Consider the following 72,089-nt stretch of genomic DNA (forward strand, 5'->3'; position numbering starts at 1 on the left):
TAGACAATCCGTTCGGCGGTGTGTGTGGCGTTTGTGAACGTTGCCATGCAAAAAAATAATTATTCTCTTCTCAACAAGGTTAATCAAATTTTGACCTGCCGCTAAATTTTGTGCTCATTGACTGACACATTATTCTTGATAATTTAGAGTAAAACCACGAAAGATGGTGTCCATTAAAAAGATAAAAGAAAGAGAGCGAGCAAATCCTGAATTTAAATTTTTGTGATTACATGAACGCCGCAAGAGAACGGACAGGACGAATGGAAGAATGGACGATGTAGCAACATTCATCACAGCAATTGTAAGAGCAGTAGTTGCCGACATGGGGCATGCTGTGGCCGCCACGAAAGCTCCTTACAAAGGCTCGAAAGTACAACCTGAAGCCAGTTGCATAGTGAATTGACGTATCCGCTGAGAGATTCGCCAGGCAAGTGGTGACGACTCCGAGACACAGCTTTACAGGGAACTTCGGACAGGCGAAGGTGAAAGTGCGTCCAGAGTGCCAGTAAACGATGCCCGCTTAGGTCACTTTGCTGGCGTTTTTGGTAGCAGAACTGCGCACAGGCAGTCATACGCCTTGTCGTAAAGGGTCTTTGACCCAATCTTGAGTAGAAGAAAAAATTGTGGCTGCAGTCCGCGCTGTGATGGTGGTTGGAAAGCGAAGCAGTAAAACGACACCTAATTACCCACTGCGCACGTCACTTGAACATTCACACAAGTGGCTCTAAAGAAGAGTGAAACCAGAGACAAGCTAAATGTACTTATATTGCCCTTTATTGCATCATCAACGGCTTTCACGACGGCTTGATGGTCAGTAAGTGATACAGCGAGATTTTCAGTTCTAAATTTAGAGATATTCTTTGCTAAGGTTAAACCAGTGCATGAACTATGAACGGAGGCTGGCCGAGTTGCCTTTGCTAAACGCCACGGCGTGGCGGCGCCGCCACCGCCACGTGGGGTGTAGCAGCTGCCACCGGCGCGGTGCCGTGGCTGGTTACGTGGTTCGTCACGTGGTTGGTCACATGGTGTGGACCAGCTGCTCCTGTTGGCGGGGCGGCGCGCCGGCGAAACCAAGCTGCAACACCTGTGCGCATGCGCCGTGTCAATTGGGACGAAGATGAAGAAGGAAGGCCCAGAGAATCGGAGCGGCGAAAGACTGGCATTGCAATTAAACTGAGCAAACTCCACTGGGCCAGCTGTAGCTATCGCGTCACTCTAGGCTTAACCAGAGCTAAACCAACGCCAATTTTTTTTCTGAATGTACACAAGTACTGAGATGTATGCAGTAAGCCTGTTTTGAAAGATTTACATTTAATATATATCTTTTTATGTTTTTGTTTTTATTTTATTTTTTCAATTAAAAAAAAATTCCCTCTCATTGTATATATGTATATAAAATTATGTATGTTTTACTTTTATTTATTTACAATAATTGTTTTTTTTGCGGAAAGGAAATGGCGCAGTATCTGTGTCATATATCGCAGCCGACCGCGGCGGCTGCGTTTTTATGGAGGAAAAACGCTAAGGCGCCCGTGTGCTGTGCGATGTCAGTGCACGTTAAAGATCCCCAGGTGGTCGAAATTATTCCGGAGCCCTCCACTACGGCACCTCCTTCTTCCTTTCCTCTTTCACTCCCTCCCTTATCCCTTCCCTTACGGCGCGGTTCAGGTGTCCAACGATATATGAGACAGATACTGCGCCATTTCCTTTCCTCAAAAAACCAATTATTATTACGGAGCGGTTCAGGTGTCCAACGATATATAGGACAGATACTGGGCCATCTGCTTTCCCTAAAAACCAATTATTGTTATTATTATTTCCTCAATAAAATAATAATAACTGGTTTTTTTGGGGAAAGGAAATGGCGCTGTATCTGTCTCATATATCGACGGACACCTGAACCGCGCCGTAAGGAAAGAGATAAGGAGGGAGTGAAAGAAGAAAGGAAGAAAGAGGTGCCGTAGTGGAGGGCTCCGGTATAATTTCGACCAGCTGGGGATCTTTAACGTGCACTTACATCGCACAGCACACCGACGCTATAGCGTTTTGCCTCCATAAAAACGCAGTCGCTGCGGTCGGGTTCGAATCCGAGAACTCCGAATCAAAAGATACCCGCCGCAGCTGCTCAGTGGTTATGGCGCTCGACTGTGATCCGGAGATCCCGTGTTGGAACCCAACTGCGGCTGCTGCGTTTTTATAGAGGAAAAACGCTAAGGCGCCCGTGTGCTGTGCGATGTCAGTGCACGTTAAAGATCCCCAGGTGGTCGAAATTATTCCGGAGTCGTCCACTACGGACCTATTTGTTCCTCTTTTCTTTCACTCCCTCCTTTATCTCTTCCTTTACGGCGCGGTTCAGGTGTCCAACGATATATGAGACAGATACTGCGCTATTTCCTTTCACCAAAAACCAATTATTATTATTATTATAAAGTTTTTCTGTCTGTCTGTCTGCGGTCAAATCACACCTGTTCAGAAACGAACGACACTTGATCCCCTACCCCTATTTTTTCTTACTATCGCTCTGCCTTTTTCTCCCTCTCAATGTCCACACATTGCCGCTAGTCGCAACTCACGTGCTTCAGGTTTTAATGGCAGATACCGCGGCTGGCAACATCCTCTCTTCCATTGCTACTTTATTAAAACTTCAGCTTTACTGGCCGCGAACTTGCGATTTTACAGTGGCAGTGCACCGAGGAGGCACATGACGTCACAACGCTCGCTTCGCCGCAGATATTTCTCTCCCCTTTCCTCAAAATCCAGCTTTCAATTCTCTCTTTCTTCTTTCCATCCCTACTTTATCCCTTTCTTTACGCCGCGATTCGGATGTCCACCGAGATACTGGAGACGGTTGCTGTGCCATTTCCTTTCCTCAAAAACAAAACAAAACAAATGAGCTGAAGGCGTTCATAGAGTTCCTTGGCGTTGACAACTTTGGAAAGGCCGTTTATTTTCACGAAACGAAAGCGCGCAACCGGCTCCCTGGGTCAGTGGAGACCCCATTCTCGCTTTCATGTGCGTGGCGTTGGTGTCAAACCGCAAAAGTCTTCTTTGATTGCGTACCGCACAATGGTTAGGCAGTGCGCCCTCCCTGCCGCCCTGAGGGGTGGTATGCAGTTAATGGTTGACCGCGAGAGATTGGTCACCAAATGAACGCTGCGACCTAGCTATTGCTGCAGTTCGGCATGTCAGCCCCAACGCTGTCACGATAATGCATTCAGGCCACATCTCTCTCTCACCACCGCCACATGCATCCAAGCACGAATGAGGCGCCCTATTAAGCAGGGAGCCAGTTATGCGCCCTTCGTTTACTGAAAGCCATCGCCGTCTAGAACATTGACAACGAAAACGCAAATGAACACAGTGAACGCCATCTTTCGCTTTGTATATCCTGTATTAGCTGAGCTAATCCACATTAATTTTCAATAAATATCCACTAACAACAACTTCAACGTGGAAAGGTTGACTACGCGCACGCCATCTGCTGTGCCAGTGTCATGCAAGGCGAAGGGGGGGGGGGGGGTGTTGTGGGTGCTACACGATGGCTATATGACTGCACGCCAAACATGGAGGAAAAATACTGGAAACGCATGGTACTCGCTTAATTCCAACATCTGTAATTTGCATGCTTGTAATTATTTATGTGCTCAAGTACAGATCTCGAAGCTACGTTTCTAAGAAACCCGTGCATTCACTAGACGCGCAATTATTCACGATCAAACGTCGAGCCGTCGTGGCGGAATGGAAGCGTACCGGTAACTAACGCCAAAGGCCCTAGTTGGGAAAATTTCAGGGAGGAACTTTGTTGACCCAAAGTGAGGTGAGGCGAAAGCCTTTAGCGTGGTGCTGCTCCTTGTGTCGCTCATGTGTCGTGATGTTGATTAAATGCTACAATTGGTCGCTTCACGACACTTTCGCTAGCGTTCATTAGAGCGCACACGGTTGCTTGCTGGAAACACAGGAGTGCGTTTAGGCGGCATCCTTGAAAATTTTTCGGGGGAGGGGGAGGGGAGGGGGAAGGAAATGACACAGTATCTGTTTCACATATCGGCGGGCACCTGAACTACGCCGTAAGGGATGAGATAAAATAGGTACTCAGAGAATAAAGGCAGAAAGTAGCCGATTCGGAGTTCCCAGGTTCGAATCCGACCGCGGCGGCTGCGTTTTTATGGAGCAAAAACGCTAAGGCGCCCGTGTGCTGTGTGATGTCAGTGCACGTTAAAGATCCCCAGGTGGTCGAAATTATTCCGGAGACCTCCACTACGGCACGTCTATCTTCCTTTCTTCTTTCACTGCCCCCTTTATCCCTTCCCTTTCGGCGCACTTCAGGTGTTCAACGATATATGAGAAAGATACAGCGCCATTTCCTTTCCCCAAAAACCAATTGTTGTTGTCGTTAGGCGTCCTCCAGCTTTTTTTGTCCACTGTGCATTTCCAGAATTTTAAGCTTTAATTTCTATATATTCTATCTTTTACACCTAAACATTTTTTTATGAGTTAACATCTTTGCGCAAAATACGCAGTGCAATGTTTTGTTCCATCTTGGCGCAAATTATCGCGAAACGAGTTCTATAGAAAGAGGCGATATTTTATTGAAGCTAGTCTACAATATGACGCCATCTGTGGTCACTACAAATTTCTCAATCTGAAATAACGGCTCCATTTGCAGTTCAGAGTAGTCGGCGGTCATTCATTGAACAATCGAGAACAGGGGCAAGGTTATGAACTTGTACAAGCGACGAACAGTGTTTAATTTTATTAATCAACAAAAAAAACTTACTTATGGTTTACCTCCGGTTAAATCTTGTGCGTACGCGATAGATTACCTGACGAAGACGCGTCTTCTCTTGCGGATTATCAGTGTTGTTTCTTGACGCCGTCGTTTCGCGAGCCGTTCCTCTCTTCGTTCCGGCGTCTCAGCCGCGCGCTTGGCATAGCTCACTTTTTGGGCTCGTTAAGTTGCTTTGAGATGTATGCTACAGGTGGAAGTAGCCTTGCTTAGTCTGCGGGCTATTGCCTCAACGTAGCCTCACTTATATGTTAATAGAGAGTTTTAGTTTCACGTATGTAGAGGCTTCACGTACGTAGAGCTCTTATGGGTGACCAGCGCGCATGCGCAGAACGCAAAGAGTATGCGCGAGTCTCACGTACGTACGTGAGATTCGGATTCTTACGTTGCAGTCTTCGCGTTGGTTGCGTACGTACGTTGACAAACATGGCGGCGCTCTGCCCACCTCTTCACAGCGATAACAGCTTCGTCGCTAATCCCTCGACGCGATGTCGTGTTCTAAACTGTTGTATTCGCCATCGACTTGTCCATTCTTACCCTCGCATAAAGTTTCAAGCGACAAATAGCTTTTGTTTTTCAAATATAAGGGCGATTTCCCAGCTGTTAAGCCTAACGAAGCAGCACTCCGACGCAGTCCGACTGGATTGGCTTTAACTCGTCTTGTCTTAGAGTGGCTACCGCAGTGTCTTCATCTGTCAGTAGATGGCGCTAAGAAGACCGCGCGGTGTCCGTCACGTACGTGCAACTAAAACGGTTTGAAAGGACATGCGCGTATGCTACGTGGACTTCTCACGTTTGCGTACGTGAAATCTGTACGTACGTGAAACTAAAACTCTCTAATAACAACCTAAAACTTTCGGATCTGCCCCGCTATGAGCACAGTCTCTTTTAATAGTACATATTTTATTCTCGCAGTCAGTATCTATGCACACAACTACTCACAGAAGAACAAAGTCCACTCGAAAAGTCACCACCTATGCACATGTTAGGTAACAGTAGAACATAGTCCATTGCAGTGCCACTATCCAAAAACACATCCCCTCCCAGTGTAACATGGTCCGCTCCAGAAGACACCACCTACACACACATTCGTCCGCAGACCATAGCAGACAACAGTCCGTTCTTGCTGTCACAATTTAGCGAAGAGAACAATGTCCTGCAGAAATGTTAAAAGAAGGCGTGCTTTTGTACTTGTTGTTGACTCGCCTTATACCACGCCACAACTTCGGGATGCGTCGACGTGGGTTCCCGCTGTCGCCGTTGATGTCGGTCGCAGTATACACGTCGACTTTCCGCTTCTTATCATTTGTAAAGGGTTGGCCCGTAAAGCCAATTCCTACTCTCTGTTGTGAATACTCATCAATAAATGTTTTCCACCACCGCCACGATCTTCACCCATGGTTCATCTGAAGAACGAGCGCTTCGCAGCATCTGTTTATAAAGTGGCCGAGACACGACGCGCATTATTGCCCAACTCCGCATGCGTAGCGCGCCTGTAGATACTGCGCATGCGCGACGCGGACAGCAAGGCTGCGGTATCGGCGGCGGCAACGACGACGGCGGGGGTACTGTCCCTGCACCTCTTTCATTTCATTTCTCCATTCTGTGTGCTATCCTTTATTTCCACAGCCCCAGCTCAGGTGCTTCAGTATCGATGGCAGATGCCGGGGCTGGCAAAAATCTTTTCCTTCGTTTTTTTTATTACTTTAATAAAAAAACACTTACTACTAAAACGACGACAGGGCAACTCTGTCATCACGCGCGCCACACTTGCTGCTCGGCGCAACAAGATAGCGGAGCTGGCGGCGCCACAACTCTGACGTCACGCGCGGCGCACATTTTCCTCGGCGCATGCGCATTAACGGCACCGGCTGGGCTCGAAGACCGCTTCAAAAATTAAGCGAAGGTTTAACCCTGTAAATCTCAGCAACCAAAACGAAAGGTTTGAAAGTTAAGCTTGGCTAGACTTGGTTGTTGCTTGGTGGTAATATCTGAAGTTTAGCAACGGTTTACAATGCTCAACTTTAAAGCTTTCGCTAGAGTTACGCACTTCGTTTCTGTAGGGCAGCCTTTCGACGAGCTACGTCCACTGGATAATCGGATTCAGCCTGTCGGCTTCGCAACTTCTGAGACGCAGACAGTTAACGAGGCGTCTTGCCAGGAACATCCATGACGACTGCTGCCGTTAAATTGTCGGCGCCTTTTGCACTCCGTTGGTACCTGCTGAGTGGCAGCGGAGGCTGTCTAGACAGGAAGGGACGCTGGATGGCGGCTGAAATAAGCGGATGTGCGTCGCATTGGTACCGCAAATTTTGAACAATTTCAGCCAGACCAACTCTTTGTCGCCACCGGATTTTATTCAGAACAAAAAGGTCGCAAGTGCTGGATCCCGTCGGTAACAACTTTCAGGCAGTAGGGCCATTTTTCGGCTTTCTACTGGTCTTGAAGTTTTCAAGGGGGGTGCCTGGCCGCTAACCCTGACGGTGCGGGAAGCTCGATATCGGGAGAGTATAGGTTGCTAGGTCTATCGACGACACCAACGTCTAGCATCGACGCCGCTTAGAAGACGGACCATACGACGGGGCCCAACCAAGCCAAGGATGCGTCGCTTCAACCACCAAACGTTCTACTCAAGGAATTCCAAGAGATGGATGACGGTGACTTAAGAGACGCTGACGAAGGAATCCCATCCGGCTCCTCGTCTGAGCCAGCCGGGAACAGCAATGATGCCGGCTGGGAGCTTGTACAATCCAAGCGCAGAGAAAACTTCGAACCCGAGGACAATGGAAAGGCATGGGAGCCGGCCCGGCCGCCCAACCTCACGATGGAAAATCACCATTCGATGCGACCGCCTGCAGCATAACTGGACCGAGGGAGCAGAGTAGGCCTAAGCGAAGAATGCCGCACTCCCCAAAGTCCACTTCAAAATCATTATTCGACCTGCGAAAGGACTCACGGTGAAATCACTCATCACTCACCAAGTAGCGCGCGCCATTGCCATAGCGTGAGACCAACAATGCAAGGACGAGGACTTAGTTGTACGGGTACGGCTTCGCACCAGACCCAACAATACTATCGTTAGCACACTGCACGAGCAAACGGGTCAGCTAGCTAGTACGGCACATTAGCCGTCTCAAATTCGTCGGAAAGGCTTATGATGTAAACGATTACGTGGCAGCTCCGCAAGACGTCTTCCACGGCGTAAACCACGGTGTAGACCCAGATACGTCTCCCGAAGAGATCAAAGCACACCTACGAGTCAGAACTCAAGGAGTGACCATACTCCAGGCGAAGATGCCCGGGAAATCCAAGACGGCAGTAATCACGCCCGACTGCTCGATCTTGCCGAAATTCACCTACTACGCAGGTGAAGAATCGTGCTACCAGTACTGCCCCACGAGGCAAGTTTGCCACGTCTGCTTTCCGCAAGGACACCGCTCCGACGTGTGCCCCATACAAAAATTACTGTGTGCGGACAGTGGGGAGTGCAAAACCCGCCCGGCGACCACGTGTGTGCACCCAAGTGTAGAATATGCGGCGAGGCACACCGCACCGGATCGAAGGGTGTGCCGGTAAAGGCTGAAGAAAGCAAGGCCAAAAATTTCGAAAAAGGTTAAGTTCCCAGCCAAAACGTACTACAGGATTCTAAGACAGAAAAAGTTTGTAGTCTGTAGTCTTGTCGTATTTTGGGCATGTCTTGTGTAGTCTGTCTTGTCTTTTGTAGTCTGTCTTGTCTTTTGTAGTCTGTCTTGTCTTTTGAAGTCTGTAGTCTGTCTTGTCTTTTGTAGTCTGTCTTGTCTTTTGTAGTCTGTCTTCTCTTTTGTAGTCTGTCTTCTCTTTTGTAGTCTGTCTTGTCTTTTGTAGTCTGTCTTGTCTTTTGTAGTCTGTCTTGTCTTTTGTAGTCTGTGTTGTCTTTTGTAGTCTGTCTTGTCTTGTGTAGTCTGTCTTGTCTTTTGTAGTCTGTCTTGTCTTGTGTAGTGCCTCGTACGCGTGTTGCAGTCATTACTGTGCAAATCTTGTGAACTTAATGGTCTCCTATCAAGTAACACAGGCTTTGTGCATTCTGGAAGTCATGCACAAAAATGCGAAGCTTGTTAACGGTCGCCTCTCAATTAACAAAAGCTTCTTCCATTCCAGAGTAATTCATGCACAAAACCACATAGCTTAATTGAAATGAAAATGATAAATATATTTATTGTAAATAATTAAGCTTTTTTTAGCACATGCTCATGCACGCTGCCCTGGCTGCATGCCGGCTCTTGGCTGCAGGCTCCCAGCTGCAGGCTCCTGGCTGCAGGCTCTTGTGGCTCAAAAGCGGTCTTGTCTTGGCTGAAAAAAGAAAAATTAATGTAATACTGAATGTCAGCAGACACCCATTTTAGACAGTCAAGAAGACTTATGGCCGCAGTTATAATGAACGCTCATCTTTTTACAAACGAGGGCTTGCATCAACCAATTATGCGTTAGGTAAATGACACTGCATCAATATAAAAAAGGACTAACCATCATGGCCAAACCACACAGTTACAGCTAACAAGGTGCCGAAAACCTGCCCCCACATCCATAACCTTGCACTTCAGGCCAAAGCAGAAACCAGATGGTCTCCCATTAAAATCTAAAATGAAAAAGCTGCTCCTGCGGGCACCTTTCCCTCAGTGCATGCCATATAGTAATGGGTTACAACCCCATATCTATTCGATCCGATACGTTGTAATGCACTAGAGTGCATAGACATTGCTTCGTCCCAGCATAAACAAGGTTTCATCATTAGTATAGTCAGACATTGTGCGATACATCTCTAGGCACAGTGATGCAGAAAGTCCAAAATGGCTGTTGTCAGGCTTAAAATGTTCTACATGCATGAAACATATTTATAAAAAACTAACACCTTCTAGTATTATAATTTGTAAGCTGTAGCAGACTGTAGCTAGTCTGTCAGTGATAGCAGCATGACATATGGCCGCAGTCGTCAGTGGAGATATTGGTACAATTTACCATTACGAGTGCAGCTCGAGGTTGGTAGTTAAAAAGTTAAGACTCGTCCTAATTAAGACCTAGACATCCCTTCGGGAGCCTCACGTGAAATTCCGCAAGTAGGCTTTCCCGCATAGCGTAGTTGACCAAAACAAGATGGCGATGGTCACGCTCGGAGCGTTGACAGAACGAATGCCATGGGTGTGAGCATTAATTAGATAACACATTACAGAAAAATAAAAAATAAACAAGCTTTCGCATTGCAACCGTTAGAAGCGGCTCGTCCCCCATGTTGTTCACAGCACGTGTGGTATGTGGGAAAGCCCACTTGCGGTATTCTGCACAAGGTCAAGTCTAGCGGCATCGGAATGCGATCGGTCGACGCGATAAACGACGGAGAAGAAAGAGAACAAGGCATTTTTATTGTCTTCCTGGAACTTTAAACTCTATATTCAGATAATCTGCCCATATATTGCGCTTTTGCAACAATCAGATTTACGAAAGTCGGCGGGGATAAACGACGGAGAAGAAAGAGAACAAGGCATTTTTATTGTTTTCCTGGAACTTTAAACTCTACATTCAGATAATCTGCCCATATATTGCGCTTTTGCAACAATCAGATTTACGAAAGTCGGCGCGGTATACGATCGCTGCTGAGTATTTGTGAATTTTCGAAAATTCACGAATATCATTTCTCGAATACGAATATGAACCGAATATGAAACATATTCGAATCGTATTTGAAATTTCGAATATTCGCACACCCCTAGTTACAGCTAAACCTCAATATATAGAACCTCAATATAAGGAAGTTCACTGCGCAACAGTTTAATTTTAGTTTTTAGTTTCCACTGAAATCCTTGTATTTTTTCCCTCGATTTAACGAAGCAGTTTCATGCCAGTTTTCATACAAAAGTTTCAAGAAAATTTGGGCAAATTTCATCAATTTGTAAAGTTAAAAAATGTAATTTTTGTAAAAACGTGAAGGTTGCTACTGCTACTATAAGCGCTGGCAGCAGCAGCAACCTACGAGTGCCACATAATGCGAACACTCTTGAGCTGTCGAGCGTCCTAAACAACGAACACTGCCGCGGTGGCTTAGTGGTTGGGACGCTCGACTGCTGATACCAAGGACATTGCGGCTGCATTTCGGTGGAGCCAGTGCATGCCAGTTCATCAGACTTATACTGATGATAATGAAAACAAAAGCAAATTAGAGTGTATTTTCACACACCAGAAAACAGATATTGCACAGATATTTACCGCCGCAGGTCACAGCACTTCTGTGCTAAATACCGCACGACCTTCTTGTGCCGCTTTGAAAGCTCCTCGGCAGAGCACCCTTTCAGCATCAAATAGTACCGGAAGGAATCTGCAAAGTTTGGGCAATGAGTAATTAATGTCAGTGTGTTTATAAAAAAATCATAAAATAATTTGAAAACAAGCTTTTTCATTTTTTTGTTGCTGGTTCAGCCAGCGAATGGGTAAGATGACATAAAACACGGGCTCAGGTCATGTGAGGCATACAGAAACTGCACAAAGGTTGCTGCTTTCTTCACTTTATTTCATGCCAACTCTTATGCAAGCCTACCCAAAGTTGAATTGACAAAAAAATTAACAAGCAAAGAGATCCGTAGTTTCAGTACACCTCGCATGACATCTTCTCACCTTCATCATTAGCTACCTCTGAGCTGCTGAAGACAAAATGAGACAATTTTCGGACATGCTTGATTATTTGGACTTTTCCACGTCACCGCGATATGGCCCATAGAGCCAATGTTCAAGAGTGCCTGAAATTTCAGACGCACCACAACTGATTGCTTGATTTTTCAGACCTCATTCGCACTCGCCGCCAATACTGAAGCTGCCATATAATGTGAACAGTCGAACCTCATTAATTCATAACTGCAAGCGAGATTGAAAACTTGATCAAACAAAACGAAATTCAAGCTTAAAGGGAGCCTCTTAACTTGCGATGCTGAAGTTCTACGCAAGTCGGCACATTGCACCCGCGTGGTTTTGAATTTATACTGTTCTTGAATGTCTTCCGCCACACGGACTTTAACAGTAGTGAGAGTTCACGGAAATCATCTGTACCGAGTCTTTCGTCACGAATACGAGAGCAGGTAGCAGCAAAGCTGCGTGGGAGGCGTACGGCTTCACGGAGACGGCGAGCGCAGGAGGAAATGGTGGTGCATTTCAAAGCGAGGTCAGCGTACCCGCGGCAAAACACACCGTAAACCTGACTTTTCTATCATAAAACCGTAAACAACTAGCGTTGCGATGACAGGCAAGACACCTCTCATTATACGCAAGCCACCGCTAAGAGCATATCGCTGGATACAATGCCGATTTTGGCTCCAGTCGCTAGGCCTAATTACGAGGCCAATGCCGACAGAGCACCTGCTTCGGCTGTTTCTCGATTGTTATTGTCTCGCCATCTTCGCATTCTCGTTCCAGGCCCATCGTATTGCGGGTGCAGCGCAGTTCCCACAGCAGCGTGCTTGCTTTCTCGTTTAAGCTTTGTCCCAACCGTGCATTTATCGGCGACATGCTGAGGGCACCACAGCCAGGCCGAGCATGTGAAAGCGGTCACCGCCGACGTCTGTGCACGTCACGCGGAGAAATTTAGCCGTGAGGAGCTTTATAATGTGTGCAATACAACTGACCCCTTTCTCCGGCATATTGGTAATAAGTTCGTAATTTTTTCAATAAAATTTGATTGTCCGAACTGCCTGATTTTTCAGACTTTTAGTGGTCCGTAGACAGTGCGAAAAATCGGTCGTCAACTGGCACCAGCAAATTCTATCCCACGACTCTGAAAAGGTGGCAGCAAGTGGCACAGGCACAGTTCACTAAAGATCAATGGGAGAGGGGGCTTCTGTCCTCTAGTAAGTGTAACACCCGATTCACAGGAGTGAATCATTATTCCAGAAGCTGGTTGCGTATCATGCGATTCGATGTCATTGCTCTGTATGAATCATGCCTGAACCATGGACAGCGCATGTTGAAAAACATACATTTCACTAAGTTTTAGCAGCAGTCTACTCCGCGTTTAAATATAGCAACTTTAGCACTTTTTCCTGGCACCGGGGTGCTTGTGTGTCAACTTTTCGCTGCATATTTGTTGTTTTGTACTGGTGCTGCCATGTTCATTCCGGACACGTTCATCTAAAATGGGGCAGCTGATGATACTGATATTTCCTTGTACCTCTTGAACAACACACCCCCTTCAGTAACTGCTGTGACAGCAATGCAAACAGAATGCGTTCAGTCCCCGAGTCTATTTTTACAGCAGACAGAATCAGTCTGAAACAAAAGTCTTGCAACCATCATGAGCCAACGCAAAAAAAACTGCAGGGAACCATACGCCATGTCTTTACGACCTCTATTTTGACCTCTCAAACCACCTTCCTCGCAAGAAGGTTGGAAAGCAGCGGCTGCAACAGCTGCTGCCTGATCCCACAGCCCACTGTGCACTTTTCAGCTGCCACTAGACGAGCAGAGCATCACTCAAGTGACTTTCATATACAGTAAAAGCTCGTTAAATCGAACTTCATGAAACCGGGAAAAAAAGTTTGAATTATCGGATGTTCGAATAACGAATGGCCTCGAAAAAACTGACAAGAACCATTTGCGTTTGGTAGTAAACGTACCGTATTTACTTGTGTAACGAACCCACCCACCCCAATTTCTGCCTAAGAATTTGAAAAAAAAGCGTCAGTCGTTAACACTTCCCTCTATTTCATACCTTCACGGTCCACAACGCATTTCTTCGCAGTGCGCCAAGATGATGCGCAGCGATAACATCCCAGTGTGTTTACCTTTTGACATTAGCTCTAGCAAAGGGGAGAAGTGAACTTTGCAGAGTGCCAGCGCTTGTCCGGTTATGCAAGCCTCATTTTCAGTACATTCGCCTTAAGGGCGACCCATAGGAGCATACTAGCGCTGCGGACTTTGAGCGGCACGGCGTTCCCCGCACCGCCGCCGTGCAGCACCACAAGTGGCGGAAAATGGTCGGCTGCCGCCAGGGTTTAGAAGCTGCGTGATTTCATATGCTTAGTAAAATGAGGAAAAGAACAGCTGTGCATTTACAATTAAACTATTATTTATTCAATGACGACCAAGAGGACCAATTATTCTTCATGGCCCTTTTCTGAACCAAAATAATTAACCTGTTTGAACCTCCTGCGCTTCCTGACGTCAACCGACGCGTAGTGGCTAAGCCAAGCAGCCTTGAAAATCCAGAAGCATTCTGAAAATTTGGCGCGTTTCATCGCTAAAATTTTGTGCTGTGGACATCTTCAGACAAAGCGAAAGCTTCGTGCGACTTTTGTTTGCCGTGGACATGAGGCACAGTGTAGCGGCAACGACGAGTTCGTGGTGAAGTGAGAAGCCGCTTTGGCAGGCACAGCCATGTTGCAGAAGCAGGCGGAAGCCTGACACAGTCACGCCCTGATTTGTCTGCGCTGATAGCCGACGTTGGCCGCTTCCAGCCAGCGGCTGACCGCCAGGCGATGCTAAAAGCCGGCGTTATGATCGCGGCTGACCGCATGCTTCCATTGGCGACTGATGGGTGGAAAGATGGGCGACACTCGCGAAAGAAAAAAAGCTTTTCGCACGTAATTCGTAGCACCCGTCCGAAGTCATAGCCTTTCATGGGCGTTGGCTGAGAGTGCGCCGACAGTATTTCTCCATATTTCCGAATTAACAGCACTCGAATTAGCGAGTATTTACTGGCGAGTTTCGGAGGCTGTGCGGAAATGAGGGTAGGCAGCCGTCACTGCGGCCGTCGACCCCTACCCGTTGGTGCCGCCGCGCCGGTGATTGCGCCATTTAGGCTTTGCCCACTCTTCCACGGTTTTATCTGAATCCATCTTCTGTCCCTGTTTAAGACATGCGCAGCCTCTAACTATGCGGAGGTGCTATTTTTTTTCTGGCCACGTGCTGTGTGCCAAGCTGCCTAGACGCGGCAGCGCGTAGTTCGAATTATCCTTAGCGGAACCGACTCGCTTTCGAATTAACGGGCTTTTTTATACAGAGATCTCTATGGAGCTTGGCCGGACCAAGTAGTGTAGTTCGAATTATCCAGAAATTCAAATTATCGAGGTTCGAATTAACGAGCTTTCACTGTAAAGTCCTCTTTATAGTGTGAATTGGTTCTCATCAGTCTGACAACAATGACAGTAATGCAATTAATTATTTACAAACTCACAGAATCTCAAATGGGCCACATTCTAAAAACATTCACCACATTCACCAGTAAGAGTGACTAAATGCATGCAGCTATGCAACAAGAACGAGTGGTTTACCTGACACTGAAGCCACCTTTAGAGGGGAAAGTGGCGGATGTATCTTCGTCATCCCCTTAGAGATGGCGTTATTTGACAGCGTGCCTGTGAGGCTCCTTTGGGCGAGGATTTCGTTGCCCCACAGGCACACTGCCAACTGCTTACAGAATGTAGATTCGCTGCCCAATGCCAGCAGGCGATTCCATGCAGCCACGGGCACATAGCTTCCATGCCCAACATGAACCTGAAGATGAACACAGAGCACAGATGGTGTTAATACTGTTTTAAATGCAGAACTCACCCGACATGAAGTGCCAACATAAACATACTTGCTAGTGATCTGACTTCTGATTGAACATTCAAAGCCACTAAAAAATGTACATATTAAGGAACCAGTCTAAGATGCGTTTCCTGAGAAGCACTTTCACATTTTAATTTCCGCTCAAAGTAACCAAGACACATTGCAGAGTGGAGACAACAAACTTTTGGCTTGCATGTATTTTCTATCAAATGCTGCACACTAGTTGCTTCCAAAAGCATGATACATGCTGCAGTACTCATATGTGTATGGTAAAAAATGGTTTGGTTTGGTGTTATGGTGTTTGATGTCTGAAAGCAACTCAGGCTATAAGGAAAATCGTAGTGGAGAGCTTCGGAAATTTCTACCACCTGGGGTTCTTCTATATTCCATAATTACATCGGGACTGCAGAACAACCCGGACTAGCTTCATGGGCCCCAACAGTCAAGACCCACCGACTGTTACACTGCCTGCACTCATTACATGCACTGTACCGGCACCTTTAAAATATTAACACAAATAGCCAGTACTGCAATATTTAATATCAAGCTAGCAAGGGCGAAAACAGTTCTCAGCTCCAAGCGGGCACCGCACCTCGTGACTTGCAACCCTTTGGCAAAGAAGCCAGTCACAGCAAGAGGCGTAGAATTATGGCAGGTTAGTCAAGTTGGTATTTATTTGTGGTAAGCGAAGGTCTAAAAAATTAATATATAGCACAGCACCTGCTGTTTTACTTCTCTGCAGCTGTGTTCCATGCTGTTTACAATACAATGAAAGACTGGAAAAGCTTGCTCCGGTATGCTTGGAAACTTATCTGCTTTACAGGCCTTGTGACTTGCCTAAAGCATGCTGTGAAGAACACTGGCAACTTAGTGGATGCACTAATATTTTGATTCAATTCAATTAAGATTGACACACTACGAAAAAACAGGACTCAATCATGTCTGAAGTTGCCACTGTTGTACAAAACACTTACATGTGGCACAGTGTAACGTATGTGTTTCACCGTGGAAGATTACAGAAGTAGACACCAAATGACATTGAGTATCAAAAAACACATAGAAGCAAAACATTGGGTCTGTGTGTGGAATGCCATGAAATAATAAAAACAATAAACTCAAGAATAACATGTGGTACAATCACACATAATGACAAAGGAAAAACGACTGCTAAGGGGTGACGCAACTATCACTTGTTGATAATAAACCGGGTCTATTTTTCTAGGAGAGCCAGAGAAGGCTCACTTACATGGGTGTCAAGGCCAAGTGTGTGCATGTGTGCTGCTTCTAAAATCTCCCGCTCAATTCTAGACTTTCCCCCTCCAACGATATTGTTTGATTAAGCTTGGGGTAACAACCATTGCATTCCATGCAATGTCTGGGGAGATTAGCACCAATTTCACTGTTCAGAGAGCAGAAATGCTGCCACAGTCTATCATTGATACATTGGCCAGTTTGGCCAATGCAAACTCTGCCACACTGCAGTGGAAACTGGTACACCACTTCAGTGGTGCAGGCGGCGCTGCACGGACCGTCCGCCACATGCTTGCAAAGTTGAGACAACTTGCAGGGGGCGGACGGAGAACACAAGACGGATTCCCTGTTAAGACGCCACCTTCTTCAGGTTATGTGCCATTTTATGCACATAGGGCATAACCTCTAGCTGGCCTTTGTCAAGGGGGCCGCTTGCTTCCGCCGGTGCGTCTTGTCTCACAGCTTCTACATCAGCGATTCAGCCACTGCCTGGAGGAGGAGTGGTGGAAAGCTGTGGGACAAGATGCGCGGGCGGAAGCGAGCAGCCAGTGCAACTGCTCGTCACATGCTTTTGAGGATTTCTCGAAGCGTAAGTTCAGATTTTAAGATAGCACACAACACCATACACTCGTGTCGTCGTAGCCATATGTGTGCGAAACGCGATCAGCTGTTTGCTCTACAGCCTGCAGCCGCCCAATAACTTCGCATCGTTTCTTCTGCTCCCAAGGAGCCAAAATCTACCGTACATGTGCAAGCAACGATACGCAGTAGCAAGCAAAGCAGCGTGCTTCCGTGATCCGTGGCCACCATCCCTTATGACTATGATGAACCTTCCTGTCTAGACTTTTCTAGCGGCCAGCAAGCTGCCCGGGCATGGTAAACAGAAGAGGTCCAGAGTCCACGGCCATTATGAAGTCTCAAGAAATGCTTTTTTTCTCACCTAACACAGTACGTAAACAAAAAACTAGCGAAATACCACGCACCTCTCCAGCTTCGTTTGTGATCCCCACTGTGTTGTCTACTTGTGCTGTAGGCCCTACAGCTGCAAAATAAGAGGAAAAACAAGAAAGACAGGTGGATAAAGTAAAAAGCAGCTTACAGTAGAAGTGCGAGAACTATCTGCCATCTATGAATCTTAGGTAAAGAATGACCAATTTTGCACGTATGAACATTAACCCACACAGCTTTCGCATTCATAGCATGTAAGGAATTAAGTGCCCTGGGTAGCTTTTTTCAGTTTTTTTTTTCATTTTCATTGATTTTGAGTTTTTTCCCATTGATTTGAGGTAATAGATACTTAGCACCGTTTAAACTCTTTCACCTCACACAATTTCAGACCTTTGCTTATGTTTGAAATCTCATCTGTGCTTAGGAACATAGCTGGCAGTTTTACCTTTGAAGACTAGAGCTACACCAAAATCGGAACAAAGTTAACGCCTTTCAGTGGAGTGGTGGAAGTTTCAGCATCGCATGCATTCCATGAGTATATGCCAACGAGTCACAAGTGCTTTAAACAACAGATGCATGCTGCTTTCCATATCTTGGAATGTGAAAAGGCCGACTCCTTCAGAATACACCACAAAAATCCCAAGATACCATAGTTCTCCAGTGCAGCAAGGCACTATTACTGAAGGCTATGGAGCAAATCATGTTTCTTGATGTAAATGTGCTCTAAGAAAAACCAGAAGCATGGCTTCACAAATACAAGGGCACAGTATTGAGATAGCCGCATGTAATGCAGCAGACAGATACTGCAATTGCAGAGGAGGCCAACCTACAAGGCGGAAAGTGAGGTTGTAGAGACCGCCCCAAGACAATTTTTTTCAGGAGTGAGCTTGACAACTGGCAGCCGACTGCCCAAGTTGGGTCAGATTACATTCGGCATAATAAAATAAACCTGGGTTTTCACTTGCAAGGCATTGATAATGATGAAGTCAGTATTCAGCGCAGTAAAACAAAAGTTAAATGCCGGGAACACCATTAAAGAATTGCTATTCGCACAATGAAGAGCCCTCTTGCCAAGTTTCCTTCAGCTTGTGCAAGCAGAAACATACCTTTTGGCAGCCTTGCTTCGTCTGCGGGGTTCACGTCGAGAAATGGTGCAGGGTCCACTATTAACGAAATAAAAACGACCCTTTTGTGTCTTGCATCCAAAATTCCTGCCCAGAAAAATTTTTGAAACGAACGTAACACACCATTCTCAACAACAGTGTTTCCCTTTTTATTGCCGCAAAATACCCTGAAATTAATTTATTTTTCCTTACTGCAGGCAAGGATCAGCCACAAAAAGCGACCATACGGCTGCTTGACAAGCTGGCTACCCCTTGACAGGAAATATTCAGTGCCTTGCATGCGAATAATGGCACCACAAAAATGGTGTCACTATGAACACTAGCAAAGAATGTCTATCAATGTAGGCAGTACTTCTCATTATAAAGTACTATAACAATGGAAAGAAATGTGAACAACACGGCACATATGCGTTCCGCTGTTCGAATTTCTTTTGATCGCGCTTTTACAAAGGTGGTAAGAAAAAGATGTTAAAGTAATCTATGAATGCATAACAGACGACTCTCGTGTCCACTGAAGTGAAAGTAAGATGAAAAAAAATGCAAACAGTGGAGCACCCAGGCTCCGTTGTTCGCATTTCTATTCATTGTTCTTTTACCCAGGCTCCGCTCTGTTCGCATTTCTGTCCATAGCTCCTGCACATGCTATAATTGTAATCGCAATACCAGCTCCAGTTATAATTGACGCTTACTAATTATGAATGAGGGCAGTCCTGCCGTCAAAATGTGCATTAGCCCATTGTCACAGCGCCTCGGATAGGACAAACTGCAGCCATGCCTCAGTCAGACGAAACAAGGAGGCACTGCAATTCATCCTTTAGTTGAAGCAGTTGCGCGTCTTAGCAGAAGCACCCGGACACCGAAAGACATCCCAGTCCCCTTCTTTTGAGAGGAGGTGCCCTCAAAACAAGGCGCTGCCTCAAGAAAAGCTACAAAAAAGACTGCACTGAAAGTGTAACAGCATGCCAAACATTTACAAAGTTACATAGTGTGTACCATTACGGGGAAAAAGTAACAGACGCCATGTCTAAGTTCTGGCCCTTGCCACTGCACGGGAACGCCACCTGACGAAACACTTCTGGTGTCGAGACCGGCGCAGAGGGCCTGTTTCGACACCAGAAGTGCTTTTTCAGGTGACGCCCCTACGCACAGTGGCATGAGTCTAAACTTCGAGGGGGGGGTCTGGTACTTTTGCCCCCAATGATCCATATGTCCTACACGGGCAAACCGCCGATAATAGAATCCTGGGTCTAGTGGGGGTGCGATAAGTGAGCATCAGAGCAAGTGAAACTACTGCACACAGTCAGTGATCTACAGCTGCCAGCAAACTGAAAATTTCAATACGGTATGCCTCACCGGCTGAAGCTGTCATGTGCCTTGCGCTGGATTCCCAACCAGCTCACCAGCTTTTGCGCTGTTACCATGTCAATTGCATGCTGACAGCAGAGAATTCATGAAATGCTTCACGTCATAGGTGCTATGGCAGCTTTGTCATTGCATCATTACAACTTCTTTGACAACTGGAGACTAAGGCTGGTCTACTGTAGAGTCACTAAATAAAACTTAGAGTACCGACACTGTAGCACGTTGTTAAGCAGGGGCGGCCATTTTGGTGTTTATCATTGTTGTCAGATTGCCACTTCTGTGACCTCGCCGCTAACTTTAGCCCAACCATTTCATAAACAATGCTGCTAGCCACCCTGACGCTGCGGCGGGAATCGTGCGGCTTGGAACCGCTCAAATGCAAAGGGTACAGCAGTTACCAACAGTTTATGCTTTCATCGTGGGGAGACACTCCTTGCAGTATGAACTTAAATATTCCAGGTTATTGTTGATTATTCCGGGCAAATTTTTCTAGACTCTGCACAATCGGCGTTGCGCTGTTCGTATGCTTTATTATATATATTGCGATCGCCTCCTCAGTAGAAGCTGTTGCTATAACACTTCATGCATTGCCTTTTAAACTTGCTTTTATTTTGTAGGAGCTAATGTGTCAACACCGCGGGAGAATTTCTAATGGCTCAATGTAGGCAGCGGTCGAGTGCAATGCTACTACGCGTGTCTTCGCGGTTACTGCAAACTTTTACAGGAGAAATATACGAGCGCTCTGGCTGAGCAATTCACGGTGATTAAGGCAAGGGTAACCCCGCTGGTGGTAAAATAATGCTGGGCGCACTGGTGACTGCTTCAAACAGCGGCTTAATCTTGAAGCTAACGGCAGCGAGCCATCTGCACGTGTATTCGCAACTTGTAGCCGGTGTAACTGGGTGGTCAGCACGCTTCCGGAGTACAGTAATCACTATAATTCTGTGAAACTTTGGGGGCTGGTTACAGAGAATGGCATAATCGTTACAGGGAATGGCATAATCGAAATCATTGCGGCTCACGAGTTGCAGCCATGCGCGTAGTCGAGCACCGTCCTTTTTCCCCAACGGAAAGCGCATGAAGCGTTTTCTGTCATTTTGCGAGTTGAAACAGCCAACAACGCAGCAAAACGGCATCCTCGTATGCTCTTGTGCAGCTGAAATGCTGCGAAGCGCGGGATCTCGTGGTCAATGCGCCGGCCACGGACAGCACTTGCAGCGTCGCAGCACTAGGACTACCACAGTTGGCCGACTGAAAACGCATAAGCCACAAAATGGCCACCCCCATGAACCATCGCAGTGTAAACAATTATCACGTGGTGCAAACTGACCAATGATCGTGGCAGCGGCACATAACAATAAGAGAAAAGAGTGCCGGTACTCTAACTTTTTATTTAGTGACTCTAGTCTACTGCATGCTGCATGCATCTAAGAACTCCTTCTTCATTCAATGGTCGACTTCATGCAAAATTCAACAGCGCAAAAACCCTTGACACTTCAGTGACTACCGTTCTTGTCGAAATCAATGAAAAAGATGAGCATTTCTGCCACTGCATGCTACCAGTAAGCTCTATTCACTAGACATGGCATATTGTTCATAAGAAGCCTAATCGGCAGTGCTGTAGTAATTAACTCCCCATATGTAGTCATATTCATAAAGTGAGCTGGACTGTATAGCAGCATTATGTCACGAGAACTTAACTCTTTTGAGGACAGGTTTTGGGCTTTGATTGATCCGATCATTACAGTGTCTCGAATGAAATAATGTGCAAGCCACTCTACATAGAACAGCCCTGCTAACAATCCAGGCTCTGAATTTTTGCTCTAGTAGAAAGGCAGCAGTTTATGCTAATTTTGCATCAAGATGATAACATGGGAACATTTCAAGAATGTTAAAAGTTGGTACCAGCCAGCTGCGGCAAGGGCGACGAGGGCTTAGCCTGTGAAGCACTGCTGCCATGGGCACTCTGACTTTGAACCCAAGAAGCATGGCCGGGGACTGGAAATCAAATAAGCACATAAGATTTGACAAAACTTCCTATTCATACAGATACCAGTATAATACACTATCAACAAATTAAGCACACAGAGCAGCATTTACCATGTTCACTCAAAAGAAGAATACATTTAAAAAAATAGCTCAAAATTGGGAAGAGCATTCATTATGCACAACAAAATTTCAAAAAATTCAAAAACAAAAAATTTGGGGATTCTTCAGCTTCGTCGCCTTCAAAGGCATAATGTGGCAGTGTTTAATGGCTCCCATCAGACTCTTCTTGCAGATCCTCATTCGATGCATGATGTGGGAGTGTTTAATGGCTCCCATCAGACTTCTTGCAGATCCTCATTCGTGTACATGCACTTTGCTACTCTCGTAACCACTAATTCTTTAACTTGCTCCTCTATCTCACACACTCATAAGAATACAATCGTAGCCAGTCACATTATTTGCAGATTACCCGTCGATACAGAGCCCCGCTTTAACCAAGCCGTATGAATGTGCATGCATAGCCAAGGGGCAGAGTGTCTGACTCTGGATCCAAGAGTCCTGGATTCAGTTTCCATCTCGCACCCTCATGTCAAAGGTGTTGCTCGAGTTGGCAGCTGTCGACTCAGTTATATCATGTGGTCTCGCGACGACACACAACCTGCTGACCAATCAGTGCCCTGCCATGCCACTTGTCAACTACTATGCTCATGATTTTTTTATCAGCATCATTTATAGAACAGCCAGAGCCCATAGGACAAAGAAACTACAAACAAACAAGACAAACATAGCCAAAGCAAAATGTCATGAATCTGAGGCAGTCTTCATGGGCCCATCAGGAAACTAGATCAGCATAACAAAAAAAAATAGTGACGAAACAAAACAGTAAAGGACGAGCAAGATTAAAAGCAGCAGCAGCAGCAGCAGTAGCAGCAAGAGGTCCACGAGAAGGTGTAGCGGCGCTGGTATCGACAGAGGCGCTGATGAAGACGAAGCTCAGAGCGCGACCTGACTCACGCACTACAGAACGCTTTCAGCAACAGGCCTGGCCAGCAACGTCAACAGCCCGCTCCGTCGGCTCACCATCCGCAGCTACCGGGACCCCAAATAAATGTGGATCACCTACCACAAAGGCATGTGTAGCAGATGGCAGCAGAAAGCCGGGTGAATGAGATTAGGAAGTTAGCAGGATAAGCTGGCCACAGCTGGCATTGGACAGGGACAGGGGGCATTGGACACTGGTGGCCTTTATCCTGAAGCAACTTAGTTAGGCAGATGGTGCACCTTTGTGTAAAATGTTTCCATTACAGTTCACATTGTTGTCTTTTACTAACAACTGCTTTTGCCTTGGTGTTCGATTTTGCTCTTGCCATTAACTTCAGTCTTTCTTCCTGCACTCTTCACCCTCTCTCGCACTCATTCTTTTCGACTGCTGTGGAATCAGACAATGGTTGGCTCACAGCGACCATGTTTTAGGTGTACTCCAAGGATAACATTTTGCTTCGGCTATTTTTGTTGTTTTTTTGTTTACACAGTTGGTCACATGGGCACTGGCCAGTGTAAATGGCACTGTAATCTAGATTCAATAGCAAATGCTCAAACACCTGCTGACTCACTATGCCATTCTGCGTTGCAAAAGAGGTTTACGAACCTGCTGCTCTAGGTGGTCCTGGCTGCGCACGGTGAGAACTTGGCTGCCCATGGCCACATTCCAACACACAGGAATCTAAAGAGAAGTTACAAAGGGAAGCATCAAATTACTGAACCGACATGCCAGGTTCAGAACACTGAAGAGGTGATAACTTTTGAGTGCAGAAATTGTACAGAAATGCTCCGTTTTCTCATATTTACTAATTACAATGGTAGAATCTAGTGATAGTGCATAGCTGTCTTGATGCAACCAAAACACTGTGCATGTGGTTTTAACATGCAGTTCTTGTACTGCGTAAATCCTACTAACAGTGAGCACCTGCTGCAGGAAGGCAGCCCACTTTCACTGTTACCCAAGTATATAGCTTCGCAAAAGCTGTCACTTCATGACCAACGGTGAAAGCCTATGTGAACTAGCAGAAAGAGGGCACCCTTTACAGCGTGGTGTAAAAAGCAATCTTGCTATAACAGGCAAGCATTTGGAGTCCAAATTATGCACATACCCATATTCAAAACTTTGGCACAGAGGGCCTTCTGCAGCTCCTTGTTAAGGCCCTCGAGCTCCTTCACCCGTGCCTCCAAGTCTGCAACCTTGGATTGAAGGCTTATAGCTTTGCTTGTGCCCTCAGTCCCCTCCATCTCACTTGTTTGTGCCATCAGCTCGTCCTCAGCACTTCTTTTTGCCAGGGCCCTAGCCTGAAAGTTCAGCTTGGACTGAAAAATAAAGAAGTGCTTAGTCAAATCCTCGGCCCTTTTCCAAATGAAGTGGATGTAAACTCTTTGCCAGCAGGATGAAATAGTGATCCATCAAAAGAATGATTTAGGCTTTATGGGGTTTAACATCCCAAAGCAACTCCTCTATTATTTCGTCTCCATCAAAATGCGATCGCAGCAGCGGCCGGGATCAATCCCGTGTCGTTCAGGTCAGCAGCCGAGCACTATAGCCACTGGTCCTAAACCTTGTCCCAAGCATTCCAGCCCACGGAAAGCCAACTACCAGGTCAAGGGACAGCTAGTAACCCGAGAAAACTGGTACAAAAATGAGACTTCAACAAAAACTTGCCTGATAAGACATCACATTAAAACGTGAATTGAAACCATAAAAATTAAAAGGATAAATAGTTTCCCCTACTGTACAGGAGCCTTGTTTGCAACTAAGTGATTAAAGCTGCATTGGATTTTAAAAAGAGGGTCAGGAAGCATATGTACACTGGGGGTTGACCTTAGTGGCTACAATTTAGGGCGTCATTAGTCATTTGCATAATTACAGTTCTAGGAAATAACTTTTTTTTTAGCTGGCAGTATGCGCATCCCCTCCCCCCATCAAAAGTCGTAGGCAGATGATAGTGTTTGGCAGAACTGCTGAAACACCGTTTTGTTTTCAACGCCATTATGCTCTTTTTGGCGCATCACATTTCCACCTCGCTAAAGCAAACACAGCCGGTTGAGCAGAAAACGATAGAGCAGACGGGCTCGTAGTGACGTACATATGAAGGCTATGTCATCGGCGTCATTTTAGTTGCATACACGCATCAAGCCAAGACCAACAGGAGGCGAGAGGGCACAGTGAAGGTAGCTAGATATAGAGATTGGGCGGCCCATAGAGCAGGGGCCGAATAGCACAGGGTAACAACTCGGATTTCACTGTTCACTTTGCTCGAGCGTTCCTTCCTGTTGGTCTTGCCGTACTTTTCCTTTACTGATCTCGAAGCTAACAGAGCTTTACCTCATGGCTCCTATGTCGACCTGCCGAATCTCTGCTGACTCCCACTATTCTCATTAGTCAACACTTTATGTTACGAAGCTGCTTTTGCAGGCAATTTAAAGGTTTACCGATGGGTGCCCCTATTTCTGACTGTCGCAAACCTTGGTAGACACAGTAAATCCTTCCCTTCAGCTTCCAGCATGCGAGAGAAAAAAATCTCTCGTGCACTGTAAACAAGAAGAAATTCCTCCAAGCAAGAAATCTACTGAGCAAAGTGGAGTTTTGGGCCAGTTGGCAAGTCGTGATTTGCAGGTGGGCTTAGCGTGAGACAAACGAGGACAAGAGAGGGACAGAGGATGACCGCTAACTTGCAACTAAAAGAAAGAGAAGCAGAATTACGAGCTCAAGGAACTGAATGTGCATGCCCAGCTACCACTCATTAAGACGGGGGGCTGGATAAAGGCAAACTGAACCAAGATAATCTGGGACTGAATGGCGACAAAAATGGCACAGAAAGAAACTGGAAGCACCTCTTCATCCTTCAAGCAGCAATACCCAAGAAATTACTCGACATTTAGAAACAGATTCATTTCGCAACATGACAATAGACGCGTCACTCAGGTACTTATCACTTCCTAGCTCATGAATAAATGACGCCTCAAGAAGCTCCCCTGCTAGTTGTCCTTTAGGACGGCCAAGAACTTTTCTTTTTCCCAACAGTGGATGACATTTGCAGCTCAAATAATGCTTAGGCAGGTTGTTAGATTGAGACGATTTAAAAGAAGTAGCATGTTCCCTTAGGCGTTCACTGAGGCAGCGACCAGTCTGCCCTATTTAGACACGCCCACAGCTCAGAGGGACCTCGTAAACAACACCAACTTTGCACGCAACTAACTTGCAAGCCTGATGCTGCAAGCCAGTTTGTGATGACTTTGGCTCGCCAGTGCACAAAGACTTGACAGTTTTCGAGGTGCCCTGAAAACAACGTCCACACAAAACTTGCTTGCTATCCTCAGTGGATAGCTGGGCGTGCATTAAGATCCTCGAGCTAGTAATTCTGCTTCCGTTTCTTTCAGTAGCAAGTTAGCGCTCGTCCTTTGTCCCTGCATTGTCCCGCGCTAAGCCCACCTGCAAATCAATAAATCTACTGGAACGACGTTTTTATTGCTGCCGTGTGACCGCCAACATATGAAAGCCGTGCAGCGGGCAAAACGTGGAACCTGTGCGTGAATCTCCTAGGCTGATCACTAATCCAAAAAAAAGCAATATCAAGAACAGGGACACAGTACACATGTTGGTAAGTTCCTGGTTCAAAGATAATTGCGGTTAATGTGAACTAAGCGCATAATGTTCAGCAAGCACAGGAAAGCCAGTTGGACGCACCTTCTTCCGCGGCGGGCCATCCTTCGAGGAACACTTGCGCGAGGCCATACGCTTGTTTTGGCGCCACGTTTTCATTTCTTCTTCAGTCTCTGCAATTTTTACCGCATTATTATAAGTGAACGCCAAAATCGTGTTCGGCAATGCCGGAGAGGATCCTAACTCTTACCTGTCATATGGACAATGGTGGCCTTATAAAATCCGCCCCGGGTGGTGGTGTTGCCCGCCCAAAACACATCATAAGGCTTCCCCCTCTCGAAGTCGTCGATATCATGCGGTGCAAAATTTCGAACGTCGGCGTCCGATACCACGTAGCGTTTGTCTTCGCCTTCGTACTGGACAAGCACGAACATTTTCTTGCCCCAACAGAGTTAGCAACGCGAGCACATAAGAGCACACCAGAGCTCACCTTCACACTACGCTAGGCTTAAACATCTGCCGCGAATTCTACGAAACGGTATGGCTACGCCTAGTCTTGGCCGGAAACCAAATAACTTCGTATATGTCGGAAACGAAACCGCACCACTTTTCCTTGTAAACAAGCAATTATCTGGCATGTTGATTTCCGTTTAATTTGTTTTTTTATTAAAAATGTCCGCGACAAGCGGCATGTGAAAATAAAATATATCCTAGTACTCATGTGCATATACACGTGAATATGTAGTGAAAAAAAATAAGGGGTGGAGAACAGATACTTCATACCGAGTACTGGTAGGACCAAAAAGCCCGAGAGTGGCTCTTAAGGAAAGAGAATTATTAAACGCGAACTTGCAATTGAAGTACAAAGTGCGCAGAAAATATATTGAGGGGCCCTGTATATTCGACTCTATATTAGGCCGATAGTTTTTTTTTTTAATCACAAGATATAGAACTCTTAGGTCGGCTTAGATTCCACGTGACCAATGAAACGCACGAGCAAACTCCGACAGGCCGCTTTAAACACGCATCCCGGAAATCCTGGTTGAGCACTCGTTTCAAAAGAGCAGCACTACAAACCTCTAGATTGACTGCACAGAAGATTGGAACTGTACAAAGAGGAGAGTGATACGGAGGAGGCCAGTGATGGCAAGGACGAGTGAGCGGGAGTAGGTTCACATGAAAGAAATGCCGTTTGCGTGCTGTCCCCGCTGAACGTTCCGATCTATTCGACCTTTTACTTTCAAGCGTCGATCGTCTTAAAGTGTTGGTTGCGGCCTAGATTCGAGTAAATATACTATATAACTATCTCGATCAGGCAAATGGTAATGCACATATGCGCAAGCTTTTTTGCATGCTGTAAAGGGCAGAAAAAAGTTGATGCCCCGCATAATGTTCAGGCATATATATTAATGGTGTCAATCGCAAAAAAAGAAGAAAACAGAATTAGGACACCAGCTGATCGACGGGATGCAGTCTAGTAAATTCTCTCCAATAGCTAGAGTGTACGCGTATGTACACTAGCTATATAATAGTTGGTTATTCGTAACACATGTGCTGTGGCATAAAAAGGGGTGACAAAAATAAGTTGACGCTGCGTCTTCCGTGTTTCTTTTTGTGTGTTATACGTAATTGCATCGTTATGCAGTTACTACATTAATTTTTTGCTCAATTTGTAGCACTTACTATCGCGATCGAAAGAAACACGAACAACGCGGCGCCTACGCGCTCCGCTGTTCATATTTCTTTTGATCGCGCTTTTACATGACGTTCGTCCTAGAATGCATCACGGACGACTCTATAGCGTCTTTTTTGCTACCACCGAAGTAAAATCGTGATGAAAAGAAATGCGAACAGCTGAGCGCGTACGTTGCGTGTTGTTCGCCTTCCTTTCGATCACGATAGTACGCGTATGTATACTCAGGTGTGCGACAGCGCAAATTACTTCCGAAATGCGAATTGCATGCAACGCGCATTAAACCGCACTGTCTGCTTTCGATGTGCAGTCCAGCGTATTAACTGTGAGTACATATATTCACCGCCTTGCAGCTCGCAATGAATGTCGGTTCGACGTTCACACACTTTTCCCCAACTCAGGCCCTTAATTCGGCCACCCCCCTTTTGTCAAGAAACGAGAAAGTACAGCTAGGGCGGCACACGCAGAGCCCTGAGATCTGCTGTGGCGAGTTCAAATTCAAGAGATATATGGGATACGTACATGGGTATAACTAGCCATACAACATAGCACGCGGTTTTGAGCTCTGAACTTTTGACCTACGGCGCACGTTCCTCCGGTTGTGATTATACCACCTTAAAGGTGTATTGGTGAGTGCTATCAAAATACGGAAAGGGACGAACACACAGGTAGATTCCATATTTCTCCGTATTTGATAGCGCTCACCAATACCTTCAAGGATGCATTTCCAACTAGCCCCAGTAGTAGCTCTTTTGATTATACCGGCCTCCCAAATGGGAATTAAGGTTGCGCATTGAAGGACCCCAGTTGGGGTTCCTCTTTCGAGTGACGGTCGGCGAACAGGCTGTGCAAAGAGCGAACAAAAAGCCACCAGTTTAGACGGTTGACACGATATATCATATGAGCCCCAGGCCAACTTTTTTTTTTGACGGGTAAAAAAAAGAAATTGGTTTTTGAGGAAAGAAATGACCTCACATCTCAGTGCACGGGTACCCGAACAGCGCCGTAAGGGAAATAATGAAGGAAGAATTGAAGGAAGAAAGGAAGAGGGAAGTGTTGCAGTGGAGAGCTCAGGAATAATTTCGACCCTGGGGATTTTTAATGTGCACTTCCATCGCATAGCATACGGGCGCTTTTTGCGCTTCGCATCCATCGAAACGCATGCAGCCGCCGCGGCTGGGTTCGAACCTGTGCAGCCTTTAGTAAGCCCCGCCACGGTATATGGCTTAATGGTTCAAATCAAACGGCACCTGAGGTGTCGGTTCACTGCGCTCGATACTGAGAGGAGGACTGAGCACTCGTGTTCGATTCCAGCCACGGTGGACTAGAGCTCGTTTAGAAGGTTCAACACAGAGCAAACGAGTGAGCCCTCCACAATCCAACCCAATCCAATCCGTTTATATTTAGGTTTGGTCGTGTTCACTTTTCTTCCTGGCGAGCAGTCGCATCCAACCAACGTGAGGCCGGCAGCACCGCAAACACTTTTGCCCCTCGTACGTACAGCGATGAGTACTCCTCGTCGCAAGCGGTACCGTCAGTACTTGGAGCCCGGGCAGCCGTGGGATGTGCCGAGGCAGACGGCGTACAACGATGAGCTGAAGAGAGCTCGACGCGCTCACGCTAGCAACGTGGATAGTGCGACACAAGGCGACGAGTCCGACCATGCGCACGGAAGCCGATGTTCAGACAGTTCCAGCCACTCAGGAGACAATACTAGCTGTGTTGATGGCAGTGAAGCGCCTGACGATTTTTTTGATTGCCACGAACAGGCAATCGGCGATGTCGATCACCCTGTCGGATCAAAACCAGTGGAATTGTGCAACAACGGCCACCCTGCGAACGAAGACGAGATGGCGTCGGTCAGCGATGTAGGCGGGAGTGCCGAAGACAGCCCTCCAAACTCAGGCGAGTCGACATCGTTCACTGACGTCGGCGAGCGTAGCGAAGGCGGCACTCCCAACACAGATGAATGGGCATCTTTCAGTGAGGCGGGCGAGAGTGGCGAGGGGGGCCCCCCGAACGAAGAAGAGCCAGCGTCATTCAGAGAACGTGATGAAAACTTCAGACGTTATTTCGAAGAATGTGCAAAAGAAACCCTGCCCAATAGGGCCATAAACAAAGCACAGGCCATCCTTCTAATTTTGACGTACGTTGTGCACGCAGGCCTCTCTTGGACCCAAGTAGAGGGGCTGTTGAAGCTCATCAACACGCTTTGTGGCAGTGACGTGTTGCCTGACACCACACACATGCTTAGGAAGATGTGGGAGACTGAAATGGATTCCCTTCAGGTCCACTTCTTTTGCCAGGTATGCTTTGGCTACTTTGGAAGCAAAGGGAGGAAGGAAACAACACACACATTCACATGCATGCATTGCAACACCACGCAGACGGTGCGGCGGCTGATAGCAAGAGGCGATTTCTTTCTAATTTTCAACCTGAAGGAGCAAATCTACGACATCGTTTCACAGTACTCTGGGTTACTGTTTCACCGCTTGAAGCAAATGGCCTCGACTGTACCTTCCATGTATGCAGATATCACAGATGGGCGGCTCTATCGAAGCACAAGAAGCCAACTGAAGGCAAAATGGAGTGACCTGACAGTCACTATGAACACAGATGGATCACCTGTTTTTAAATCCAGTAAGGCTAGTGTATGGCCTGTTCAACTACTCATAAATGAGCTGCCTTTCAACATTCGGTTCCGTAATGTAATTGTGGGGGCACTGTGGTTTGCGAAGACCCATCCTCCTCAACATCTATTTATGAAGGCGTTTGTCAAGGCGTTTAATGACATTGGCACCATAGTGTGGAAGCATGCCTCTGAAACTGTGCTGTCTAGACTGACTGTGGCATGCTGCTGTGTCGACTCGCCAGCCAGGGCATCTTTGCTTAACATGAAGCAGTTCAATGGATATTTCGGGTGCTCCTGGTGCCTGCAGAAGGGAACTCCTGTCGATGGTAAGCCATTCATTTTGGGGAATCGGGCTTGTATTCATATTAGCTTGCATTGTGGTCTACCAAATGCTTTTAAACTAAGGGTTCTTTGTATTGTATGCTGAGCGTCATAGCTTGCTTAACCTGTACATCAGTATTTTGTCATATTTTAAAACCTTGTAATTTTATTGTTTTAGCACTGTTTGTTCATGGCACAGGTACGTGTAATTTGTGCGAGGCAGCCACCTGCGTGAGTGGCATTGGCAACATAATCATTTGTATGCACAGTGCCTGATATCGTGGCATCTGCTCTTGTACACTTCTCTTCACACTTACTAGTAGCATTATGAGGCTCAGAAACAAAGTCCATGTCATGAGAAGTAACATGTATTGAAAATGCTTATTAATGCAAGTTGACTTCATCCTGTCATTGCTCCTTGAATATTAAGTTTTCATTATTGCAGGGTGTGCAATTTACTGGTTGTGTATAGTCTGACATTGAAGATCTAGATACAACATCCTTTGACATAAGGCAGGACACAAGATACTTACCATGATTGCAGTCTTGCACTGCTAGCATTGTTTTCGTGTTTAAGGCATCTCAAAAAGCTTCATGTAGTACACATGACCCTGATGCATGGCATTGAAGCCTCATAAACGGGCTGGTGACAAATTTAGTACTAGATATAGCAGTGCACATATTTAAAGGGGCTCTAATAAAGTTGCGGTATGCCTGGGATGTTAAAACACGCTGCTTCACGAGTATTGCCCAGCAAGAATATTTTTAATGCGCTTTGTAGAAGCCGAGTTATCTGTAGTTGAAATCTAAACTTTCAGCGTCTTCGCACTTTTTCCTCTCCTCTCATCACTTTTTGTATGCTGGAAGGTCGACGCTCCTCCACCGACCCCAATTCTGGGAGCGGAGCTTCCTGACCTGCCGGAGCTGCACGGCTTAGTGGCTGTGGTCACGATAGCGGCCTGATGTCTCAAAGAATGTAACCAATAGTCAGCTCTCAACTTTCATATGCAGGTGCAGGCAATGGAGGAGGATGCGAACATGAAAAAGTCGGCGGGAAGGTCTCGTCAATTTTATGCTGCGTGTAGAAGTGTAATTTTGGGTCAGGTTTTCGTGAAAACACAGTGCACTGATTGAGCGAGTTGATGCACTCTCCTCGGAAGGTGTTTCAGAGCCCTTTATATAAAGTGGCTGTAGTGCACTGCATGACAGAGAATTTTGTTATTCCATTGATTGTGAGTCAATGTTGTAGCACAGGCAATCGTGTATTCATATTTACTGAGGTTTTATTTTACTTTAGCAGCTGCTATGATTTTATTGATTATGATAGCCTGGTTGTCTATACTCACAATGAAGTCACAGCAGAGAATGTACACAGGCATAATGGAAGGAAAGCAGACAACTGCGTTCGCTCTTTTGCAGTCATCTGTTCTGTTTTTGCATCATGATGCTGTAGTTTTGTAAGTGCTTAATTCCTGTGCCTGTCTCTTGCAGGCACGATTCGGTATATCCAAGGAGCTGAGCCAGCAGCGCCACGCACGCACACTAACATGCGTCAAGACATGCAGTCTGCCCACAGACAGCGCCAGACCGTGCGTGGGGTGAAAGGACTTTCTCCACTTGTGAGCCTCCAAGGCTTCAATCTTGTGTGGGGTCTGCCACCCGATTATATGCACTGTGTTCTTGAGGGGGTAACGCAACAAGTAACCGAGATATGGCTGACTGCTGTTGGAAAGCCTTTTTATATTGGCAGGCATGTTCATGAACTCGAGCATCGCATTCAGCAACTGAAGCCTCCGATTAAGTTCTGCCGATTGCCTAGACCAATTTCAGAGCGTAAAAATTGGAAGGCCACTGAGTGGATGTTCTGGTTACTGTATTATGCTCTCCCTTGCTTAAGGGATCTGATCCCTAAAAGGCACCTAAATCATTTTTCATTGTTGTGTCAAGGCATTTTTCTGCTGATTCAGACCTCCGTGAGTAGTGTTCACCTCACTGAAGCAGAGCAACTGCTGTCATTATTTGTGAACAGGTTTTCCTTTCTGTACGGAAAAAGCAATGCCTCATTTAATGTGCATCAATTGCTGCATCTTGCTAAAAGTGTGGAAATGTTTGGGCCTCTGTGGGGAACCTCCACATTTCCATTTGAAAATGGAAATGGGCAACTGGTAAGACATGTTACAGCCGCAAAAGGTGTGCCATTGCAGGTGGCGGAGCGTTGCATGATGAAAATGTGGCTCAAAAATGCAAATAGGTTTGTGGGCCTGTCATCAACTCTCTTGCAGAGAAAAAACAAAATGTTAATGGTTCGTGACATGCAAAGAACTGGTGCACATGTGCTAGGAGCACCACTGCGATCGATGCACCTGGAGGACGCCGTCACCGGAATGTTCATTACTCAGTATGGAGAAGTGCCTGTCATGTCACATTATGCTCGAGTAGAGATAAATGGCATCACCATTCACAGTACTCAATACAATAGGCCTGAAAAAACTTGTTCTTACTGTGTGAGGATGACTAATGGCATTTACTGCCTTGTGATAGACATCTGCTCTTTCAACATAAATGGCCAAAAGGTTGCACTCGTGTGCCAAGAGTTGGTAATCTGCCAGCCAGTCTTCCGAAATGTCACGTACATGCACCCCTGTAAGCGTGCTCCTGCGAGTCGAAATCTCTGTCTGTGCTCATCTGATGATGTTGCTGCCCAGTGTGTGTTGCTTGAAATGGAGAATGTTTCTTATGTTTGCGATATTGCAAACAATTACACCATAGATTGAGTGAAAGAAGGATTTCAGTACCTTGGTACTGCCAACTTTAAATAAAGAATACAGGCCTAAAAAATTATATTACTGGAGTCACATTTTTGAAGCCATAAAAGAACATATAATTTGAATGATAATTACAAATATGCTGTTTAAATAACAACAACTTTAAAAACTTTAGAGCTCAATTTGTATTATGCAGTATTAATTTTACTCTTGCTGCATTCCATGTTGTCAGGGGAAGCCAGTGCCATGCATTTTAGCAAAATCTTTGCAGCAAAATTTCCTCAAAGCTTGTGACAAAAATTTACATAACATATGCGTTCACTAGGACTTTGTTTACATGAGGTTAAATGGCATATTTGAAATCTGCACACACAAATACATGCTATGCGAAGGTTTAATAATTGTGACATATTTTTTCCTAGACCTTTTTCTCTATTCATATAGGTTTTGTGGTTTGGTTCTGTGCTGTTTAATGTCCCTAAGCGACTTAGGCTAGAAAGGATGCCATAGTGGAGGGCTCTGGAAATTTCAACCATTTAGGGCTCTTTGACGTGCACAGAGATTGCACAGTACACTGGCCTGAAGCATTTTTCCTCCATCGAAATGCAACTGCTGTGGCTCGGATCAAATCCATGTCGTTAGGGTCAGCAGCCGAGGATCATAACCACTGAGCCATCGGGGAAGCCAATTTAAATAAGCGAATAGGGGTGCTTTTGGTTAAGAAAATGTGCTCGGCTGGAGCTGCTTGTCATGATGACGATGATGTTTTCCTATAGCGCAAGGGCGTCTTGGCCAAAGAGTGCCATAGCGTAAGGTGGCGTCGAAGATTCATTTTCCGAGCATTTCACCCCTGAAGAGCAGATCACCAGACCAGGTGTAGACCCATTGCTTTTCCATTAGCAGTCAGCTTATACCAATGTGTACTCATTGCCAGTAGGGATTGAGCTGCACACCTAGCTCTTGCATATAAGGCAGATGTTTAAACCACTTTTCCACTGCTGTGGTATAGGTGCCTGGCATCTTATGCCGGTCCGTACTGAATGCCATAGGGGATTGAACCATGCACCCGTCACATTCAAGATGGATACTGAAACCATTTGGCTACTGCTCTGGCCTTGGTACCCAGCATAGTTTGCCAAATATTTTGCATACTATGCCTGATATGATCCAATGCAAGAGATTGCACCTGCCAAAATAGTGTTTCTGTGTCATGCTGTTGCTCAGTGCAAGCCGTACACACAGACATGACATTGATTCAGCACACAGCTGTACAGTCAGTCCTTGCTGGTGCTTGATCAGCGAGGGTCATTAATAGGTAATTGCCAGGCATAGAAGTAACCCCACCTAAAGTGATATGTAACAGAGTCAGAACCTACTTTTAGTGCTACTCTTAACCACAAAACAAACCACTAAAGTTATGGCTGTGCTACTCTTGGTGACGCAGAACTCAGAATTTCCTCTCTACGCTTTTCATATTCTGCTGCATCTTTGTCTTTGTCATTCATGCAAAGATATGGTGCCACTGGTCAAGGATAACTTCGAACCAGGTAGTGCAGTTTCTACAAGCCAGCTGTTTTTAGTGTGTATGCATTGCTCTTTTGCTCAGAGGTCTCATTTACATGAAGTACCATATTGCAAGGATCCATCTGATTCCTCCCTTTGTGGCCGTGTCTCCTGCCTGTTGGCCCCCTGGCCTTTCTGCAGACTCCTTAGAAACCATTGCTGGCTCCAACAAGTTCTTAGCAAGGACATGCTGTCATCAATTTTTCCTCTTTGTTACCTGAAAATGTGTTTAGTTTACCTCAGGTGTAGTTACCACACATGTAACGAGCATTTTGTATTATTCCTGCGCAATTAGTTTGTGTTTCTGAAATACGATTACTTCTTTGGCAGTGCATACATATTGTCATATGCATATGGCATTTTGCCGCATGCATAATTTGTAGATTACAGTTTTGGTTTTGAAGTGATTATACCGCAAAAGTTGTGATGTAATGTTCTACACTTCGACTACCCGAGTACAGGAATGCATGAGTGCTGCTCTGTACGTATTTTTTGCCATGTGTAATCACCAAGCATTGTTAGTAAGTTCACCACTGTTTCCTTGTTTTTCTGTGACTATTTTTTGCCATCACTTAAGACAACAATTGAATTTGATAGGTGAAGTAAAACTATAACAAACACAGTTTTTGTTTTCCACATGTGCATTGTGCAAATATCTAGTCAGTGCAGCTGGTGCCTATGGTGGTTGGTTGAAGTAGGTTGTTGACTGTATAATGCTGAGAACTTCACCCATGAGCAGTTGTAAGAACAGCATTTTGTTTGGTGTTCATATTGAATTTTCTGCAGATGACGAGGGTTATGTTCACTGTGACCTTGAGTAAGGTTTGGATTTTCTGTGTTATAAGGCCCTGACAATAAATAATTTCTGTGCCTACTTACTGTCCCAACAATACTGATCTGGTGCTAGAATGCACAACTGCAAGGTGGCCTGCAGTGAGCAGTCATGCCTGGCTATGCAACTCACTTGGGGAAGACTGGCAACTTTTCCTGGAGATATAACAGTCATGCAGCTCCAACAACAGTATCTCAGTGCTGCTTAGTGCAGAGCTTTGCGTGCCAAAATATAAGCACTATTTGGAGGGCACTGATTTTGCATTGTGTGGACCAGTTACCAATTCGATGCTGTAGAGAGCATCAGTGGCAGAAAGGCATGACAATGACAGTCCCACTGCTCATAAATGAGATGCATTTTCAAGGAACATCATCATGCTCTTCAAGGGTGCCAGTTATTTGGCAGCCATAAGGAATGGGCTAAGGAATATAAAATTGGCATCTACAGGCCCATTGCGTACTTAAACCTAGCCATTGAATGCAGCACTTTGCGAATCCTCTGTAAAAATTAGATCATATGGTGGATCGATTCACCAAATTATTACAATGAATCACTATAGTCCTGATGATAACATGTATGTTGCGTATATGCCTGCTGCAGGACGAAGGCCTCTCCCATATATCTCTCCACTTAACCTCATCCTGTGCCAGCCACAGCTATCTTTCTGCGCACAATTCTTAATATAACCCACCCACCGAACTTTCTGCCAAATACACTTGCCTTCTCTTATAACCGAATCCGTTACCCTTAATGACCATGTCATCTTGCCTTCGCATCACATGCCTCAAGCCTATTTCCTCTAGATTTCCACTAGGCTGTCAATTATCCACATTTGTTCTCTGATTCACTCTGTTGTCTTCCTGTCCTTTATCAGTACACACATATTATTTTTCTTTCCATGCAGCTCTCTGTATTGTTCTCAAGTTAAGTTGGTTGGACCCTTTTGATTAGCCTTCATGTTTCTGCCCCACAGGTGAGCACCGGTAGGAATGTACAGCTAGCTATAAAATATTTCACGTGAGATTGTTATAAAGCTAAATTTATCTGAGTATACACCTGTCAAACATGCCCCATTCTCATTTTTAAATTCACACTCATATATGGTCCAGATTTGCAGTTATACCAGCCCAAAATAGACTTATTCCCTTACCACTTCCAGTGTCTCACAACCAATTCTAAACTGCTGTTCCTTCACAAACTGAGTTAGCAGCATGTTAATTTTTAGACCCATTTACATATATGAATTTTTTAGACAATTTATTTCTGTAGTACAAAACTTTTTGACACGTCCTCATTGATGAATTTGAGCTCTGAATCCGCAGTGACAGCATTGTGACAAATCTGCAGCAAAGCAGTACAGTCCCTCGACATATATAATTGGTTTTTGGGGAAAGGAAATGGTGCAGTATCTGTCTCATATATCTTTGTACACCTGAACCGCGCCGCAAGGGAAGGGATAAAGGAGGGAGTGAAAGAAAGGAAGAATAGGTGCCGTGGTGGAGGGCTCCGGAATAATTTCGACCACCTGGGGATCTTTAACGTGCACTGACATCGCACAGCACACGGGCGCCTTAGCGTTTTTCCTCCATAAAAACGCAGCCGCCGCGGTCGGGTTCGAACAGTCCCTCGACAGGAATCTCGAGAGGAATCTGTCGCGCCGCGACAGAACCCGCGGCATACACCTCTGTCGCGCTAAAAGAGGCGTGCTACAAGTCTGTCGCGCCGCTGAACCCACAACAGGCGGCGCTGTTGCCTGTCGTGGGCGCGACAAAAGTGCCTGTCGTGGGCTCTGTCGCGCGACAAAGTCGTGCCGCGCGACAGAACCCACGACAGGCACTTCTGTCGCGCGGGTGAACCCACGACAGGTAGCTCTGTCGAGGCACGCAGCTCTGTCGTGCGGCACGACTCTCTCTGTCGCACGACAGTACCTGCGACAGATGTCTGTCGCGCGACAAAGCTTGCGACAGATACCTTTGTTGCACGACACGCGGCAGCAGAAATGTCTGTCTTGCGACAAACCCCACTGCAGAGGTTTTTGTCGCGCTACAGAAGCCACGACATGACCCTTTGTCGCGCGACACATAGCACGACAAGAAAGCTTGTCTTGCGACACAAAATTTTGTCGCGCGACAGATGCGCGACAGGAATTTCTGTCGTGCGTTTGGATCGGGTTTCGCCTTTAATTGCAGGACGCGACCCCGTATTGAAGCTTTTCCAAGGAATCCACGGAACGCCATCGTCCTTCGGTGCGACCCATTGCCCGAACAATTTAAGGAAAGGACACACATCTTGGTGGCCACCCGAAGCGCGCCGTAAGAGAAGGAAAACGTAAATAAATTTTTTTAAGGAAAGGAAAGGACGCCTGTCTTGCATATCTCTGGGGACACCTGAACCGGGCCGTAAGAGAAGGAAATTGAAGTGGAAATTGGTTTTAAGGAAAGGAAATGACGCCTGTCTCACAGATCTCCACGGGATACCCGTACCAGGTCGTAAGGGAAGGAAAATCCCTTCCCTTACGGTGCCGTCCATGTGTCCACCGAGATGCACATTTTTCGCTCACGGCCAAAGACGCCGACGACACCGGCTTTTCTGCGACACGAGCTCCTTAACACTTAAGCTCCCTCTTTAAAGGAGGAGAACAGACAAGAGCAGAAGAAAAAGAAGCTACTTTGGTCAATCCCCCTGCGTGTCTTGGCCACTCCCCCGTAGTGGGTATGTGCCAGCAACGTCTGAGGCCTTCCTTCATTCCTTCCCCCGCATGGCTATGTGCCGTGTCTATTATGGTGAAGAAGAAGAAAGCGGCAGCAAGGTAAGCTGAGCTTCAACCAGTGCTTCGCACTCGGTAGGAAAGGGTAGTAACACAAACCGCACAAATACAAACAAGAAAGGTAATCGTGTCACAGAACCGAAAAACGCGAATAGCGATGCGCTCAGACTCGATCTAATCAAAATGAGCTCGAACACAAAGTGGATAAACTAACAAGAACACTAAAAGAACAACAGAGGGGACTCGACACGACAAGAGCCCTTCCAAAAAGACAACCGCGGGCATTCAACGAGGGAGAGCTTGAAACACGAATGCAACAGACGATGCAGCAAATGATGAAGTATATGATGCAGGAGATCCAATTGCAGATCCCACAGATGGAAGCCCATTTGAAAGGGCAGATCCCAGATATCAAAAGCGCAGTCCGAAAGCAAAGACATACCGAAATCATTAGGAAAAGAGCATACAGCTGACCAGCGCTAACGGATTTCGCTAGTGAACAAGACCGCACCAGCACCACGTGAACATGACGAACACGCGTCAGCAAGAGAAAGAATATTTAGGTATTTGGCAATGGAACTGCAGAGGCTACCGCACAAGCAGGGCCTCATAAAACAATATCTAAACACACAACTCACCCCCCTGCTCGACGTAATCGCGCTCCAAGAAAATGGTACGCGAAGCCAAAGCGGCCGTCCTTGTCACCAAAGCCATCACCGCCATCAGGCATGATGCCATCGCCGACAACGATATTGAGCACGCAATTGTAGAAATCATTCCGAAAAAGCGACAGGGAGGGAGCATATTAGGTAACAATGTGCACAGCCCGCCAAGGCAAAAAAAAAAGTCAAATTCTTCGAACTCTTTCTCCGAGCGCACAATGTGGCTAAAGAAAATACTGTGAGACTGTGGACCAAGCCAGCTCTTTATTCCCGCTGGCAAATATGGCGGGCACTCCTCAAAAGACGAAAATGCGAGATGATGATGAATATTCACAGATCAAGACGAGAGTCAAGCACTGTGCTCACACTTTCTCCCCCTATAGGCGAAAGCGACCGTCCCGGGCGCACGTTAGAGGGAAGTAGGGCGACGGGTGAAGGGCTTTAAGCGCGACACATGAACAATCTCACCGCGACAACGCCGGTCATGGGCAGGATGGACAGGAGCAACGCGATAGTTCACGGGGGACGTTTGTTCGAGTAGGTGTACGGACCAATAAAGCGGCTGAGAAAATTTTCGCACAATCCGGGGGTACGCACAGGAGTCCACAGCAACACTTCATCACCAGGGAAGAAACGCACTCTACGGTGTTTGAAGTCATAGGTTGTTTTACGGGAGGCTTGGTGGGGTAGTGGGGGCAGAGAAGATGCTTCGAGAGTGAAGGTAGGGGGGCGATCGAACACAAGAAAAAACGGGGAAAAAGTGGTTTTTCGGTTTACGGCAGTATTGTAGGCAAAGGTTACAATGGGGAGCATGGCGTCCCAGTTGGTGTGGGCGGGGTGAATGTACATAGACAGCATATCTGACAGGGTGCGGTGAAACCGTTCTGTGAGCCCATTGGTCTGGGGGTGATAGGCTGAAGTTGTTTTATGGGCGGTCCGGGAAGCATGAAGAACTTCGGCAAGGATGCTGGAGAGGAATGACTTGCCGCGGTCACTGATAAGGACACGTGGGGCTCCATGGCGCAGAAGAATGGCGTTGAGGAAGAAATGGGCGATTTCTAAGGCAGAGCCTGACGGAACGGGGACTGTTTCAGCGGACCGTGTTAAGTGGTCGGCGGCTGTGGCGATCCAGTGGTTGCCCGATGAGGTTAGTGGCAAGGGACCGTACAGGTCGATACCAACGACTTCGAAAGGTGAGAAAGAACAGGGAAGAGGTTGTAGAAGGCCAGCAGGAGGAGACGTGGAGCGTTTGCGGCGTTGGCAAGGGATGCAAGATGCAATATATTTGGAGACAGAGGTGGAGAGACCAGGCCAAAGGAAACGGCGCTTTATACGGTCATATGTTTTCTGGAATTCTAAGTGGCCGGCCACGGGGTCGTCATGAAGCGCCTGCAAAACCTCACGGCAAAGAGAATGGGGAATGACATGCACCCAGGCGTGACCCAGGGGGCTATCATTGTGCCAAAGAAGGGTGCCGTCAACCAGCTTGCAACAGTTGAGTTGGCGTCAGAGGCGGGCATTTGGAGGCCGCATAGCACCACTCAGGCGTTCAATGAGAGTCCGGCAGAAAGGGTAGGCCCGCTGTGCTGAAGCGAGATCGCCGAGAGCGGGAGCGGGCACCAGATCAATGGCTGCGGCCGTCGAGGCGTGGGTAGCGATGGAATTAATAGTTTGGAGCGATGAAGCAACAGGAGGAGAGCACAGAGGTTGTGCGGAGGCGAGGGGGCAACGAGAGAGCGCATCGGCGTCTTTGTTTTTTTTTGCCGATTTGTAGGTGACTGTGAAATCATACTTCTGGAGGCGGAGAATGCAGCGGCCGAGGCGCCCAGACAAGTTCTTCTGTGACGACAACCAGCACAGCGCATGATGGTCAGTTACAATGGTGAACTGGCGACCGTACAAATAGGGGCGAAATTTCTGAACGGCCCAGACAACTGCAAGACACTCTTGTTCAGTGATCGTGTAGTTCTGCTGCGCTGCAGTCAGGATACGACTTGCGTAATCAATCACGCGCTCAGTCGAAGATTGCTGGCGCTGCAGAAGAACGGCACCAATGCCGTGTCCACTGGCGTCAGTGTGCAAAATTGTTGAAGCGCTGTCATCAAAATGAGCCATTATCGGATCAGATGTGAGAGCCTGCTTTAGAGAAGTAAAGGCGACCTCGCAGGCCTCAGACCAAACGAAGGGCGTGCTGACTCCAAGAAGCTGATGCAAAGGTGCGGCGGTGGATGCGATACCTCGGATGAAACGACGAAAGTATGAGGCGAGTCCTAGAAAACTGCGCAGGTCTTTAATCCTTGTGGGGCGGGGATAAAGCAGTACTGCAGCAACTTTATCAGGGTCTGGTTTTATGCCTCTGCGACTAACGACGTGTCCGAGAACTTTGATAGAAGTGGAAACAAAGCAACACTTCTTTGTGTTTAACTGAAGTCCGGCCGCGGAAAGAGCACTTAGAACTTCATCGAGGCGGGCGAGGTGCTCAGAAAAAGTCGGAGAAAATTACGATGTCGTCCAGGCAGCAGAGGCAAGTTTTCCATTTCAGCCCGCGGAGTACTGTGTCAATCATGCGTTCGAACGTGGCCGGAGGATTGCACAAGCCGAACGGCATAACGTTAAATTCATATAAGCCATCTGGCGTGGCGAAAGCTGTCTTCTCTTTGTCCTCTTCATGCATGGGGATATGCCAGTAGCCGGATCGGAGGTCAAGACTAGAGAAAAATTGAGCACCTTGGAGACAGTCGAGGGCGTCGTCAATCCGAGGAAGTGGATAAGCATCATTTCTAGTGATCGTATTGAGGGCGCGATAGTCGACACAAAACGTACGGAACCATCCTTCTTTTGTACCAGCACGACTGGTGAGGACCAAGGACTTGAAGTATGATGCGGCGCTTGAGCATGTCGGTGACATTATTTTGAATAATTTTTCGTTCACTAGAAGACACACGATACGGGCGGCGGCGAATCATGTGCGAACCGTCAGTGTGGATGCGATGCGTAGCCGCCGATGTTTGGCCCAAAATTTTCGACTGGGTATCGAAAGAAGCGGCATGTTTGTTCAAGAGGGCAAGCAATTCTGCTTTTTGAGCAGGCGTGAGATCGCCGCTGATAGTAGCGGAAATAGCTGCCGGAGAAGAAGGATGGGACGAAATGGCGAAGCCGGATGATGGCGAGGAAAGGACGGTGCCAGGTTGAATGGTAGACACAGAAGCCACTTCAGTACCAGCGCGCAGAAGAATGGGCTCCGACGTAGTATTGAGCGCAGTCAGGAGGGCAGTCCAATTGACGAAGTGAAGAAGGGATGCGACGAGGAGAATGCCCCTGGAGAGAAGACGGGGCACGGCTGTGGCGAAAAGGTCCCCGGCATGTACGTAAGCAGAAGCAACTGAGATGACATCTTCGGAGCCGGGATAAAGCACATGGTCCGCGGTGTTGATCAAGTGATGAGATGGAATTGCAGGAGCGTCAGAAGGGTCGGAGTCAGCAACTTCCAGAGTAGGACGGCAACATGTAATGACAGCTTGCGCGGAGTGGAGGAAATCCCAGCCGAGGATGAGAGGGTGAGCACAGGATGGAAGTACAGCAAACTCGATGTGGTGCAGGATGCCGTTGATAATGACGCGTGCTGTACACAGACCGGAAGGGTGCATGAATTCTTCATTAGCAGCACGGAGAGAAGGACCGCAGTAAGGAGTGCGCACTTTACGAAGATGGGAACACAAAGCAGAACTGATGACGGAAACAGCGGCGCCGGTGTCAATCAATGCGTCTACAATGCTGCCTTCAGCATTAACAGGTAACAAGTTCGACGGCAGCGTAGGAGTAATTGAAGGGTGGGCGAGTGGTGCAGCTTTACCTCCGGAAACTGCACAATTTAGTTTTCCGTATTGCGACCAGGTGCCTGAGAGGCAGGGCGTAGAGGCGATGAAGAGCGCCGGAACGGTGACGGGGAGCGGTGGCGCGACGAGCGGACAATCGGCGAGCGGTCGGGAGAGGTCGATGGAGAGAAGAAGCTGGGAGGATCGTTGGGGTGAAACGTTGGCCGGTAAGGAAACGATGAATATGTGTCGTCGCTATGAGGAGTATTGGAGGCAAAAATAGAACGGTAACCACACGATGAGTAGGTTTCGTCGTTGCGAACGGTACTAAACTGGTTACGCTCGTCGCGCTGACGCCGACGATAAATGCGGGCAACATGTCCACGAATTCCGCAGTAGAAGCATATAGGGCGAGGCGAAGGCGGCCGCCAAACCGCTGGATACATTGCGGGCCGCTGGGATAAGGAGGCGACAGTCGGCTGTACGGGCGGTGAATGTGAGGCATAGACGGGAGGAGCAGGAGACGCAGCGACCTGGGCATACGTGGGCGCACAAAGAGGCACAGATGGTTCGGACGCCGTGGGACGAGTGACGGAAGCGAGCTCGTCCTTGATTAAATCACGCAATGGCGAGGTCGGAGGCCGGTGCTGATGGGAATCCAGCGGTGATAAGGTGGAGCCGTGCAGCTCCTCGCGGATGATGGAGCGGATGAGAGAGCGCCAGTCCACATCAGTTGAAAGGCGGGGGTCCCAGGCGTCTTGCAAGCGGAGGGATTGGAGGTCGTCAAGACGGTGACATGTGGTGCGGATATCGTTGACTGAGGTAGGGTTTTGGGCAGCCAGCGTGGTAAAAGCAAAGGAGCCGATGCCTTTAAGAATGTGACGGACCCGATCGTACTCGGAGATGGCACTGTTGACACGTCGACACAGGCTCAAGATTCGCCGGGCAGCTGGGCACGCGCATCTAACTTTTGTTTGTAGATAGCCGGGCTGGCACCAACAGTGCCAAAAATTTCCGAAGCTGCTATGTAAAGTGGGTCTAGTCCGGGATGGTATCTTCATGGTTGACGAACCAAGTCTTAGCCACGGCGGTTAAACAGAATGGCACGTGGAGAAGGTTCATGACAGAGTCCCAGCGATTGTAGGCACTGACCTGATTGTACTGATCGAGCCAGTCCTCCACGTCATCACCACGGAGACCCGCAAATATAAAAGGCTCACGCTGAAGGGTTGTGACAGTCCATGTCGGGTGTCCAGGTGACATAGGAGCAGCGGGGCCGTTGGAGTCAGGGTTGCGGGCGGAGGGATCAGCAGGTAGTGGTAGCACACCTGCTGAGGCACCGGCAAGGCCTGCGGAAGCGTCACGGCGTTGTTGGTCGACGGTATCTACCTTCGGAGATGGTCCGACCAGTTGACGACCGGAACGGAGCTGCAGTGTGGCGACGGAGAGGACGCAGGATCGAGAGCAGCCTCCACCACTTGTGAGACTATGGACCAAGCGAGCTCTTTATACCCGCTGGCAAATATGGCGGCCACTCCTCAAAAGACGAAGATGCGAGATGATGATGAATATTCACAGATGAAGACGAGGGTCACGCACTGTGCTCACAATACACTCAACATAGAAGTCAATTTCAATGCCAGGGACAGGAGTTCGGGATACCAGAAACAAGACATCAAGGGAAAAACATTAGCGGAGGTAGCGGAATACTTTGGCCGAAGTCTAATCACAGATCCTGTGAACCCCACGGTAATCCAGAATAGTGTGATTACGGACACTTGCCAGGACCTCGCCTTCGTAAGGAAGACCAGGAATTCACATTGGAAAAACACGACAGAAAACAGAGGAAGTGATCACCTTACCCTCCGGAACCGAATAGAATCGGACAAGATAAGACGCCAGACTGGACAAGCAAAAATCACAGACGCGTTTCGCGGGGTGTGCAACAAATATCAAGACTGTATCGAATCACTGGAGAAATGGAGCGGCATGCTTGAGAAGCGCGGGAAAAATACAAAAAAGATATAAGGACTACAACAAAGCCTCAAGTAGACGGGCACCTCCTCAGATCCTCAGAATATGGAAATCCACACGCAGTCCGACCAAAAGATGGCTGAAGCAAAAGCACGACAGGAAACCAAAACAAAAGACAGCAGAAATCTCGGCAAAAGCTAAACAATACGCGACGCAACTCGCGAAACAAAATTGGGAAAAACTGAGTGACTCGCTTAGGGGAACTCTAGGCATGCCAAAACCTGGAAACTCCTAAGAGGACTAATCGATCCGACCAAACTCAAATAGGAAAACAATAAAGCTATCCAGAAGTTCATCCACTCCTTCGAGTGATTTTACACCGCCCTCCTAGAGAAGGCACGAGCAAAATGTTGCTGCGATCACAACCTTTCCTTGAACGCAAGGAACGTATCGCGGAACTGAAAACAAGGGACACGACAGCACTTTAACTGCGGAAAAAGCTTACGCGTCCATAAGGAGCCGGACCAGAAACACTGCAGCATGAGCGGACAGAGTCAACAACGCCTTGATCCGCAGCCTGAGCGACGACTTCATAGAAGAGCTCGTAAACTGTCTTAAACACTGAAAGGCGGAAACGGTTCCCGAAGATGGGATACACGCCGAATAATGATACCTAAATCTCGTAAAAGCTCCAACTTGAAACTCTCAGGCCCATCTAGCTCACGTCGCGCCTTAGCAAGCTTTACGAGCGGGTGGTGACGCTGCGACTGCAAAACTTCATGGAAGAGAACGACCGTGTACCACATACCATGTTCGGACTTCAAAGCAAAACATTCGACATAGGGCGTCCTCCTCCAAATACAAGAAGATCTACTCCAAAACGTACCTCATCTCGTGAAAATATCATGACGGCCCTGGACATCAAGGACGTTTTGATAACGGTAGCCATGAAGCGATCCTTAGGGGCATAGGCGACGTGGACAGTGGAGGCCGTATCCAGGCCAACGTCAAAGTCTTCCTGTCTGATACAATTGCCACCATCGCCATGGAAGTCCTTAAAATCGAACAAAATTCACAGGCCAAACAAGAGAACACCCCAAGTGTCAGCCATCGCACCTATACTTTTCATTATAGACATGTTGAGCCTAGCTCGAAGACCAGAGAAGATAGAAGGCATCAGGCACGCAGTGTATGCCGACAACATTTGAGTCTGGACAAACACCGGCTCCCTCGGGGAGAAGGAAGACTGGCTACAGGAAGCGGCCACCTGTGTAGACATATATCTCGAAGAAAGAGGACTCGCATGCTCCACTGAGAAATCGGAACAGCTGCGAGTCTGGAGAGGCAAGAGAAACCAGGCCATCCTTACCAGTGAGGACCTGAAACTCAAGGTCTACGTGAAAGGAACGCCTATACCTGAAGAGACAATTAACTATACGATTCTTGGCCATGTGGGTTAAATCCAACCAAGCAGTATTCACACTTTCACCTTCCTCAAAGCAAAAGTGCTACGAGTCGTGCGCATGATGACTTGCATCACCAACAGGCGACATGGCATGCACGAATAGGACACAATAAATCTAGTCAGAAACCTGGAAGTTTGCCGAATCACGTACAGCCTACCCTACCAGTGCTTCAACAAGAGCTAAATAGAAAAAGCGGATGTCCTGCTATGCAAAGCCGATAAGACAGCGCTACGACTTCCCCACAACACATCTAAAGAAAATACCATGTCTGGGATTGCGACACAGTTTCGAAGAGCTACCTGAGGCGCAGTTTGAGTCGCAAAAACGCGTGCTATAGCAGACAACGACTGAAAGAGCACTCTTAAAGAGACCAGAATGCCGCGAGCAGATGATAGAAATGAAGACGAGAACCATCCCCGACGAGCTTCGCGAATCCCTCTAGGTAGCAATGAACTATTGGACAATGACAATGAGACATGAACCCCAACCTTCACCAAAGGAGGAGAGAAGTGAGGGCCGAATTTTTTCAGAAAATATACGCTCCTCACGACATGACCGTGTATGCAGACGGGTCCTCGAGGGTAGGAGGCACCGAAATTGCAGCGGCCACGGTAGTAGATTTGTATCTGCGTGAAATGACCAGCGCGTCTATGCGAGAGAGCACGGTAGGAGAGGCCAAGGAAGTAGCCGTTCCTCTAGCGGTGGCGGGGGCGTAGAACCCGGCGGTCGCTAACAGTACTCACGGACTCTCAAACAGCCTTCCGACGTTACACAATGGCAGTATAGGTCGTCACGCACTCCGTACACTCCTTGCAGCGAGGGACAGAATTAAAAACCACGAAGACGAAAACGACCAGAGCAAACGCAAAATCGTGTGGGTACCGGGACACACGGGGGTGGTAGGGATCCAAGAGGCCGCCAGGATAGCTCGATGATACACTACTTTCCGAGCATCCGCCGAGACCGAGGAACTTTGCCAGCACTTAAGGAAAACTGGGCCATAATCCAAAACTATAGAGGGAGAATAATCTGATATCCCCAGCCACACAAATAAGTCATCATAGAGGAAGCTCTCGCTTGGAGACAATTATACTGTTTGTTACTCAAACCTACACATACTAAACAAAATTCACCCCACGGTATAGCGAACAAATGTCCCTGGTGCGAGAAAAACCCACACTATATCACTTCACGTGGGCCTGTCAAAACTTAGCCGTGGTCACCAATATACAAAATCCGAGTGCGGAGCAATGGGAGACCCTGCTGTCCAGCGACCGCTGTGAAGACCAACAAGGTCTGGTACAGCGAACGCAATGGGCGGCAGTGGCCAGCAGAGCCCTGAAGATGCCCCAAAACGGTAGAGAACATTATATATTTTCCACTTTTCATCCTATTCTAGACAGAGCGAGCTCACGCTCCGCCATAGCTGCGGTTGAGTGACGTCATGGTTGTCACATGACTAGGCAGACGCGAGTGCCCAGTTTCGACGGAAGCGGCGGCGACTTATTGACGTCATAGCTGTCGCGTCATTTCTCCTCGATTCAGGAAATTGAAAATTCGTTTTTCAGGAAAGAAAACGGTGCAATAATTGCCTCACATATCTCCGTAAATACCCCAACCGTGCCGTAAGGTAAGAGAGGAAGGTGGCAGAGAAAGACGAATGAGGTTCTGTAGTGAAGGGCTCCGGAATAAATTCGACTACCTGGGGATCTTTAACGTACACTGAAATCGCACAGTACACGGGCGCCTTTGCATTTCGCCTCCATCGAAATACTGCTGTCGCGGTCGGGATCGAACCGGCTCCATAGCGGAGCGCACTAAGCACTGAGCCACCGCGGCGAGTTAGGTTCAACGTCAAGGGTCGCGCGCATGGCGCACACGGCGAAAAGCTACGGATGAGTGTAGTAAAAGCTTTCGCTTGTAAAAAACTCGCGCCAAAACTGCCTATAGGGTTCGCCATAAGAGCATCACCGATTTGTTTTATCCTTTCTAAGATACAAAAAGCGCCATCTACTTCATAAATTTTGCACTACTATTGAGATTTACAGCCACCTCGCTATATCCGGTATATTACCTCCTTATATGAGTTCACTACGGCGTCCCTCTTAGCCTGAGTCGCTTTGGGACGTTAAACCCAAATAAACCATAAGCAAAATGAAATAGCACAACTTCACCAGGTCCACTATGTCCACTTTACATTCACTAGGTCCACTTTTTATACAGTGCGAACCAACGAGCCACAGTAGCGTGCCATGACATATGGCCCGCTACGGAGGCTCGTCTATTCGTTTGGCATTCTTTCAAAAACCGTCGAACACGTCTGTGTTGTGAAAGTAATGTTAAAAGGGGATAAAATGGCTTATAGTAACTGTACCACAAATTTGGTTGTTAACCGAGAGCTCACAGACAGAATTGCCGTGAGAGCATCCGTGCGGCAAGGCTGCCCATTGCCACCGCTACACTTCGCTCTGTACCTAGAGCCACTTTGCCGGAATGTAATAAAAACAGCTCCATTCGTGGTTTCGAACTAGAAGCATGTGAACTTAAAGTATTGGCTTATGCCGATGATGTGGCAAATTTTTGCAGCGACCACAGCCGCATAGAACATGCGATTTTGGTTGTTCGCAGGTTTTGTGTTGTACCCAATAGCGTTGTTAATCTGGATAAATGTGCGCGCATTTGGCATGGGAACTGGTCATCAGCGCCTTTGTATCATGCAAGTGTAAAATGGTCACACGTTCCTTCCAAATACCAAAGTTTTCTTCCTGACAAGTATCGAGATAAAAGTTGACCTTTGGAAGAAGGAAATTCAGGAACTGTCCACGCGTACACAGAAATTGTCGGGAAAGGTCTGCTCCATATTAGCGCCACCAAACATATGTAATGTATACCTGGTTTCAAATGTGTACTGTTGATTGCAGGTCCTTTCGTGCAGTTTCATTCCCTCTTCGGAGGTTTTGTTCGGCAGTCCTTATGGGAGAGGACTAAACGTGATAATTTATTTCTGCGTTTGAAAATAGGGGCTTTTTCCCTTGCGACACTTGTAGCTGAGGCCAGTTGGTGTGAAGATTTATGTTTCTTCGAGTTCAATGCGACCCTTTCTTGCGGACTTTTATTCAAGTGAGGCTTTCTTCGGCTTTGCCAAACTATGTTATTTCCACTGTAGATGGGATGAGGTACAGTGCAAGTAGATTTTTGAAAGTGATCATTGCTTTCTGGTTTCCAAATGCTCGGTTCAGTTTGGAATACGTTTCAAATGTCACGCGTAAGAAATTGCTAAACGATTTGCTTGACCGTGTCTTCCCCGAGCAAATACATTGATCTCTGTATAGTGGAGGAAGTGTTTTAAAAAGAGTAAGGAAAATGGTGGTGCCAGCGGCTGTGAAGGCGGTTTTCTTCAAGTTGCACACTGGTACGTTGCCGGTTAAAACATGGATGGAGGAGAAGCGGTTCTTTTACTAGGGGGTGCTGACTGCTTGTTGTTTCAGAATCTATAGTAAATAGAACACGTCTTTATTGACTGCTGGGTTGCGCTGCTCTTTTAGGACATGCGCCAGCGTACAATAAAGACGTGTTATATTTACTCTGGTTGGTTACAGAACAAGCAGTCAGCACCCCCTGGTAAAATAACCCCTTTTCCTCCATCCATGTTTTAACCGGCAACGTACCAGTGTGCAACTTGAAGTAAACTGTCTTGAGAGCCTCTGGCAACACCATTTTCCTTGCTCTTTTTAAAACATTTCCTGCTTAGTCTTCACTAGGCAGAGAATAAAATATTGGCTCAGGGAAGACGCAGCCAAGCAAATCTTTTAGCAATTTCTACTGCTGGGATGCGCTGCTATTTTAGGACGTGCTCCAGCGTAGAGTAAAGGAAGCCTTACCCTCGACGCCTTATAGCATACGATCCCTGGACTTTGTGCCGGAGCTTTATAAATACGATATTTTTCTTCTTGGCCTGCACAGAACTTGGCGAAGCAGGATGGCTGTACACTGCGATGTAGATGCGCGGTCTGCCCGAGATTACTTCGAAGAAAACATATCTAAGCATTTGGATGATGATGAAAACGTTTAATTAACGCCACAATGAATTAGATTAAGAAAAAGCTGATCGGGTCCCTAGTGCAGTACACCTTTGTTAAAAGCTGCTGCCCGTGCTCTGGCGACGAGTGCTCGTTGTTCCTCGAGGTACGTGCTGGACAAGGGCTCCTTCCAGCCCTCCCACGTTGGCAGATTTATTATGTCAATACTGTCATTCCACTCAAAACGCCATACCGTATAGTATAACCTTGCCTTCTGGCCCCAAAATTTGCACTGTGGCGAAAAGGACTCGGGCTCAGTGGCGTGAACCGTAGCTGGATTATTAAACGACTTAGTTTGTAGCCTTCAAAGGTGAAATTCTTCTGATTTGCTAAGACCCTTAGCGGAGCTGAGAAGGTCTGCCCTTCATTGCACAAATGCTGTAATGTCTCAGAACATGTTGTTAAAAGGAGGGGAGCGTGAATCATTTGAGAGGACGTAGAAGGATTCCGGGGCGAAATGCTCGGACCGAAGCGTGTGCGCGCTCGTTTAATTAAACTCACTGGTGACCTGGTACCCATGTTAGCTACTTCCGCGTAGCTGAAATCCTACACTGACTCAAACTTTTGCAGGCTAGCGGCGTGATTCTTCCACGCATATAGTTTCTATAAGCCGCTTCGGAATCTGCAACTTTGCATTTCGATGCGGAGTCCGTTGCGGCTAGGGCAATAGCTACTTCCTCCATACCTTGTGTGTCCCCGTTAAGAACTGAAAGCCCATACAAAACCTGCATTTGGTGCACCACTGAGATTGTTGATATCCCCTCTACAGGTCCCGCAGCATCCACGAAGAGGGCTCCTTCTTCTCTTGAATAGCAGTCGTTCATCTCCTTGCTCCTCCCCACTCGTCTAGGATGATGATGCTCCGGGTGCATGTTTTTGGGCAGCGGAAGCGTAAGGAATTTGCTCTTCCAATGTTTAGGCATATCTTCTCTCCTAGCCAGTTGTTGCAGAAAGCTAATGTTTAAATCTTCTAAGACACTGCGGCCTATCTTAGTTTTGGCCAGTCGCATTTCCTGGCTTGTAAGCTGGGCGCTAATCAATTCATGAGCCGTATTGTGCACCCCCAGTTTTAGCACATGCTCCGTAGATGCTTTCATGGGTAGCCCGCTTTCCTATACGCCGTTCGAATGATAATGTCCAGGTGGTTTACATCGGTCTTCCTCATACGAAGGTATGGGGCCACGTACACTATCCTGCAGATGATAACGGCCTGTAGGCTTGTATTAGCCTAAGGGTATCCCGTTCTTGCCTACCGTTCTTATTGGTTGTGATCCGAGATATCATACGGATGACTTGCTCGCACACCGTTCGGAGCTTGGTGATCGGTGCACCGTTCCCACCCTTGTTGTTAATGACCATCCCGAAATTCCGTATTGTTTACACCTCGGGAATAGGTGTATCGTGGATCGAGATTTCCAGCGGTGCAGTATACCCCTTCCAACGCGGGACGAGGAGCTCCGACTGATCCTGCGAACAGCGCAGTCCGCATAAGTTCTGCATAGCTTTGAACCGTAGTGGCAGCCTCTTGGAGGGCCTCTTTTATGTGTCTCAAGTTTCCTTCCGTTGCCCATATGGTTAAGTCATCCGCGTAGAGGGCGTGGCGGATTTCCCTTACAGCATTAAGTTATTCCGGCAGGTGCATGAGGGCAACGTTGAAGACCAGTGGAAAAAAGACTGCCCACTCAGGCGTCCCCCTGGTGCCCATGAGTATCAGCTCGGACCTCGTGTCGCCAATCTTGATGTGCGTTTGCCTATCTGGCAGGAAATACTTGATGTAATTAGGGCTACGCTTTTCGCAGTGAGTGTCCTGTAGATTTTCTAGAATCTTGGAGTGCTTCACTTTGTCGAAATCCCTCTTAAGGTCTAGTACCAGTACGGCGCTACTGTTGCGTTTGCGTGGGGGATTGATAACCTCCACCTTCGGCTGGAGTAACGCGTCCTGGGTTGACAAGAGTTCCCTAAGCGCAAACAATGTGTGAGGTACGATATCTCTTGGTCTTCTATATACGTCCAGAGCCGTATTTTTACCGTCTTCTCCACCAGTTTCCCGGCGGACGACGTAAGCGAGATTGGCCCGAGGTTATTGATATTCACCTCCTTTCTATGCTTGGGAATAAAGCTGACATTAGCCGTCTTCCACGCCCAGGGTAACTGTCCAATTTTCCAGCACTCATTGATGTACTGCGTGAGATGTTGAAGTGCTTGCCGATTGAGATTGACAACCAATGCCATTGTCACCCTGTCGTTCCCCGGTGCCGTGCTCCGCCTTATGCCAATAAGCGCCGCCTGTATTCCCTCGACTTCGAACTTTCTTTTCAGGCCCGGATTGTCGATACCCTCATAATCCCGTACTGGCTCGTTGTATTGCACTGTACAGAGGTACTTGATGGTGAGGGCTGACACCAGCTGCTGGTCCGTGCCCGCGAAGACGTGTAGGGCTCTCTTAAAGGTAGGTTGCGTATCCCCGTTAGACTTTGAAGACTCTATCAAACATCTAACAAGATTCCACGCCGCTTTGGTGCTAAGGTAGCTTTTAATGGAGCCGCATTTGGTCAAACAGATATTTTTGCCTAGGGTTCATGAATTCTCTTCTGCTTACAAGGTTAATTTCGCGATCTTGAGCTTGAGCTGGCGGTTATGTTTTTGCCTTTTCCACCACCGTGAGATACTTCTTCTGGCCTCCCATAGATGTAGTAGGTTTGTCAATAGCCGGGACTTCTTGCGAGGTCTGAAGCGTACGTGTAAAGCAGTCCGTGACTCCCAGCAGCGACTCAGCCCCCTCCTCGTACTTTTCAATATGCGCGGTAAGCGTAGAGTCTTCCGCCTGTCGGAACAACGACCAGTCCGTGAGCCGGGCGTGCCCTCTCGGTTTGCCATGATTCTTATAGTCGAGACAGATCTTGAGAAGGCAGTAGTCACTCCCTAAGGTCTACAGTGTGTTGTGCCAATCATAGTTTCTCGCTCCTTTAATCAACGAGAGATCTGGACACGTATCTCTGGAGACACTGCTGCCAACCTTTGAGGAATGCTGCGGGTCAGAAAGAATCGTCAATGCTAGGTGCGATATGGCCGCAGTGAGTTTACTGCCCTTGATGTCCTCCTTGCTATAACGCCAAAAGAAGCTATACGTATAAAATCGCCCAGAATGATGAGAGGTGCACTTTTTGCCGATTGCGCTGCCTTTTGAAAAATCTCATCGAAAGACGCACTCCTGTTCTTCAGTCGACTATATAAATTCAAGACATACGCACTTCTACTAGTGCTTACATTTGGTAATAACTGAATAAACGTTTGTTCCACCTCAGTGACTAACTCCGGCTCGATTGTCACAGCCATGCAATCCATATGCACCAGAATGCAAGTGGATGAGCTGTTTTGATGCGTGCTGTATGGTATGAGTTTGGCTTCCGTATTCGCGTCCTGCAGTTCTATATTATCTGGCAATTTATCCAACGAATCTATGCATTACTGTAGAGAATCCTTCTTCCTCCTAAACCCCTGACAGTTCCAATGTAAAATCTCCAACTTAGGAGGGCGGGCCACGTGGACAGTGTGGTACAACTTATCAGCTCCAAGCTGCCTATTACCAACTCGGCCAGTAAATTTTGGAACCTTCGTCTGCGTGCACTCCGCAAGCTTCTGAAGTTTGCGGTCGATTGTGATTTCAAAGGATTCCAGCTTAATCAGACGGGGCTCCAAGATGTCCTGTAAGACCCGCTCTGCCACTGCCTTTATGCCCCTCTCAATAGCCGCCAGAACGTTGTTCTCAATAATAGTTTGTAGACTTCCCTCGAGGCTCGCCTGTATATTTTGCGCTATGCGAGCTTCCAAACGCCGAATGTCTTTCAGTAAAGCATCGCTTCAAAACCGCCTGAATCCTGGCTTCCTTCTTTCTGGCACCGCCCACCTTTTCGGTCTCCGTCGCCACTGCGTTACTGTTTCCCTCCTCCTCCTTTTTTGCACCCTTAGGGACAAGAGCTAGTGCCTGCTGAGTACGAGATAAAAGAGCATCTTCTCAACTGGAGATTCCCCAGGTGTTTTTGGCATATTTTCTCCCCCTGCCGATGTCCTCAGCACCTGGCATTTATACTTCGCTAGCTCCTGTTTAAATTTGCTATTTTCCTCCTGAAGTTTCTCAACAGCCAACATGGGAGGCGGGGAAGCGGCAACCCGTGCCCAGCTCACCTTTCTGCTCGTGGTTTTCTCTGACCCGGCTCCTCCAAACTTCTTGTCACCTGAACGACCGCTTCCTTCAGGCCCTTGCCGGGACTCCCCCTTAGCGATCCTCGTTGCGGGACCCGGCGACGGCGTCGCCACCCGCTTCTTCCATGGTTGCGGATCAGGCCCCGAATTCCTCCTGTCCTCTCTCGATTGACGCTGGTTGCTGGATTTCCCTCCGCCAGGCTTCCGCCCGGCTCCGGCACCATTCCTTTGTTTCCAGGTGCAGTCCGCGGAGCTCGTGAGATGGGCGCCCTCACAGATTAGGCATCGGGGCTGGCACTCGTGCCCATCTTCTTGGGTGATGTCTCCGCAGGCCCGGCAGAGATTATTTCGTGGATTAGGGCAAACGTCCACTCTATATTCCACTGTTCCTCAGCGGGTACAAGCTACTGTGGTCTTCCGGTAGAGACGGATAGGCACAGCACAGCGCCCACTGTAGAACTTGTTGAACAGCACTTACGGCCCTCGAACATAATCACCGCCGTGTTCGACTCTCCTAATTTCCTCACATCCTCCATGGAAGAGGCTGGCGAGTAAAGCACTTGAGCAATATCTGCTTCTGACACTTTAGAAGCCACTTGAATTACTCCACGCCACGCAGTTTCGGGCATCTCGTGCTAGGCTTGCACCCTTTCCAATTTTCCGCCAATCCACCGACTTTGACCGCGAGGACTTGCCGAATAAGTACTGCGACTCGAATTCCAACACTTACTATGTTCTGCGCCCATGCTGACCATATTCCACGCGCATGTGATTTGCGTTCGATGCCTGCAGCAGGATATATCTTCTTGAATCTGATTAGTACCATTGTAATTTGACAAACGTCCACTAGTGCCTATTGCCCGTGACAAACGCACCTAGTGCCGCGTTAGCAGCCCGGCGTCGTCGCCAAGCCTTAGGCTTAGCAGCTGCGCCAGCTTGATCGACAGACCAAACCCTGTAAAATCACCAAACGAAGGCGCACCTAGATCAAAATGGTGTCTACGGGTGCCTGGAAGCCCGCTGGACAAACTCAACTAGTGTGGAGTGGTGCATGTCGATGGTTTGCCAGTAGGACATCTGTTTCGCGCAGCCGACAAGAATCGCATCCACTCTCCTTGGCGGCTCACAGGGCGTGCCCCATTTATTTAGAGATTCTCCTATTACAACGCCGATGACGAGTGTGGATGAAAAATGTACTTCTCCCTAGGAATAGCAATCCTCTTGTAATATATATTAATAAAAAATTTAAGTCAGCTTTCTCCTTGTTACTTCAAGGGGTTCCCATTCTAATTCCTGTTTTATGCGAGACACACTAATGTATTTACTATAATTCACAGAAACATAGCGGGCCGCCAGGTTCTGGACTCTTTCGAATTTTTTTTTGTCGGTCTTTGTCGGCGGGTCGCAAGCAGTACAAGCATGTTCCAGCGCGTACCTAACATGCGTTTAAAATTTTAAATCCCAATAGTCTTGCGGAAAGATTCTCGTGTTGCGGCGCAAAAAAACAGCATTTTTCAATCTTTCTCAGCAGCATAATAAACATGTCGATGCCAACATAGTTTTGAGGTGATGTACGCACCTAAATACTTATATTCGAGAATTGTTTCCAATAAGTGGCCGTTTATGTTATAGACGTAATTAGGTACATAATTTTTCTTCGTGAAACACATGTGCGCTGTTTTTTGCAAGTTTTTATTCATGTGCCATGGTTCGCACCACCGGTGCAATGCATTTAGGTATTCTTGCAATGCAAGTGAGTCCTGGGAATTTTTCACTTCTCTGTCGACAACACAGTTGTCAGCGAAGAGTCGCATGTAGGAAGTAATATTCTCTGATATGTCAATAATGAATACAGGAAAAAATCAAAGGTCCCAAAACTGACCCTTGTGGGACACCTCACGTGAAGAAGTTACACTTGATATGGCTCCGTTTTTTGTGACATACTGGCAGCTTAAACTTAAATATTCCCTCATCCATTCAACAACCTTCTCATTCACATTTGAACTACGCAACTTGAGGACCAAGAGACCATGATATACTACGTAAAAGCCTTTTCAAAATCAATGAATATGCAGTCGATGATGCTACAACGATTCAAAGCTTCGCATACCTCATGAACAAACTCGGTTAGTTGTGTAACACAGCATGTTCCCTGCCAGAAGCCGTGGTGATTTGGATTTATTAAAGGTTGAGAAAATTCATTATGTTCGTATATAAGATGTGCTCTAAAGTTTTACAGGCATTGCTTATTAAAGATATAGGACGGTAATTAGAGACTGATTCCCGAGGCCCGGTCTTATGTATAGGAACAACGTAGGCAACCTTCCAATCTGAAGGAAGAGAACTGGTTAGCAAATATTTCTTGATTAGGAGAGCTAAAAAAGGAGATACAGATTCGGCACACACCTCTAAAAGGCTATTGCACAAACCATCAGGGCCTTCAGCTTTGGACACATCTAGTCGTTGAAGTAATGCCGTAATTCCCCTTTTATCTTTTTATATGGGCGCCATAGGATAAAGCTCTACTGGTTGATAAGGGATGTCACAAGCTCTCCTGGGGCAGAAATACCGAACTGAAAAAATCATTAAAGGAGTTTGCCTTTTCAAGGCTGCCATCTATCAGGTGGGCATTGTGCGCTATGGATGGAATGCCTACATTATCTTTGCCATTGCGTTTAACGTATCGACAAAACTCCTTTGGGTTCTTTTTGAACCTTGAAGAGAAGTCGAGGAAGACCTTTTTAGCTTTTGCAATAGCCATCTGTAGAGCAATGTTGGCCGCCTCCAAGTTTGTTTTCGCCAAGGAGTTGCGATTTTTTTATAACTTTTAAACTCTGGCGTTTGTTATGAAGGCGTCGTAAATCGGCATTGAACCATGGCTGATTCTTCCAACGCCTTGGTGACTGCACCCATGACGGAACAAACCTTTTTTGTAAATCTAACATTTTGTTTTTTAAACTAAGCCACAGATTATTAACACTGCTAGTTTCTGACAATGCCTCGTAAATGGGAAAGTAAGCTTCTAACGCTAAGTCTATTTCAGCAGTATTAGCTTTCAAGTAATTATATATCTTTCTTACTGCATTCGATTTTACCTTTTCATACGAAACCTGCATTTGACACAGAACTGATTCATGAATACTGATTCCTGGCAAGACTAAAGTGGACGAAACCCAAGCTGACCGATTTGACAGTACTAAATTCAATATATTGGTTAGTCGAGTTGCTTGGGTCACCATCTGGGTCAGTGCGAAATTTTGCACGATGTTTACGAAACCTTTTCCTGCGCCTGAGGCAGCGCAGCACGAGCGAGATTGTTGATTGAAAGAGAGCTCTGGTAAGTTGAAGTCTCCTCCTATCACAAGGCACTCTGCTTGTATCATTTCTACTGTTTTGTACAATTCTCTCATTATATCAACCGAGTTTCCAGGGGCCTATAGAAGGAGCAAACAGATGAACCTTTCCCATTTGGCGACCTAATCCGGCACCACACAGCTTCGCATGACCAAAATGGCACTTCAAGAGGGGAGAAAGATATAGTATGATGAACTAATATAAGGACACCCCTTCCGTGACTGTTCCTGTCTTTTCTGCAGCATGTGTAATCAGCTGCAAAAACTTCTCTATCTCTGATATCATAATCGAGCCATGATTCTGTGCCCAGAACCATAGAGGGCTATGTCATGCGCAGTAGGTTTTCCAAATTTTCCGCCTTATTCCTGAAGCTTCGGCAGTTCACAACCAAAAAAGAGATGTTTGATAGTTATACAGGCTTGTATCATGCACTCTCAACAACCTTCCCTAGACCTTCGTCGTACACATATTTTGTATCATTTAGGCGCAGCACATCATACTTGAGTTTTACACGAGTGCCTTCACTCTTCTGCAGCTTCCAAAGATCCTTCAGGAATTTCCTTTCGCGGCGTATAGCCTCAGAGATATCTTCTGAGATACTAACGGTTTTCCCTTTCAACTTCTTCGCGTTGGCTCAGACGCTTTGTTTTTTTTTCAAAAAAGGGAATTTAGCAGTGATAGGTCGTTTTATTCCTTCGTGGTGTTTCTCTAGTCTGTGCGCCACTTCAATGTGCACGGTGCCTACACCAAAGTCAGACTCTATTTCCATGACGTGTAATTCAGATATCTCGGCAGGCTCATGAGTCTCTGTATCAGAAATTCCGTAGAATAGCAAATTTAACGCCGACTTCTGTTTTCCAGATCATTTGCTTTTTCAATAGGTTCGGGAGTCCGCATTGTTTTCTGCATGTGGTTAAGGTGGATTTAATAGCTTCAAACTGTTCGATAGCTACTTCTAAGCTCTACATTCGCTTCTTCAGGTCATGTAAGGCAATCATACCCTGTTCCTGCTTTGCTGCTATATTTTCTAACTTCGATTTAATTTCATTCTGTTCTTCCAGAAGCATGTGTAATGTATATTGCATATCGCGTCCTGGATTCAGCTCGACATCCCCACACAATAGTAACAACAGAAAATAAAAAGCATAACTACGCATTTGGACAAAGCGTCGCCGATCAGAACGCTTGACGCATTGCGACGGTGCGCTTGCAAACAAAATCTGTGGCGGAACCGGCAAGACATGCAGATCAATAAGACACGAATCCTGTCACCCTTTTCACGCTTTCTTCTTTCACTGCCACCTTCCTCCCTTCTCTTACGACGTGGCTCGGGCGTCCACCGAGATGTGAGGCAAGTACGGCACCATTTCCTTTCCTCAAAACCCAGTTTTCAAGCCAATTTATTTACTGTACTACTTCACCATTTTTCTTGTTGTACACGTGCCTATCATGCCTGCGTTGCACAACACAAAATAACGAAACAGAATAGTTATATTTAGTTGGCTCTTACTAGTCAGATTTTCACATGCCAGATTTAATTCTCCTTAGCCAATATATGTGATTCAATAAGTTACATCTTAACAAATTTGGTTAGCAAAAGTTTTCTTTTGCCTGATGCTCAGATTATACAGGGCGAAATGCTTGGCAAATTGGTCTTTCACCTCACCGTGAGCAAACGAATATACCATCTGCCATGGCGCTCTTTGGCCGCAGATGCTCTTGCGCCATAAAAATCCACTCTCATCATCAGGTTAGCAAAAACACTGTCTCTCACTAAACACACAACTATGCGATATTGTATAGCACTATGAACACACGCACTCTCCATAAAGGCTGCCGCTGGCGGACTCATTTATCGCACAATCGCGGCCGAAAGAAAAGATGTAGTCACACGTTGATCGATCATGAAAACTGAAGTGATTTGCGGACAGCGAATACATATACCGGGTGTCCCAGCTAACTAAAGCCAAGGGTTAGAAAAAATCACTTATCAGAGGCAGGCGAGTGAAACCAGTTGCATATTGGTGATAGCCATGTTGCACACCACAGGCCATTTTTGTTTCGCAAAGTATTTAAAATTTATTGAAGTTTAATTATCTAAATAATTAATATTGACTTTAGATGACAAATTGCATTTGAAGAGTGGTCGAGCACCTTCCGAAACTCCCATTCCACCTTTTTCGATAAGGAAATCCTCGCGTGCGTCTTTTTTTCCCAGCTCCAAAGAAAGCCCGCGAAATAAAAATAAACCACGTGACTTACGCACTTGCGCGCCACGATCGTGCTGCTCACAAGCGTGGTTTGAGCGAACGAAATCGCGGCAGCCTTGGCGGCAACTCGCACCATCATGTGTGCTGACGCAGACGAGAACCACCGCCAACATACCGGCCTGCCGTGCTGTGGGGCCGTTGTGCCAAGGCTGCCGCGATTTCACAAGAAAACACAGGCCGAAAGAGAGGCACTGAACAGAAGAGGTAAAGTGAAGGAGCTGTCGACAGGAATGGTGGGGGGTGGGGGGGGGGTTAAAAACCTCAGGGAACATGCCGATGATATCTCTTAGCTCAGTAGCGTGTGAATGCAGTTAGGCGGTAGCTGGAATTCTTCTCTGAATGCCCTCAGGTACAAGTTTGCGCTCCCAATCAGGCCTCGACGCTCAGCTGCATTAGTTAGTGTTTGCGTTTTTCATTTTCTCGGACAGTTCTTCCAGGTAGCTCAGACTTGTTAGGAAAGCTCGCCTTCTGTGCAGCGCTGCCTCAGGACACTCATATGAGGGTACTAGAGGAGGTGGGTAGGCCGGGAAATATGCCCAAACTGAACTGGAGAACTTGATGTCAGCAGCTACGCGATCGCGTAAACAAAGCAGGATTAAAGTAGTAAGTAAGCAAAGCAGGAAAGAGACCATTGCAAGAGAAGCAAGAGAGACAATTGAAGGTGTTTGCACAAATGACCAACGGAGATAATCATCGCTTTCTGCGAACGTGTGCAGTGAGACCATAGGGGCCTATTACTCGGCAGTGAATTAGTGAGTGTCCAAACCAGTCGCATTGAGGCCGTCTAGTTAGCGAGATAAGCAAGAAAAAGCTACACAAAATATCAAAGTGGCCATCGTAAATTCGGATTTCTTCAAAACAAAGAAAACATTGCTAACCAGAACTTGTGGGCCTAAAATTACTGTGATAATAAAGAAATTGTCATAATAAAAGCAGATATGTATCAGGAAGTAGAAAATCTTCAATTTTGTTGATAAGTTTTTTTCATAGGGTACTGCAGCATGAAGTATGCGCACAGTCGGGGACAACGCGGTTATGACACTTTCACAACTGCCTTGGAATTGAACTCAAGTTTACTTCCGCATTCCAAGCCACTTGGCATCATCTTTTAGACACCATTGGCATGGATGTCTAAACCGTCCATATTCACGGAGGTTGACGCCGTAATGCACCAAAAAAATGTATTCCGTGCGCACCAGATAGACAAATACAGTGTGCGGGGCTATGACATGTAAACAGGGCATTTGAACAACGATTTCTGCAGCCTGTCCTGACCGAATTCTACTAATGTACGAACGTTGTTTAGTAAAAACGATTTTCTCACATGTGATTAAGCTATCAGTGCATCTAGCAGTATGGCGCTCGGCTGCCGGCCCGAAAGACGCCAGTTCGATCCCGGCAGCGGCGGTTGAATTTCGATTGAGGCGCAATTATGGAGGCCCGTGTACTGCGCTCAGTCAGTGCACGTTGAAGAACCCCAGGTGGTCGAAATTTCCGGAGCCCTTCACTTCGGCCTCTCTCATAGCCTGAGTTTCTTTGGGACATAAAACGCCTATAAACCAAACAAAACCAAGCATCTTGTAGTATATCTTCGACGACAGTTCTACAAGGCATATGTAGAGTGGTAGCACTGCTTGCATAGAAACAAATACGTTGAAAACGTGGCTGCTTAGTGTGCAGAGCCAGCGCCATCTTGGAAAAGTGAGGTGTACTGAATTATTACGGGATAACTAAAAGCCAAAATTTCATGTCATGACAAGGACTTTTAACAGCAAAAATAAATATTCAAATAACTCGTGGTTCCTTCCGACACACGACGCAAGAGCGAAAAAGGCACGAAGACTGACCACAACAAACACCATTTTTTGATAGTTTGTTCTCTTTGTGCACTTTTACTTTTCCCTATCTTCGTGCAGCAAGGTGCAGGTAACGTAGCAACAGGGCCAGGAATTTGTCTTAATGTCCGTCCGAGCGATATATTTTTCTAGATATACAAGGTGTCGCAGCTATCTTTAGCCAGGACTTAAACTTATGTCACGGCGCTCTACGATGACCCGAATAGATGCATGCTGCTGCTGGCTATTGTATGAAGCAATTACTCCAGATTAATTAACTAAATTCGCAAGCAAAGAAAATAGACGAAAAATTTCAATAAGACAGTTGAAGAACAGCCCGCATCACGTCCGGCTGGACATTTTCTAAGTTTCCATCTATTAAGTATTAGCATTTTCTCCGTCACTGCAGATGCCCGCAAAATACAAAAATACATGTGAGATGCCCGCTTGCGCACCGCGATTACAGTGCTCTCAAACGGTCTGCGCAGGAATGAACATGTCAATAGGCCCAGTGTGCTGCTGAATAAAAATTGACAGGGCTGTGAGGCAGGCGCTAGCTGTGCGATTTACGTCAACGCAAGTGATAAGGGCTCCGTCTGCTTATCGCTGCCATGAAACGCCACAAGGCAAGCGTACCGCTGGCGTGAATCGGACAGCCAGCAGCTGCGTCTCTGCCCTGTCTGCTTTTCAGCAACAGCACACAGGAATCAATGGTCTGCTCATTCGTACGCGCAATGTTTGAGAGCACTGCAGCCGCGGCGAGCGAGAGGCCATGTCACGTGGTATTTTTTGTATTTCCGGGCATCCGCAGTGAGCGAAAAAAAGCTGATACGTAACAGATGTATGGATAGAAACTCTTCATTCAGACCTTTTTCGGGGCGGTCTACAACTTTCCCATAAGAATTTTTCGTGCATCTTCGCTTTTGGAAGATTAGGTAAATTATCTGGACTAATTAGCCAGTTAAGCAGAATACAAAAATATCGTGACTTACTCTATACAATATCCAGCAAGATGTGTTTGGTCGCGTCGACTTGGGGTGCCTAGACTCATTTTTGAATCCTGGCAAAAGTTAGCTGGGACACGCTATACTTTGTTTATTGTTTCAGAGGGATTAATATCCCGAAGTGACTTAGGCTATCAGCGTCACCGTAGTGAAGGTTTTATGTATATTTGTAGCTTCTTGTTTGGGAGCCGTTTTTCGCACCCGAGTTTGTGAGTAAGGCATTATTACAGACTTTTGTTGCTGATTTGGCTCACATAAATATACAATAGTATAATGTTTTACAAAGGCACGGTTATTTCTTTAAAACCACTACATAAGCTAACTCTCTTGATAGTGACGCAATAAGAAGTGACTTGGAATAATCCCCGAGAAAACTTGTATGCCCGGAGAATAAGCTAGCCGTCTGCTTGTCATAGCTGGCAAAAGAGTCCTGTATATAGCGCTGCACTTTCCCGGTGAAATTACAGCTGCCTTTTAAATGACAGTGATGACAGACATCTTTATCAATACGATAAAAACGTACGTAGACTAAATGAAGCACACAGTAAAGCTCTCACAGAATGACAAAGAGAGGAGTTTTGTGGAAACTGAACTAATACGAACAACGAACTTGGAAACATTCAAGGAACGAAATGCTCCAGGAGACTACTAAGGAAGATATTATAAAACCATTGACTTCATTAGAGACTGTTCTGTGCCTAACACACAAATGCAAATAGCACAGTACAATCCGAGATTTTGTAATGGGTCATGACATGTGACATACAACGCTCCTTTCTCTGATCTATGAATATCACGCAAAAAAAGGCAGTATCTTTCAAACATAAAATCTGCAAAGCTCAGTCTGTACAAAATCTTTTTCAGTTCCAATTTTCGGTGCTTACTAACATGCGTGCAGAGTAAACTTTCAAGGCAGCATTCACTTCGTAAAGGTAAACGATAAAGCGTTAGGTTTTTCTACTATTAAAACGTTCGCAAAATATACATATTGCATATGTATTCTTCAAATCACTGCCAAATGACGTTGATCGTAGCGTTTATTTCCAACGAAAGCAACTAAACGTACCGTCAACGCAAAGCACCATAATTGAGTACCTCTGAAGGCACCAGGGAATCAACGAAATTCACGACGAAACATGCGCTGTTTTCACGAACTACCAACAGATCATCCGACACACAGATCTGACACCGCCCACACACGCCTTATAAGACACCCTTCTGGCTGGCATAGGCAATCAGTGGTAACGGCCTAACGCAATAACAAAGCAATTGTAGCACCCTACCGTTGGAATGTGCTGTGAGCGCAGCAGTTCTCGCTTGGCAATTTCCGGTGGAACACCAGTTCGTCGGGTCTCTTCATCCCGAACCACACCGTATTTTCTCGGCTAGGAGCATCAAAAGCGTACGACTGGAACTCGGATATCGTAAAAGTGTGCACACGTAGCCGATGACAACGCAGCACGAGAAAGAAACACGAACTTAAAATTAACACTGATAAAAGGCGAGCAGCTACAAGAAAGAAGTCACGAGGTGATGAGCTACGGCGACGGCCAGCGGCAAGCACGCCTCAGAAAAGCTGAGATGGATGGCATGAGAGCCGCTACCCGGTGCGGTGACGGAACTCGAACATAACTCTAGGTCCTATACTTTTAACACACACACACACACACACACACACACACACACACACACACACACACACACACACACACACACACACACACACACACACACACACACACACACACACACACACACACACACACACACACACACACACACACACACACACACACACACACACACACACACACACACACACACACACACACACACACACACACACACACACACACACACACACACACACACACACACACACACACACACACACACACACACACACACACACACACACACACACACACACACACACACACACACACACACACACACACACACACACACACACACACACACACACACACACACACACACACACACACACACACACACACACACACACACACACACACACACACACACACACACACACACACACACACACACACACACACACACACACACACACACACACACACACACACACACACACACACACACACACACACACACGCGCGCGCGCGCGCGCACAGGTCAAAGATCCCCAGGTGCTCAAATTTATTCTGATGTCCATTGCTGCGAGATGTCAGTGCAAGTTAAAGGTACCCAGGTGGTCGAAATCATTCCGAAGCCCTCCTCTACGGCACCTCTTCCTTGCTTTCGTCTTTCACTCCCTCCTTTTCTGTTCCCTTTTGGCGGGGTTCAGGTGCCCCCTATATGTCAGATACTGTGCGATTTCCTTTCCCCCGAAAAAATGTTCAATCTTTCCACACTGCGGCACCTGTTTATTCCTTTCTTCTATCAGTGCCTCCTTTATCCCTCTCCTTACGGCGAGGTTCTGGTGTCCACCGTCATATAGTGGTTGAGTTTTTTTTTTATTAAAATAATAGCAGAAAGGAATAAAAAGATTTTTGCTTCAGTGTCGATGGCAGATGCCGGGGCTGGCAATGGAATGGAATGAAAAACTTTATTGGTTCTTTAAGATGTTAGCAAGTTGAGGACGAAGTCTTCATTCTTGAAAACTTTGGACCCAAAGTTATCAAATGAAGACTTCGTCCTCAACTCGCTAATATCTCAAAGAACCAATAAAGTTTTCCAGCCGCACACCCGTGAGAATGCCGGGCGGTGGGCCAGGAGAGGATTGTTCCAACACTTGCCGGGCAGTTCGTTTTGAAGCATCGACCCCCCCCCCCCCCCCCCAGTCAAGAAGGAGGAGGAAGAGGAGGAGTAAGAATAAACTTTACTTTCGTGGTATGTGCCATTGTGTGAGGTCAACAACAACAACAACAACAACCAAGGTAGCAGTTGGTGTGGGGTTATAGCCCCATCATGTGGCCATGAACGCGTGACATCGGGTGACTTCTAATGCTCTTGTCACAGTCCAGATCTCTGTGTAATAATAATAATTGGTTTTTTTGGGGAAAAGGAAATGACGCAGTATCTGTCTCATATAACGTTGGACACCTGGACCGCGCCGTAAGAGAAGGGATAAAGGAGGGAATGAAAGAAGAAAGGAAGAAGAGGTGCCGTAGTGGAGGGCTCAGGAATAATTTCGACCACCTGGGGATCTTTAACGTGCACTGACATCGCACAGCACACGGGCGCCTTAGCGTTTTTCCTCCATAAAAACGCAGCCGCCGCGGTCGGATTCGAACCCGGGAGCTCCGGATCAGTAGTCGAGCGCCCTAACCACTGAGCCACCGCGGCGGGGCCAGATCTGTGTGACCGAGTCGGAACTGAGCAATGGGGCCTCCCACTGGTCTGGATTCGAGAGCTGCAAACCTCGCGGAGGGGAGTCCTGAGGGCAAGCCCAGAGTATATGGGATAGAGAAGCATGTCGGCCATATACTTGATAGGAGCGAGAGTAGACCCAAGGGTGTATGCGGGCATATATCGCGGGTTTGGGAAATGTGTTCATTTGGAGTTGCCTTCACGCAACCTCTTGGAGTTTGGTTAGAGAAATATGTGCCGAGAGATACAAAAGTCTACCTATGCTGCCGTGCTTGGTTACGTCATGAAATGTAACCATACGATCTCTTGCCGTCCGCCGGACGCGTGAAAACACATCCCGGTCGACTAATCCTCGGGCATGATTGTGGGCCGCCTCGCTTCCTGGTTGGGATGAGTGCGCAGGAACCCAGATCAATTGGATTGGGAGGACTTGGTCCTTGGCGGAGCGGAGGACAGATAAGGTGACGGGGGAGACTTGGCCTTTGGCGAAATTACGAACCACAGATTTAGAGCCGCTGAATATAGTTTCTGCCGAGGTGGAGACCGTCGCCAAAGCTATGGCCACAACTTCGGCCTTTTCAGACGAAATGACGTGAACTGAGCACGCAACCCACGGCTGTTCACAGTAGTTTACAACCGCTAGCGAAAAAGCATCGCGATCATAGTATTCTGCGGCGTCGACGCAGACAGCTGTCTGATCTGTTAAATACATTTTATGCACACTTAGCCCTGTGCTTGCGGTCTGCGACATGACACTCTGGGTGCATGTTTTTCGAAAGAGGGGTAACGATAATGTTTCTCTGAGTATGGGACGGAAGCTGGGCCTTGTCGGCGACGGTCGTTTCGAAGCTTATTGCAAGCTTATCGAGTATGTGACGTCCCGTGGAGGTGTGGGAGAGACGCTCGTACTGAGCGGTGAGGTGACCTTCCGAGAGTTTCGTCACAGTGTTGTAGACCCCTAGTGCCAGTAATAATAATTGGTTTTTTGGGGGAAAGGAAAAGGCGCAGATTCTGTCTCATATATCGCTGGACACCTGAACCGCGCCGTAAGGGAAGGGATAAAGGAGGGAGTGAAAGAAGAAAGGAAGAAGAGGTGCCGTAGTGGAGGGCTCCGGAATAATTTCGACCACCTGGGGATCTTTAACGTGCACTGACATCGCACAGCACACGGGCGCCTTAGCGTTTTTCTCCATAAAAACGCAGCCGCCGCGGTCGGGTTCGAACCCGGGAACACCCCTAGTGCCACTAGTTTACACGTGGGGGTCCGGTGGGGGAGATGGAGAGCCACCTTGTATGCCGGTATAATAAGGCAGTCAACGCGGTCGCGTTCCTGGCAGCTAAGGTAGATGTGAGGGAGGGTATATGTGAGGTGACTGATAACAAACGCCTAAACAAGACGTCGGAGGACAGCCTCTCGCATGCCTCTATATTTATTAGCAATGCGACGAATTGGGCGTATGGTCTGCGAGACAGAGACTGTGAGTTTAGCCAGTGTCGGTGTTTCTCCGAATGCTTTGGATGAGAAGCCCCAGTACACTGAAGCCCCGGTACATTAATAGCGGATGCTTCGCGTATGTTTTGGCCACTAGCAGTAATGCAAACAGGAGGATGGCTGTGGAGGACGGGCTGCCCTCGAATGAGCAGCAGATCGCACTTAGAAGGTGAGCACGAGAGGTCGGCTCCGGCTACGTGCCGCTCAATGACATCCAGCGCTTGTTGAAGTGTAGATTCAACCTCAGCATTGTTGCCTGTTGAAACCCAGAGGGTGATGTCGTTTGCTTATAAGGTATGGAATAGCCAGGGGATAGTGTCTAATTTTGAAGGTGGCGTGAGCAAGGCGACATTGAAAAGAAAGGAGGAGAGAACGGATCCTTGGGAGGTGCCATAGCTTCAAAAGGTTATAAGGTTAGAGAGGAGAGAGCCAAAGGAAATTACAGCTGTACGACAAGAGAGGAAGGTGCGTATATACTAGTAGGTATGGCGTTTAGGAGTTAGAAGGGAGAGGTTAGCGAGAATAGCTCCGTGCGAGACATTGTCAAATGATTTAGTAAAATCAAGCCCTAGAATAGCCCTTGTGCTCGCACTGGTAGAGGTGCACAGTATCTTTCGAGAGAGCTGGAGCATCATGTCTTGCGTAGAGAGAATTGAGCGGAAGTTAAACATGGTTCGAGTTAGGAGGTCATTATCTTCCACATAATGATTAAGACGGTTGTATATGTTGTTCTCCGTCAGTTTCCCTGCATAGAAAGTGAGGGAAATATGGCGGAGGAGTTGGAGAGCTAGTCGTTTGCCTGGCCTTGGTATGAATGTCACGTGTGCATGTTTCCATGCTGCAGGAATTTCACCCTCTTGCCAGCAATCATTCATGAAGGCAGTGAGAGCATCAATGGACAGGTCATCTAAATTACGGAGAGTTTTGTTGGAAATGCCGTCCGGTCCCGGGGCATTGTTAGGGCGGAACAGAGTGAGACCGAATCTTACCTCAGCCTCCGAAATCTCAGCATCGAGGGCAGGGTTGGCACCACCCATGTAGGGGGGGGGGGGGAGGGTCTGGGCAAGTAGTATTGAGATACCGGACACGATATTCATAGAGAATATCCTGGTCTGACCCGTGATGTTGATGGACTATGCGGAAAATGCGGTCTCGTTGGGATGATTTGCAACTGACTGGGTCTAAAACGTATCGGAGAAGTGGCCAGGTGCGGCTTATCTATAGCTGGCCACGCATGGTGTCACAAACTTGACCCCGTTGCTGGGTAGCCAGTGAGATAGTGGGCGCCTCACTCTGTTAGTCTATGTGAACTATTCGACGCCGAGGCGTTCTGTTGTGGCGTTGTGTTTTCCAGCGGTTTTGCATGCTTTCGCGAGCCTGCCATAGGTGTAGAGTACGGCTATCTGTACTTGATTGATCAGCCGTGGCAGGTGATTCCTGAATAGTTCCAGAGACATCTGCCTGGAGATTGGAGATCCACTCGTCTAGGTTATTATTCCGGGTAGGGGTGTTCTGAGCACGTAGGGAACCAAACTTGTCCTAATCTGTGATTAGGCTCGGGTGACCTTTCTGAAGGTACGGGCACGGGCTGAGGGTGGACGCGAGGATATAGTAGTCACTGCCAAGAGTATTTCCAGTGTTGAGCCACCCATCGATCAGCACGTTTTTGCAGATTAGATCAGGTGAAGTGTCCACAGACACCTGTTTCCTACGTGCGTGGGAGTGTGAGGGTCAGTAACAAGGGTGAAGCCCAGTTCATGTGCCCCTAACCACACATAGTTGGGGTCGTGGGCATTGAAAAATCCTATAATGAGGAGACATGAACGGTGCGCGAGCTTGTTGACACGAGAAAGAAGGGGGCGGGGGGTGAAGTCGCTTTTTCTGTCTTTTGGGAAGCTATAAAGGTTAATAATGAAGAGGCTTTGGACGCCCCTTTTACGAGGGATGAGTTCGAGCAGGACGCTGTCTACGCCAACATCGTCTAAGGAGTGTTGGACAGCCGGCAGTTGCGTTGAATCCAAATAGCGGTGTCGGGAACGGTGACATCTAGAGGGGAGTATGGCTTATAGCCAGGTAGTTTCACATGGCCCATGAGTTTCCTGGAGGGCGATGATATCCGGGGGGATGTCCGAATTTTGGACGTGCTGCTGCAGTGCGCCTCGCTTGAGGTGAAACCCCCTGCAGTTCCATTTCCACATGTTAAGTATGTGGCGGGCCGCCATGGTGAAGTGTGTTTGAAGCTAGGATAGGTTTGGGGCCTGGGGCGGAAGGCAAGCGGTCGTATGGATTAACCCGTGTCGTGGGGAGGGCGGCCGGTGCGTGTATCCTAGATTCAAGAGCTGTGACGCGTGTTCGGAATTTTTGCATGAGGGTGTTAAGTTGTGTATGCTGCTGTATTTGGTGTTGTTACTGGCGCATTTGCTTTTGGATTTGTAGGGAGAACTCAGCAAATTTTGCTCCGAGCTTAGCATCAATTTTAGCCTCTAATTTGTCTTCTATACGAGCCTCAAATTCCTCGAGGTCTTAAATCACGTATCATTCGTAGCGTCTTCTGGATGCGGTGGAGTAGATGTGGGTGCCTGAGGTGAGGTAGTGGGAACAGGTTGAGGGCGTAGAGTAGGATTGGTTTGAGTTGATGGATCGGCTGCAAAGGGTGGACTCTTTAAAGAAGCATTTTCTTGTTGTAGTCTTCAGTTGCTAGCTTTAAGGGCTGTTATCTCGTCTCGCAGGACTTGCAGCTCTGAATCGCAAGACTGAGATTGCGGAGAGTGAGATGCCGTGACTGCCGAGCTCACCTTATTTTTTGTGCAGGACTCTCGGCGAGAAGAGAGCCTGCAGGGAGTCCAGGGGTGGGAAGGATCGTGAGCGACTCCAACTGGAGCGCCGGTAAGAGGAGGAGGAGCATGTACCACTTGCATGTACCTTCAGATATGCACTGTGAATGGATTAAATTAGCCGAGAGCTCGAAAAGAACAGCTCCGCCCAACTGCCGAAGCTATTGAATTACGTCAGAACGCGCACCTCGCCGCGAAGCCGTATCTGTCTGGACGGGCCGGCGGCGGCTGGCGCACTCGGCGCGAAATACAGACATGCTCCAAGTCTCCCCGCCAGTGCGGTCATAGTGCGCCGAAGCCGCCGAACGCGTCGGCGGTCAAGCGCAGTTGGAGTATAGAGGGCCTCGCTTTGGCCGACGTGACGTCGCCGTGCAGCGCGCTCGCGCGCGTTACGCTGGATCATAAACGCGCTTTAACAGAGTCGGCGCTTAAGCGCTAACCCACGTATTCGGTGGCGGCATCTATGGGAGTCACTGAAACCCATCGCCCAATCACTG

General features: G+C 47.2%; 1 protein-coding gene across 1 annotated transcript; it reads right to left on the reverse strand.

Moving 5' to 3' along the window:
* Nucleotides 1–21,928: 21,928 nt before the first annotated feature.
* Nucleotides 21,929–27,345, reverse strand: LOC144134284 (uncharacterized). The gene is made up of 5 exons (XM_077667233.1): nucleotides 26,928–27,345; nucleotides 26,762–26,850; nucleotides 24,177–24,387; nucleotides 23,675–23,749; nucleotides 21,929–22,035 (listed from the first exon to the last, which is right to left on the reverse strand). The coding sequence occupies exons 1-5, from the start codon at nucleotides 27,109–27,111 to the stop codon at nucleotides 21,929–21,931; spliced, it is 666 nt and encodes a 221-aa protein (XP_077523359.1). The 5' UTR covers nucleotides 27,112–27,345.
* Nucleotides 27,346–72,089: the final 44,744 nt, after the last annotated feature.

The sequence above is a fragment of the Amblyomma americanum genome, chromosome 5 (assembly GCF_052857255.1).
Source record: "Amblyomma americanum isolate KBUSLIRL-KWMA chromosome 5, ASM5285725v1, whole genome shotgun sequence".
NCBI classification, from domain to species: domain Eukaryota; kingdom Metazoa; phylum Arthropoda; class Arachnida; order Ixodida; family Ixodidae; genus Amblyomma; species Amblyomma americanum.

Coding starts and splice junctions, on each gene's coding strand:
- LOC144134284 (XM_077667233.1), bottom strand. CDS start 27,111: ATGTTCGTGCTTGTCCAGTACGAAGGCGAAGACAAACGCTACGTGGTA. Junction 24,388..26,761: donor ATGGCCCGCCGCGGAAGAAG/GTGCGTCCAACT, acceptor TTTATTTTTCAG/TCCAAGCTGAACTTTCAGGC. Junction 22,036..23,674: donor AGGACCACCTAGAGCAGCAG/GTTCGTAAACCT, acceptor TTTGATTTCCAG/TCCCCGGCCATGCTTCTTGG.